The following is a 72089-nucleotide window of genomic DNA, read 5'->3' as shown; positions in this document are numbered from 1 at the left end:
AATTTGAATTCTTTGTCTTTTTTAAGAGCTTCAAATCTGGTTATGGCATTTTGCTCCAAATGCCATATATAAAGTCTATGCCTTGTATTAGGAATCACCTGCATTGAAAATAAAGGGGTCACTTTATGCTGTTAAAAGGGTTACTTTATGCACTAAAAAGGGTAACTTTATGCAGCTAAAAGGGTAACTTTATGTGAAAAAGGAAAACTTTATTGTCAGAGCTCAAATCTGTAAGATGTCAATATAAATCTTTTATCTCCAGAATTGCATTTGCCATTGCTTGGTCCTGGTCAGTGAATATTGAAGTTGGTTTTCTATCCTCCATAGCTTTGAAGAAGGTTTGTAGTAACCACACAAATGAATCTGTCGTTTCATCCCCAATAAAAGCACAAGCAAACATACAATTATGCTAGTGGTTATTTATGCCAACAAATGGAGCACATATAAGATTATATCTGTTGGTTCTGTATGTTGTATCAAAGACAAGAACATCTCCATATATCCTATAGTCTTCTAGCATCATTGAATCTCTCCAAAAGATATTGCAAATTCTTCCTTCTTTGTCAAACTTCACTCTAAAAAAGAAGTTTGGATCCTCTGATTGTTCCTGACTTAAAATGTTCACTAAAGTTTGAGCATCTCCAGCCTCAATTTGTTCCATTCTTAACCTTGAGCAGAAATTCAGGTGATCTACAACACTATGGCCTACATTCTGTTCTCCTCCAGCGTCTGTAGCCATGTAATTGTAAGTGTCCATTGTAGTTAGACCTGAAGATTTCATTGTTTTGATTGCTACAACTTTTTCCTCTGTCATTTTTCTTTCAGAACGATGCAAATAATGCCACTGTGGCTTTGTTAGCTCGTGGTTATGCTGAATAACATGAGCCACCACCTCAAACTGTCCTTCTTTATTCACTTTTTCTCTTATGCATGCCTTGCAATTCGATCTTGTAATGGATACTTGTCTTGGCTTTCTTGTTTTTACATTTACATCCTCTTCATCAACCATTTCAACTAACTTTGTTTTCTTCTGACCTGAATGTCTCTTTCCCTCAGCAGAACACACATAGTTTTTCTCAGTTACTATTTTTGTGTGTTGTTTGAATCTAGTTGTATGTTTTCTTATTGAAAACCCCAGTATAGCAGCATGTTTTTCATACAATTCCAAAATTTCTTCAAAAGTTTCTCTTACCACACCAACAAATGATCCTCTAAGATCTAAACCAGAAGCATCAATTGGATTTGTATCTGTTATTTAATACAAACAAATCAGATAATAACCACAGACAGCATAAAAAAAAGGGTAACATTCGTTTGAAAATAGGGTAACTTTTATGCATGAAAAAGGTAACATTTAGGCATTCAAAAGGTTACTTTTTGCATACAATCTGAATTTTCAGCATACAATATGAGTGTAACATTTGTGCATAACTAGGGTCACTTTTAAGCATGAAAAGGGTAACATTTAAGCATTCAAAGGGTTACTTTTTGCATGCAATCTAAAAAGTTCTGCATTCAATCTGAGGGTAACATTTAGGCATAAGTATGGTCACGTTTATGCATGAAAAGGGTAACAATTATGTATTCAAAGGGTTACTTTTTGCATACAATCTCAAAAATTCATAGAAATTACCTTCAGTTGCATTTGATTTGGTTGTTTGTTCTGAATTTGAATCAATTAATTTATCAGAAACCACTTGATTTTCTGCATTGTGAATTGCGTCTTCTGCATTCTCAATTGCTTCATCTGCATTATCGATTGCTTCATCTGCATTGTCTGGATTGTTGAATATTGGTACAAATTCATCTCCAAAACAATTAGTTTCTTCTTCTTCTGTAATCGATCGATTTAAATCGATTTCAAATTCAGTCTCAATTTGCCTCTGTTTTTGTAGCAATTCGTGAATGAGATTGCTGCAATTTGTTGTATCGAAAGTTGAATTCTCCATTGATGATCGAATTCTGCAATTTGTAAGTTTTCTCACTTTCTTTGTCCTTAATTGATGATCGAATTCTTCTATTTGTGCGTTTTCTCACCTTTTTTCTCCTCGATTGATGATCGATTTCTGCAATTTTTGCGTTTTCTAACCTTTTTTCTCCTCGATTGATGATCGTTTTCTGCAATTTTTGCGATTTCTCACTTTCTCTCTCCTCAATGGATGATTGATAGCTGCGTTTTCTCACTTTCTCTCTCCTCCATTGTTGTTCTGCGTTTTTTTTATTTTTAGGTATGAAATTCCGCGATTTTGAAATTCTGCGATTTTTTTTTTTAAAAAAAAGCACGTGCGAAAAACCCGATGTACAGTAAAAATACTGTACACCGGGTACATGCAAATGGGATTGATATTATTTTGGCAATCTCACGTAACACAATATTTGAGATGTTCACATATTCTTTCTTTCTTTTTAATTGAAGAACGACGACAAAGTTTTTTGTTTTAGGGATTTTCTCTTTGACTTGATATCTACACAATACATACTTTTAAAGCGAGTTAAATTAACAAATACGAACTAAACTTTTTTTTTACCCAAAAAAATAAGGACTAAAATTTATTTTTTTTCACCTTTTGGGACCTTGATTTTTTTTTTTTTTTTTCTCTTACACTTTTTGGGACCTAAAAAAGAATTTCAATGGGATAAATTAACTATGATTAAGCAGTAGAGCCCACCAATTGGTTTTTTTTTTTTATTTTTTTTATTTTTTTTAATTTTTACATAAGTTCCTAATCTAATATAAACCATATAATATCGTATCATCATAGCCATGAGTCATGTAGGTGACAAGTAGATATTATTGTAACAAATATGATGGTAATAAGAGAGAGAATTTTGGGTAGATTTTTTAAGATAAAAATGTTACATAGAGTTTTAATAGATATACTTCTAATATTTCACATATACAAAATTAAACATAACTATTATCCATTATGTAAATTTATCTTATAATTTGGTTCTAATTCCATTATAAATTTGTTTTAAAAAGTACTTTAATAAGAAAGTGTATAAAAATAATCTAAGTTTAATAAAAATAATTTCGGTTTATAATTATATAGATATCTATTTACAAATAAAATTATAAAAAGTACAATTATTATTTAAATAAGCGATACGACATTGTATGTCTAAATATTTAGCATTATCAAAATAGATTATATGACCTTATTTAACATTCAAGCCAAAAAATTATCATAAAGAGAGTTTTTTTTCCAGAGTTTATAGAGAGCCACGTAGAATTTAACTTTCTTAATGCACTATGTAAGATTAGAAATTTTAGTTGTAATCAATTAAAAAAGAGACTATTACTTTATTTTAGAATTAAATAATTTAACTGTTGTGTCAAAAAAATAATTTAAATGCCACGTAAGCAAAATTGGTGAATAAGATTTTTAATTTTAAATTAATTAAATATAAAATATTATTTTTTAAATTAGAAATTTTATCTAAACATATAGCAAATTTTAGCACATAAATACAAAAAAAAAAATCTTAAACAATTCAAACAAACTTTTATATAAAGGGGAGTTTTTTCTCGAGTTTGTAGAGGCACATTAGATTTAACTTTCTTAGCGCGCCAGATAGGATTATAAATTTCAGTTGTATCCAATTAAATAAGAGATTATTAATATCTTTATAGAATTGAATAATTCAAATGTCACGTAAGCAAAATTGACGAATAAGATTTTTAAGTTTAAATTAATTAAATATATATTTTGATATTAAAAAATTTTATTTAAAATATGTAACGAATTTTAGCACATAAATACTAAAAACATAGATGAAGCCCGTGCAATGCACGATTTATTTGAATTTTTAAAATAATTTTTTTTAATTATGCTAAAATTGGTTATACATTTAGATGAAATTCCTAATATCAAAAAATAATATTTTATATTTTACTAATTTAAATTTAAAAATGACATTCGCCAATTTTGCTTGCGTGACATTTGAATCATTTAATTATAATTTAAATTTTAAAATCTCATTCGCCAATTTTGCTTATGTGGCATTTGAATTATTTAATTGTAAAAGATTTTAACAATCTCTTATTTAATTAGCTACTACTAAAATTTATAATCCTACATGACACACTAAGAAAATTAGATTCGATGTGGCTCTCTGAAAACTTAGGAAAAAACTCCCTTTTTGTTAAATTTTAACAATATATATTAGATGTGTTAAATTTTTTTTAAAACAATTCAAACAAATCGTGCATCGTACGGGTATCATCTAGTGTTTTGCAAAAGAGAATTTTTGTAAGTTATTTAAGTTAAACTAACAATTAGGGACGACTAAACTTTTTTACTTTTCACCTTTTGGGACTTAGGCTTAGGGTTTGTTCATATTTACTGAACTGAGCTGAAGTGAACTGAACTGATTGGAGCTGAGTTGAACTGATTGGATATGAACTGATTTGAACTAATTGGATATGAACTGAATTGAATAGAGCTGAATGAATATTTTATGAGAGAAGGGAATTAGGAGCTTAACTCAATTGAACTGAAATGATTGGAGCTTAACTAAACTGAACTGAATTGAAAAGTGAACATGACTTTAATTATCGGGCAATTCGCCCCATCTGAAAAGCTTACAAACTCAAAATAAGATCAATAATTCCAAACCAAAATAAGATCATTAACATCAACTGCAAAACTCTTAAAAATAAATAAATAAATAAATAAAAATAAAAAACACCAACTTCAAAAAACAGATAGCCTTTTATGTTCCAGTTTTCTTCCTAAAATTAAAATTGCAAACCATAATCCAAAATTCCAAAATAAAAACAGTAGCATCCGACATCCAAATATATCATATCTAATTTCGTTTGTTTTTTTTTTTTTTTTTAATTTTTTTTCCCAAATTCCTTTTTTCTTGCTCTCTAATAATCAAATTTTCAGCCTACGCTTCAGAAAAAATTGTGTCTTCCACAATGGAGTATGAATGAAGGGTGAAGCCGAAGATAAAGTTAAAGAATATTCAATTTTCAACTTTTTTTATAGGACATTAATTTGATGTTGTATAATTGAATTAAGAAAACGGTTTACTTACATACCTTGCATTTTAATGAAATTAGAACAATCTTGTTAGTCTACTACTCTACTATACAATGAAATTTTTTGTGCTTAATGATTTGTGTTTGATCCATAACTTGAATGACTTGGTACATATGCTTAACTTGATTGAAGTGCAATTGTACTCTTGAAAAGAAAATTTGCAATTTAATTAATTTTGAAGAAAAACAAATAAAATAGCCTCACCGCTTAATCATAATTAATTTAGGAAATTTTGTATACAACTACCCTAAAGAAAGGGTCATTTGTGTGCAAATACCCATTTTTTTTATTTGTTTAAGACTACCCACAAGTTTGAAAACGTTTAGATAGCACTACCCCAATTGGTCAAAGGTACACCCTTGTGCACCTAAAATAGGTGTAACAGCGGCCCAAAGCCCACTTACACAAGTTCAAATTAAAAAAAGACCCTAAAACACGGAAAATTCAATCCACCCACATTGAAGTAACGTCACTTCAATTCAAAACCTTCTTCTACTCTCTTATTTTCTCTCTCCTCTAGTTCATTTTCTCTCACTAAAAATCAGGAAAAATCACAATGGACATTAGAGATGAAATGCAAAATCAGAAGGATCGTCCCAAGAAGAGGTACATTTGCACTGAATTTTGTCCGAAATTTTCATTTTTTTAGTGAATTTTCATCTGAAACATTCGAAACTCTGTTTTTCGAAATTCTATTTTTCGAAACTCTGAAATTGGTGTTAGATTATATGAAAAATTGTTTAGATTAGTTTGTTACATTTTTTTCTCTTTTCTTTGTAAAAAATTGTTTAGATTAATTGTTGTTTGTTGGTGAATTCATAAACTAACGCATGTACTTCACTTGTTTTTGTAGAAAAACAAAAAATACTGGAAATCAAGAAGATATGTAAGTTTAGATGTTTATTTTTTATTGCAATTTCTATAAATTAAAATTTCATTGTGGTGTTAAATTGTAATTATTAATATAAATTGTTGATAGAAACCCTAATTTTCTTAAATAGGCCGCTACATAAAATGTTTGGCACCAAAAAGAAGAAAGTTGCAAAGAGTCCTACTGTAGATCCAAAATTACTCAATGAGATTTCTAAACAAGTTGTTGAAGAAGAGGAAAATTAAAACAACAGGTATATTCATTTTTTTGTTTTAGTGAATTTTCATGTTTTGATCCTAATTTTCATGTTTGTTGTTGTTTGGTAAATTTGATAGTAAATTTTGTCCGAAATTCAGTGCAAATGTTTGTATTTTTTAGTGAATTTTGTCCGAAATTCAGTGCAAGTGTTTATATTTTTTGGTGAATTTTTTAGTGAATTATGTCCGAAATTTTGTACAAAAATCAAAAATCAAAACAATGTTTGTATATTTAAGTGAATTTTGTACAAAATTTTAATTTATGTTGGTTTTTTTGTTAATTTCTTGAGGAGGGAGATGAAGTATGGAATAGGGGAGTGTTGGTGAGTGGTTGGAGTGGTGTAGGATTAGGAGTTGTATGTGGGGTGTAGGATAAAAGAGCGGGAAAAAGGGTAGCAAAATATGCACTGAATAATATATTTGGAATAGTGATGTTCATGTTTGAGAACACTATATTCACAGCTAGCATTCATAATATATTAACTAAAGGCACATTATAGGTCTTTGGTTGTATGCTAGTTAACTACTCCACGTAATTGCTGCTTATTATGCTGAACACAATGAAATCAAGATGGTGCCTCAATAATAAAAGATCTGACTACTAATAGTAACACAAGGATGTCAAACACAGCTTACATGATTGAGACAGACTGAGAAACAGCTGATACAAAAAAAGTACAGCAACATAATCGTTTAGTATTACTGACTGCGTCAATCTAGGACAATATGCTTCAGTATATAAGTATCGTAGGATGAAGCATTTTATTTGCGAGATTACACATCTTTTTAGTGCAATAGAAGAGAACAAGTGACAGAAAATTTTAAACACAATAGTAGCATGCTAGTAGAGTAAAGAAAATGAGTGATCAGATGCCAACCTTGAATGGAGTGGATGAGATCGAAACAAAAAAGTTTGCTCTTCCAGTGAATGAAATTTTGATATATGGTACTGTAGGGAATAATTTCAAGCCTTTAAATCCCACTAGCTTGAACCCCACTGTGATCATACACTAAAGTACGGTGGCGTCCAAAAGGGAAGAAGATAGAGCAAAAGAGTCGCCAACAAGTTTTTAAGGAACTTGTAAACCGTTCACGAGGTGAAGGTTACACCCTTTAACGATCCAAGAGATCGTCAACTCCATCAGGTCATGAAACAAATAAGGGTTCGGGGATGAAGGTACAAATCCAACCTAAAAGAGATTGAACTTTCCCTAATAATAGGCCTCTACTTTATTCTGCTCGTATTCATGTGCGCTTTTTGACTAACATACAATCAATAGGATTAACCCTAAACCTGTTTAATCTATGTTGGTTGAATATAACTGCACAAATATACTATTATTGGCGATCACTTGAATTATAATCAAATTAACCCTAAACAAGGTTATTAATTATCTTATTAAGCGTGATTACAAGTACCAAATTCCCTTTAAACATGCATAAAAGGGTGATCAAGCAATAACAATATAAAATATAATACATATCAAGCAACATAATAAATAATCAACATCATTAATAATAATAAATAATAATTATAATAATAATAATAAATTATAACAATTATAATCATGATCATGTTAATATTAAAGCATAATAAAAGTAAGATCCTAGGCATGATACTAACAAGATTAATAACAAACCCTAGCATGTCCTTAAACAATAAAAATCAAATCTTTAGCCCTAACATGATACTAACATGAATAAATATTAGGAAGAGAATAAAAGGCATCATAACAATCATATTCAATATTAAAAATACCCTAGACATGATACTAGGAATATCATAATAACAATGTAAACATGATATCTACATCATAAATCAATTAATCAATTAAAGTACTTACTTTGATGCCTCGTACCTCTTTCTAATAACAAAATACACACGTTAGTAACTTCAAGGAAAATAATAATCAAAACAATTAAATTAAATAATTGAAAGAGAGATTTGGGACCAAACCCTCAGAAATTAAAACATTTCACGTCTAGGGCGAAGGCAACTTCGAATATGGCTAGGTGTTTCTAGATCTTGTGAATGTGGAATTTTGTATTTGAGAAAAGGTTAGTTTAGAAAAAGAGAGAGAGAGAGAATAATCAAGAAAATCTTGATGAGAGTTGGTGATTGAAAAAGGGGAGATATGACCTCTATTTATAGGAAAAAAGAGGGTCGAAGAATTAAGAAAAGAATCCAAATTCGAATCGAAATAAAACTCGTAGACAGCAGTTTTTGCAGATTTTGTTTTTAATCATATCTTTTGATCCAGGAATTGGAATAAGATGAATAAGATGTCGTTGGAAAGATCTTGAAGTCTACTTGCTTACCCAATTAGAATCAAATTAAAATATGTTGTAGAATAAAAGATATGAACGAAATAGTGAGACGGTGTCAGTTTTGGATAGAGTTTGATATCTTATTCATATCTTTTCCGTTATAGCTCGGAATTATTATTATAATATATAATTGGAAAGATAATTTCAAGATCTATCCAACCATATAAAATTTGGATAAAAAATATGAGGCACAAAAATAATATCTGACTGTCTTTGAACATGTTTAAATCCGAATAGAATTAGGACTTTAAAAAAGGAAAGTTTTATAAAAAAGGAAAGTTTATATTTAAATCAGATTCCTTAATCTTATCTTTTCAAAAAAGGATAATTAATATATTTTAGAAACTTATAGAAGATTCTAATCAATCCTAATTAGTTTAGGAATAGGATTAAACCTTTGGACCCTCCTCATGATCATTGGGTCGTAGGTAAAATCCGGTTTGGGCCCAGTTTAGTATTTTGGCCATAACTTCCTCATTATCCATCGGGATTGAGCTTATAATATATCGTTGGAAAGGTCTTTTCAAGCCCCATCCAACTACACCATTATTGGACCCTTATCATGGACCAAACTAAACTGGAATGGACGTTTTCATAAAATAGAGTGGGTTTTTGAAAACAGAAAGAAAGAATTTTAACAAAAACTAACCGCAACACTAGACTTTTCACACTTTCACCTCATTCGATTATGGTTAGACGTGAAAGGTATTCATCACTGGGTTTGGTTTTGGGGAGACACAAATGAGTGTCTACAGGTACTAGTTTTGGTTTGTTAAACACAGTAAGTCATTTCTGGAACATTTGAGTAACTGCACTTCCAGTCTTAATTTTCATGGTTATACTCGCACATTATTGATTTTATTTCCTTATACTGAATTTCGTTGAACCTTATTGTTGGTCAAGTCTTTGTGATTTGAAGCTCTGCAAAGCAATCTATTAGTGGCGCTTGTTAATGTTGACCTTTGTCCAGGTGCATAGTGTAATCATTTAACCAGCTGTTAATCTTGACCTTTGTCCAGGTGCATAGTCTTAATGTAAAAGATAATTTCTATAAGACTAGATTTTGTTATTGCATGTTTTAGTAGTTATGTGATCACTCCTTGTTTTATATTTTTACTAGAAATTATGTATAACCTCTCCACAAAGACTGGTAGGTTAAGATTCAAATGCATGTCGACCCTTCATCAAATGAATTTGATAGATTTAAAGAAATGAAGTTACTTATAAAGCTCATTGTTTTACACAACTTTTTACTCAGAGTTAACAATGAAGTCGAACCACCAAAAGAAGGGGAAAAACAACCACAAGAACGATCAAAAGATGCAAGAAAAGAAGGGGAAAAACAACCAGAAAAAACCTTCTAAAGAAGCACAAAAGGTTCAATCAAAAGCAACAGAGTTACCAAAAAAAAGTTATGAAATGCTTATGTTCACATTGTAAATAAATATATATATATATATATATATATATATATATATATATATATATATATATATATATATATATATATATATATATATATATATATATATATATATATATATATATATATATATATATATATATATATATATATATATATATATATTATATTTATATATATATTCATGTTTACATTCTTAACTTCACATTTTAAAATTCATAATCTTAAACAAACAATGCATATATTCATATTCAGCTATGTTAAAGGGATATTCATTATTTTTATGCGTATATTCATTATTTTTATACATATATTCATTTTTTGAAGTATGGAACAGGGGAGTGTTGGTGAGTTATTGGAGTGGTGTGGGATTAGGAGTTGTGGGGTGTAGGATAAAAGAGCGGGAAAAAGGGTAGCAACTTATTCACAACATGTTTCATGTTCATGTTTGAGAACACTATATTCACAGCATGTTACATGTTCACATTTTAAAATGCATCATCCGAAGAAGCAATGCTTATATTCATTATTTATATGCGTATATTCATTATTTGTATACTTATATTCATTTTTTGAATGGTTATGTTCATGTTCATTGATTGGTATGTTCATATTTTGAATGTTTATGTTCACATTTGAAATAGCATATGTTCATATGTTCACCTTACAAGTAATGCATATAAACATGAGCCTATAATTTCAATACAACTTATTTTCACTTTCTATATGCATATTGTAGGGAATATTTCAAGCATTACCCCAAGCTTGAACCCCACTGTGATCATACACTAAAGTACGGTGGCGTCCAAAGGGAAGGAAGCTAGAGCAAAAGAGTCGACAACAAGTTTTAGGAACTTGTAAACCGTTCATGAGGTGAAGGTTACACCCCTTAACGGTCCAAGAGACCGTCAACTCCAATAGGTCTGGAACCATGACTGGTAGTTCGGGGATGAAGGTACAAATTCAACCTAAAAGAGATTGAACATGCCCTAATAATAGGCCTCTACTTTATTCTGATTGCATTCATGTGCGCTTTCTGACTAACATGCAATCAATAGGTTAACCCTAAACCTATTTAACTATGTTGGTTGAATATTAATGCACAAATAAATCTATTATTGACGATCACTTGAATTATAATCATATTAACCCTAACAAGATTATTAATTATCTTATTAAGCGTGATTACAAGTACCAAATTCCCTTTAAACATGCATAAAAGGTGTGATCAAGCAATAAAAATAAATAAGCATCAAGCAACATAATAAATAATCATAACAATTATTATAACAGTTATAATCATAAAAATAATCATGTTAATAATAAAGCATAATAATAATAGCAAGATCCTAGGCATGATACTAACAAGATTAATAACAAACCCTAGCATGTCACTAAACATTAAAAATCAAAGCTTTAACCCTAACATGATGCTAACATGAATATTAGAAAAAGAATAGGAAGCATCGCAGGAAACACAATTGTCATATTTGATATTATAAATTACCCTAAACATGATACTAGGAAGATCAAAACACCCTAGACATGGTTTCTATATCATAATATCAATAAATCAATTAAAGCACTTACTTGGATGCCTCGTATCTCTTTCTAATAACAAAATACACACGTTAGTAACTTCAAGGAAAATAATAAAACAAACAATTAAATTAAATAATAATTGAAAAAGAGATTTGGGACCAAACCCTCAGAAATATCAAACCTTTCACGTCTAGGGCGAAGGCAACTTCGAACTTGGCTAGGTGTGTCTAGTATTAATGTATGAGGAATTGTGTTTGTAAAAGGCTAGGCTTAGAAAGAGAGAGAGAATCAAGAAATTCTTGATGAGAGTTGGTGATTTGAAAAAGGGAAGATATGACCTCTATTTATAGAGAAAAAAGAGGGTCGAAGAATAAGAAAAGAATCCGAATTCGAATCGAAATAGAACTCGATGGACAGCAGTTTTTGCGGATTTTTTTTTTATCATATCTTTTGATCTAGAAGTCCAAATAATACATATGATATGTCGTTGGAAAGCTCTTGAAGTATAATTTTCAACTCAATTAAAATCAGATTAAAATATTTTGTAGATAAAAAGATATGACCGAAATAGTAGGACGGTGTCAGTTTTGGATAGAGTTTCATATTCCATTCATATATTTTTCGTTATAACTCGGATTTAATATTATAATATATCATTGGAAAGATAATTTCAAGATCTATCCAACCATTTAAAATTTGGATAAATATTATGAGGCACAAAAATAAAATCTGACTATCTTTGAACATCTTTAAATTCGAATAGAATTAGGATTTAAGAAAAGGAAAGTTTTAAAAAAGGAAAGTTTTTATTTAACTCAAATTCTTTGATTTTATCTTTTCAAAAAAGATAATTAAGATCTTTTAGAAACTTATAGAAGCTTCTAATTAATCCTAATTAGTTTAGGAATAGGATTAGATCTTTGGACCCTCCACATGATCATTGGACCGTAGGTAAGATCCGGTTCGAGCCCATTTTATTATTTTGGCCATAACTTCCTCATTATTCATCGGAATTGGGTTTATAATATATTGTTGGAAAGGTCTTTTCAAGTCCCATCCAACTAAACCATTATTGGACCCTTATCATGGACCAAACTAAACTGGAATGCACGTTTTTTATAAATAAGGTAAGAAAAGAAATATTTTCAAAAACAGAAAGAAGAGATATTTTAATAAAAACATCCTCATCACTAGAAATTTCACACTTTCGCTTTGTTCGATAATCAAATGACATGAAAGGTATTCATCACTGGATTTTGTTTTGGGGAGACACATTTGGGTGTCTACACATATGTTCACTTTATGTAATTTATATATTCATTTTTTTAACTTTACATTTATTCTATTAGGGTGAAGCATATTGCAACAAAAAAGAAATCATCAAACAACTGTTCGGAAGCGTCCTCAAGCAAGAGTACGCAAGCTAAAGATCAATAGAACAAGCAAAAAATCAAAGACACAAAAAAACAATGAGAAAGATGGAGGTGTGAAAGAAAAGGAAACTCTGAAAACTAACAAAGTTAAGGTGGTGAAGGGGAAACAAAGTGAGAAAGTTGATGGTGTAAAAAATGAGAAAGCACCTAAAAAAAGAAAGAGAGATGCAAATGAAGATGTACATGAGGTGGTGAATCTTGAAGATGCTGAAGATTTGGATGATTATGGTAAGTTGCAAGTGAGGGTTGGGCATTTCAAATTCATGACATTTGCATCAAATTTGAGCCCTTCTCAAAAGCAAGCAATTATTGACATGGGATTTGGAGCTTTACTCGATGTAAATCTTCCACAAAATGACCAATCATTTTATGCTTGGCTTATGCATTTTTTCGAAGAGAATAGCCGCACACTTTATCTTCCGTACAACAAATCTATTGTTGTTTGTGAAGAAGATGTTGAAGTTGTGTATGGAATCCCGAGAGGGGAGAAAGAAGTGAAGGAGGTAGAAGATGAGGAACAAGAAGAGACTCCTTTGACTAGATGGAGGAAATATTGGGGTGTTGTGTCTCGCAGCCCTAAAACACACAATGTTCTGAAGAAATATGAGTCCGAGGAAGAAAAAGAGAAAAAGATGGAAATAATGAAAGGAAAGATGAACAAAAAGAAACTGGAAATGAACACAGAACCTGCAAAAGTGAACAATGGTGAAGTTGATGAAATCTTCATTATTGATTTCATTGTGTTGGTTGTAAATTGCTTCATGAAAAGCAGCCAAAGCATACACTTGCACTACAAGTTTATGTTCTCAATTAAGAATGTGTTTGAAATCAAGTAATACAATTGGTGCAAGTATGTCCTTGATAGCTTAATGGATACAAGCAGTTCTTGGAAATTGAATCCAAAAGGGTTTTACAAAGGACCTCTGCTTTTTCTTCTGGTATATGCCATTATTTTCATTTTCATATATACTATGTTCATATTTTTATTATATTCATTATTTTTATGCGTATATTCATTATTTTTTATGCGTATATTCATTATTTGGATGGTTATGTTCATGTTCATTGATTGATATGTTCATATTTTGTATGTTCATGTTCATGCGTATATTCATGTTCATATTTTGTATACATATATTCATATTTTGAATGGATATGTTCATGCGTATATTCATGTTCATATTTTGGTATGTTCATTGATTGGTATGTTCAGATTTTGTATACAAGTAATGCGTATAAACATGAGCCTATAAATTCAATACAACTTATTTCACTTTCTATATGCATATGTTCACTTTATGTAATTTATATATTCATTTTTTTAACTTTACATTCATTCTATTAGGGTGAAGCATATTGCAACAAAAAAGAAATCATCAAACAACTGTTCGATGATATATGCCATTATATTCATTTTCATATATATTATGTTAATATTTTTATTGTGTTTGTACTTATACTAATTGATGATTTTTTTTCTATATTTTTTTTTTCAGTTTTTTACTTTGATCGCATTCAAAAGAAAAGCATCATGCCACCAAGAACTCCTCCTATTATATCTGTATGGACAAAGGATATGGTGGTCGAAAGGATGAAGTTGGAGAGCCATGGAGTTGGATTGGGTAATATTTTGCCTAGAGCTGAAATCAAAAGGAAAACAACACAAGAAGAATCTACTAATATACCAACGGCCAAGGTTTGATTAGAAAATATACCTATATTATTGCATGTTCATTATTTTTATTTATAATGTTCATGTCTGGTTTGATCTGCATGCATTTAGATTAAGTCTAAATTATGTATAGTTTTACAGACCTATTTCCTTGGCTTTGGTTGATTTAGTCATTGATCTGTTTGGTCTATCTTCATTTTTCCAAGCACTTGGTGCCATCTATTTGTTTGATGCTAGTAGACATTAGTATTGTTGGTGTTCTTCAGTCTTCTTTTCTAATCGGAGGACATGGATGCAGGACATGGTCTATCTTCAGTCTCGCTTTCTTCTATGTTAATGATGAAACAAGTCTCTTTGGTTTGTTCAAGTTCTTGTAGCCTGTAGCTTTGTCTATTTTAGGTTTTGTTCATCTTAATGGTAGGAAGTTAGAAAAAGAGCATCCTACTTGTGTAGTGATTTGTGACCTGCATTCTATTGGTTAATGGTAGGAATTTCTTTTCTAAAATGTTCACATTCACTAAAGAAAACGATGGTTGTGTTCATATTTTGAAATGCATATGTTCACATTTGGAATAACTTATGTTCATATTTTCATGCCTATGTTCACTTTCTGAAAATCTTTTATTCACTTTAGGGAACTTATGCATATGTTCATACTTTGCATGATTATGTTCACTTTATTTTATTTGTATATTCACTTTTTTATGCGTATATTTCATAATGATATTATCTTTTATTTCTTTATATTTTATTTTCATATTTGAAGGCATTATATTCATAATGTCTGTTCTGTATGTTCACTCTGTAGGAGGAATTTATGGAAGAGTTTATTAATGTGGTCAGAACTATGGGTGGGAATTGTGAAAAACTGTGTGAAATGATAAAGCATGCTGAAGAGCTTTTCCCAAATAATCTTCTTTACAAAACAGTGGGAGATTACATGCAAAAGAAATTTAAGGATCCTTCAAATCCTTCAATTTTGAGTCAAGATGAAGAATTATTTGGTAGAGATTCTTTCTTGAATGCTTTAGATAAGGTTGAAAAGGAGTATTTGGAGAAGGTACAAGCTGAAAAGAAAGCAAGAGAAGAAGAAGAGGCAAAGGGGAAGAAGAAAGTAAGAGAGTCATTCGATCCACAAACTGCTTGGAATTTAGGGATTGACAAAGAACAAACTCCTATTCCAATGGTTCATCCAACTGAGACTCAGATTGGACACCACATTGATTTGAACCTCGGGCTAGGTATGGGAGGGTCAAGTAGTGCAGGTGTGGAGCAGGAGAAGGAGCAACCGGTGATTGAAGCATCGGAATTTGATCATATGTTCAAAACTCAAGACCCTACATTTGAGGACATTTTGAACAAACCATTGAATTCAGAATTTCAATATGCAGGGTAATGTGACTCCTAACTATGATATATATTTTGTAATAACTAGCTAAGATAGTCTATGTAATGTAAAGAGAAAACTAATGTTAATTTTTTGGATGAACAAACTAGAAAAAGTAATGTAAATTTTTTGGACATCGAAAATTATTATATATTCTATGAAACTTATAAATTATATTATGAAAATATTGTTTTACTATAAATATTCATCTATTATTGTTTGATATTCATTTTGTTTTATATTATGTTCATCTATTGACAGATCTAAAGGAGAAGCGAAAAATCCAGGGTAAAAAATGGAAAAAACTTATGTTCATTTATATTAAACAATTGTTCATTTATATTCACATATTGATCACTTTTACTTATTATCTGTGTTTTGCAGAAATGTGTCAAAGGACAAAACAACAAGGTGAATAAAAGAAAAAATAAATAAATAAAACCTATTTACATAATTTTGACCTTTTATAAACTAACAATGTTATTTTATGTAGTGAAATTGAAATTGGCAAACGACCTATAAGACAAGTTCACAATTTGCCTCCTTGTCTCAAATCACCATTCATGGTAAAATAAAAAGATTTATTCAAGGATGTGAATGCAATGAATGCAACAATTTCTGACTATGCATTCAATGATGGTCCTAAGGAGTAAGTTGCTCATTATTATATTACTTGTTCATAAAATAATATGTTTTGTTCATTATTATTGTTCATTTTTTAAAAATGGATTGTTTTGTTTGTTTATTGCGTGTGAAGTGAGGTGATGTACTTTGATGGAGAAACTAGTATTAAGAGATCTCAAATGAAGACACTAGGCACAGATGAAGAAATTGACAATTCCATTATTGATGCTTGGGCTACAATTTTAAATTACAAGTGTCGAAAAAACAGCATTTACTTCAGCTCAATTCCTTATGTAAGTAAATATATTAGAACTAGCTTAGAAGTTCATTAATATTTTTTTTTGACGAGCATTAATACGTTCATATATATTTGATGTTCTTTAATATTTTATTAAAAGTTCATATATTAGAACTAGAAGTTCATTAATATTTTATTAAAAGTTCATATATAGGTACTTATTTATTTATGTTTTTTATTTATATGCAGGTGATAGTGTGCACAGACCACATTGTTAAGAAAGAGGGTGACATGAAAAAAAGAATTTCAAAATTCATTTCCAGATTTCAAATTGAAATGAAAAACAGCGGTATCAAAAAAATAAAAGAAGTCAAACAATTTTTTTTCCTAGTGTCAGCATTTAACCACTTCTACTTGGTTTGCTTCAACATGTATAATGCCACTGTTGATATGATTGATAATAGAAAGCTTCCCATGAATATGAAAGCAAAAGACAAATACAGTATCTGTCCCATAAAAATGGTAAATATTAAATACTCGTCTTTTTTAATTTGTACTTTCTGTGAATTTCACTAATTTATTTCTAATGTTCATTTCCTTATAACTAACTATTGAATGTGTATTTTCAAAATTAGCTTGAAGCTTTTATAGGGTTTTTTGAAAAGCCAAAATTACAATGAAAAAGAACTAGATGAAATAAAAGCTTTCAAGCCTAACTTGATAAAAATGAATTGGAGGAGCAATTGGGACCATAAGAATTGTGGTGTTTATTTGTTGAAGCATATGGAAACATACACATCAGAACCTTCAGTAGAATGGGTTTGTGATCGGAAAGCTGATAATGTAAGGTTTCAACTCTTTTAAAATTCAATTTATAACTATGTTCATTTATATAGAGTGTTTGTTCATATTTTAAATATCTATGTTCATACGTTTTTCCAGATTGATCAAATCAGAAAGCTAAGAGTGAAGTATTGTGCTGAGATATTACTAAGCAATACCAACAAAGAAGCATACAGAATAAAGATGGCTGCAAGACGAAGGATGGAAGAATCAACTTAGTTTTTATAGTTAATAACTTTGCAAAGACAACTTACTTTAATAGTTGTGGATTCCTTTTATGACTTGAAACATCAGTTTGCATGATATTTTGCATTTAAATTTGAGATTTCTCTCATTATTATATAATGGTAGATCACTTATATAATGCTAATTGATCATCTTTCTTTTAAAAAATCAGTAAATTAATTCTTGGAAATAAAAAACATATATAAAATGAAAATAAGTAATAATTTGTTTTGTTACAACTTTTAGGCAATTGAATAAATTGTCAATTATTAAAAGATCAAAATATTGATTGTCTTATCAAACATGGATAACATTTCATTATATTGTGAAACATTTAAAGAACCACCAACTTCACACCCTTCATTTGTAGCATTGCGCCAGCATAAATAATAATAAAAAAAAAAAAAGAGAGAGAGATAAAGTAAAAAACAATTACAGAAACACATAAGTTCAAAAATAAAAAGCAAATGTTCATAAATGTAACTAGGTTGTTCAGATTTACCTGATACCAATGAAAACTTCCTTTTTTAGCTTGATATCCAAATTGATTTGATGAAGAAGGTTGACTCGTATTAGTGTTTTTCTTTGAGGGTTGTCGTCCATTACCCTGTAAATTAAAAAAAATTATCAGATGCTATTGCATAAAATTCATATTAATAAACTTTAAGTTCACATAGATAATTAATTTTGACAATGAAGTCTTAGAAGCATTTGTTGAGGTATTAGTGTTATTCTTTGAAGATTGTTGTCCAATACGCTGTAAAATAAATGTTCAGGCTCTGTAGCATAAAGTTCATATAATTAAGCATAAAATTCAAATAAATGATTACCTGTGAATTGTAAGTATTTTCCCTTGATGAAGTTTGAGCATCATTTGCTGGTACTTTTCTCTTCTTACTTGCACCTTGAACACCCTAAAAATATTATAAAACATTAATAATAGAATACTATTCTTTCAAAAACAAAAATAATAGAATACTATTATAATTGAAAGTTTTTTAAAAATTACCATTGATGATTGCCCATTCATCTGTTTTGGAAGGACATTAAGACTTGAATCTTTTGTTGTTGGGTGTGAATAAGTCAAAGGATAATCATCATCATCTAAAACCTGCAATATAAAACACAAATATAGCTATGTTCATATCCCATACAAAAATATTCACTTAACTACACAAAAAATTCATAAAAGTACCTGAAAAACCTTTTGAGCAGTAGCTTTAACTTCATCCTTGTATTTTGAATAGTGCTTATTACAAGCTTTTTCTTCCACCCCTTGGCCTTATTACAAGCTTTTTCAATAGTTCTCTTTGGCCTATCATTCCTTTCACCCTTTTTCCTAATTACTTTCGGATTTTGAATATGTTGTGCATCCTTTTCAACCTCTTACACCTCTTCTTCCTCATCAAAATCAATTGGCCCCCTAACACTCTCAACCTTCTCCCTTAACATTTCAAATGTATATTCAATTTCAGCTCGTGCTTCAAGGTGATCTTGGCAAGATGTAACAAGTTGAACAAACTTTCTTAACATATGAGCTCTCCAAATAGAAGAAGAAATCACATTCTCTTGAACAACATCTTCATCTAGGGGTGTACATGAACAGGACCGGACCTGAAAACCGACCTGACCCGAACCTGTTGGGACCGGACCTGACCCGGACCTGTAGATTCAGGTCCAGTCCCGGTCCTTGAAAATCAAGGTTTCCGGTCCCGGTCCGGATCAGGTCCAAACCCGGGGTTTTCAGGTCTGGACCTGAAACCCGTTAAAAATGCGTTTTTTATAAAAAAAAAAAATAAATAAAAAAAAAAATCCCAAATTTCAAAAGAAGTCAGTTTCATTTTTGTAAACACACTAACCCTAACTCACTCCTCACTCACTCTCTCTCTCTCTCAGCCGACAAGCACACACGACAACACCCACTCCCTCCAGACCACCGCCCAGGCGCCCAGACACCAGTCGGCAGTCACCACCGCCCACCAGACGTCCAGACCAGCAGCGACTACACGCTGTACATCCTGCAACGACGAGTCGACGACTACACCCTGCATCTGCATCTCACTGTAAGTTCTTTTTTTTTTTTAATTAAATCTAATTATATTTGAATTGGGTATTTTGTATTTCAATTGCTTATAATGATTGTTTGATGTTTGCATGTTTGTAAGTTCTGTTTTTTAGTTAATTTTTTTCGAATTCATGATTTTTTTTTTGAGGTTTTTTTATTTATTTTAAGTAACTGTTTTTGAATTATTTTAGTTCATTTGTTTCGAATGCATGTTGAATTTTGGTTTCCTGTAAGTTCTTTTTTTTAAAAAAAAAAATTAATCTAATTATATTTGAATTGGGTATTTTGTATTTCAATTGCTTATTATGATTGTTTGATGTTTGCATGTTTGTAAGTTCTGTTTTTTAGTTCATTTTTTTCGAATTCATGATTTTTTTTTGAGGTTTTTTATTTATTTTAAGTAACTGTTTTTGAATTATTTTAGTTCATTTGTTTCGAATGCATGTTGAATTTTGGTTTCTTTTGATTTGTGTGTTTAAAATCTGTTTATTCTGTGAATTTGCTGGGAGTAGATTGATAAATCAGAAAAGATTGATAAATCTGTTTAAAGTAGATTGATAAATCTGTTTAAAATCTGTTTCTTTCGAATTTAGTTCATATTGTAGAATTTGCTGCCTTGCTGCCTTGCTGGTGTATTGTATATTTGTATGTATTCTGTTTATTTTGTGAATTCAATTTGAATTGTAATTGAATTCTATCGTTTTATATGTTTAGGATCAACAAGAACCACGGATTCTTACTCTTGCAATGTAAGTTGTTCTCACATTTTTTTTATAAAATGTTATGTGTTTATAATTGTTACTTAAAAATTACTTATATTGTGTATAATTATATTGAAGATGGAGAGCTCTCAATCCAAAAGATCTGCTGCTTTTTCTCAAGAAATGTCACAGCCACTTTCTGAAAAGGATATGGAAGAATTGCAATCTACTTTGCCTCCAGATAAGAAGTTAAAAGCGGGGCGAGAATACATATGGAACAGAAAAAGTAAGAGGAAAGCTGAGTATTGGAAATATTACTTAGAGTACGTTGAGAATGGAAAACTACGAGCTAAATGTAAGTTTTGTACTAAAACTTTTGCTGCTGATGGTAATCTTAATGGTTCAAAAAATGTTAAAAATCATGTTGAATCATGTCTTGGTAATCCTGTCAATATAGAAAAAGAAAAGGGCAAAGAAAAGCAAACTAAATTGTATTTTGATCAAGAACATGAGGGTGCTGGTGAATTGAAATGTGGGAGTAGGAATATTAACTTGAATGATGTTAGAGAGGCATTGATTCACATGATTATTGTTGATGAGTTACCATTTAAGCATGTGGAAAAACCTGGTTTTAGGCACTTTGTGCAAGTTGCATGTCCACAATTTCACATTCCATCTCGTGTTACCATTGCTCGTGATTGTTTAAAGTTGTATTATAGTGAAAAAGATAAATTGAGGGAAATGTTTAAGACATGTCAAAGAATTTCTGTGACCATTGATACTTGGACTTCAATACAAAGAATCAATTATATGTGTCTTACCGCTCATTTCATTGATCATGATTGGAAATTGCATAAAAAAATTATAAATTTTTGTCCAATTTCTAGTCATAAAGGAGAGGCTATTGGAAAAGCAGTTGAAGCATGTTTAGAGTATTGGGGTATTGATGATAACCTTTTTACTGTCACTGTTGATAATGCTTATTCAAATGATGTTGCTTGTGCACACTTGAGTAGAATGGTTAGAAGAACATGATGTATCAATGATGGAAAAAATCTTCATATTAGATGCATTGCTCATATCATTAATCTAATTGTGTGGGATGGTATTAGAGAGCATGGTGTGTGCATTGATAGAGTTCGAAATGCTGTGAAATTTGTTAAGAATTCCCCTGCTAGATTACTTAGATTCAAAGATCTTGTGCAAAAATCAAACAAAGATTCCAAATCTTCTTTATCCTTTGATGTTCCCACTCGTTGGAACTCTACATACATAATGTTGGAAACGGCTTTGAAGTTTCAACGTGTTTTTAGTGGGATATCTCTTCCCGATGGAGAGGATTTGAAGGACAATGAAAGGCCTCCTGAACCCGAAGATTGGAAAAAAGTGGAGAGGTTGGTTTTGTTTTTAGAGGGGTTCTATGTGTTGACTAAACGTGTTTCTGGTTCCCATTATGTGACAGCTAATAAAGGTTTAGGTGAAATTGCTTCTATGTATGATATGTTGAATAGTTGGGAACAAAGTGAGGATTTGAATTTTCAAGCTATGACCATTGCAATGAAAAAAAAGTTTGATAAGTATTGGGGGAATGTGGATAAAATGAACAAGTTCATTTATGTTGCTCTTCTTCTCGACCCTCACTCTAAGTTGGTTATTGTTGAATTGACACTAATTGATATGCATGGAAAGGAAAAAGGCATGAAACTTGCTAATGATGTGAAGGAGTTCACTTGCACTTTATTTGAGGAATATAGAAAAATGTATGCTTCTAATATTCCTCAAAGTACCCAATCCGGAGATAATTTGGCAATGGATGTTGATAATAGTAGAAGAGTGCGATTTGATGATTATATGAAGAACCTAAAAGAAAAGGCAAAAAGAATGAAGGGGACACTAGTAGAAAAAGGCTCATTTGCGTCGCTCATTTATAGTGTATTTGCGTCGCTTCTATGAGCGACGCAAATGACTTTTAAGTCATTTGCGTCGCTCCTTTATATAAAGGAGCGACGCAAATGACTCTTCTGATAAACTTCTTTTTTGTTATTTGCGTCACTCCTTTATAAAGTAGCGACGCAAATGACTCTTATTTGCGTCACTCCTTTGTAAAGGAGCGACACAAATGACTCTTCTAATAAACTTCTTTTTTGTTATTTGCGTCACTCCTTTATAAAAGAGCGACGCAAATGACTCTTCTAATAAACTTCTTGTTTGTTATTTGCGTCACTTGTTTATATAGGAGTGACGCAAATGACTGACTAGACAATACAAAATTGCTGTATTTGTGTCACTTGTTTGTTTAATGAGTGACGCAAATGAGGTGATTTTTTTTTTTAATTATAATAATTGCCTTGTATATGTTTGTAGTACCTGTTTTCCTTACTAGTGGTATAAAGTAATATGCTAACGCTAATATAATTGAAATTAAAATGCAATATTATTGAATAATGCAAATGTAAATTTCAGCGGAGTCTCCTTTGTAATTTGGCCTACCCATAAAATTGGGAATGACGACATTATATTAACAACCTGTCCAATAATTTACATCTCAATATCATAAACATTATACTCATCATCCCAACACCAATTAACCAAAATCATTCATGTCAAGCCTATAATCCAAAACAAGAGTCCAACATGCGCTAAGTGTAAATCTAAAGTTCAACATTACATATAAAATACTCTGCCCAAATATCTCGAATCTCATTTATCTCCTCCTCGGTATACGGTGTAAAGCTTGCACTAGACAATGTTGTCAATAGTCCCAGCGATTCACCAATCTTGAAGGCTCCTGCTCTCATAACTTCAACAGTAGAAGGACCTATAACAGCTTTAAACTCCAAATAATAAACTGAACAAATTAGAACTTGAATCTTATGCAAAATGATTGTAATAAGATATTAAGTATTAACCAACCACATACCGCCAAAAAAAAAAAGAAAATTCACATATTCTTGAACAAGAAAAAGGGTAGTATTTATACACACAAGCCTTCATAATCTATGATATATTTGTGAATAAATTAATATTCAATGTTTCTTTATCTTAAGAAGGTTGTGGTCTTGTGGATATCCTATTGCACGCAAGACGCAACACAAAATGGCAATGTTAGTCTCTCTTAATTGATGTAATTATCATTAGACATCAAATATCGCATAAAATGACTCACTATAAAATATCGATAAAATCACTCATAAACCAAAACTCCACTAATTATAACTATTGACCTTGGAAAAAAAAGGAAGATAAAAAAAAATGGGCCATAGTGCTCAAAGTATGGTCATGGGAAAGATGAATGATTAGAGTACACAGCAACAACTACTATCTAAAGTGAGGCAAAACTATCTAATGTATCACCATGCTATAATTTAAGATAATTATTTAGTGACATAGCCTTCACAATACTCTTTGTTACCTAACAGTGACTATTTTTCCTTCATGAGTAGTTGTATTATGATTAATAATGTCTCCTAATTAAAATTTCATGGTATAGATAGTATTGTTTAGGAGTTGGGGTTGTATAAGAAAAAGAATAATACATCTCCTTAGAAAATTTCACATAAGTGAAAACTCTATAAGAAAATGAAGGGTGTTTCAAATATTTTCTTAGATTGTATTAATCAACCTCAAATTTCATGCTATAGCTAATACGGTTGAATTGAGCATTTCCTAAATAAAGATATGCTCTATACTAAGATTACTAACAAGCCACAAATAATACAGCTTCTCTCGAAATTAAGAATCTGCCATATAATTAAGAATCTGCCATATAAAATTACACAAGCTCCTATCGAAATAAATTATACTCCCTCTGTTCGAAATTAATAATTACAACTATTTTAAAATGTCCAAATAAAGGCGTCATATATTCTAACGTGGATTGTAAGGTTTTATATAAACTACTAATATGCCACATTGCAGCTACTTTAAATTAAGTGATGGGCTTTATCATGTCAATACATTTAATCAGAAACTGCTAGAAAATGTGACAACAAACTTGAAAGATGGAGTAATACACAAGCTAGACTGAACTTGGTGGGGGCACTATCATCAAAAGTTCAAAACAACAGATGCAAAGATATCAACCAAGCAATGCAACAAATTTACATAGTAATGAACACATACAAAGATGAGAAGAATCGAACAAAATTTCATGAACTCATAAGAGACCTTGGCCGGATCAACAACAAATATCCTTGAAAGCAGATGTTGACATTCTGGAGATATATGTACATAGTCAGGAATAGAGTATTGGACATTTAAAATTCGCTGCACCAGCAGAAATCACTAAGGGTCAGACAGGCAACCAAAGAAGCCCCCACCTTGGTATATAAAATAGTAAATGACTTACATGTATTGTTTTGCGATAATTTTTAGGTTCCTCAGGGTCCTCAAATAGGTAAGCCCCGACCAACATTACATACAAAGTTACCCCACAAGACCACACATCTGCAATCTGAAATGGCATGGAAGCAAAGATGAATAAGAGTATTCAAGTGTAGCCAACTAGCCACCACTTAATAGTCTTAACATCAAAGAGTGCAGCATGTTTAAATTTCCCACTTCTTCAAGAACTGGTAATATGTGATACTCGTAACAATGTAACATAAATGGCAATTTATAATAGCTTTTGAATGACAAGCTTTATCCAAAACATTAGTAGTCATTTATAGTAAGTGTGTCAAAGATGTGCTTTTTTCATTTCAATACTATAAAATATCTCTTATATTAACAAGAAAAAAAAAACCCCTTAAAAAAACAAACTGATCCCAAGAATCACCTTTGATACAAGAAAACAAACCAGATAAATTGAGCACAGATGGGATTGATTTCTCTCACGGATTCACAAGTGAAATATTTAGAAGTTAGATGAATTTTCTTGGCATGTATGGGTAGTTTTACTTGCCTGAAAAACATGAAAGTAGTGAGTTTGACAAATACACATTACTTAACAAAAATTACAACAGCCCCATCAAAGAAAACAAAGTAAAAAGCTTTATGCTTACTATTCCAAACCAACTTGTGGTGATAGGTACTACCGCCTTAATCGTTTGTCCACAACCAGAACCTCGAGCAACTTGTGGAATTCACTTCCGCATAATTAAGAATCTGCAATATAAAATTACATATATTAAACCAACAAAATTCAATCATACTATAAAATATTTTCTAATTAATGAATTAATAGTAAACCTGAAATTAAACTACGTCCTTGTTCAAGTCAGATGCTACATTCTATCTACCATGAAAATATTGAAAATTTTCTTTTTTGAGGAAATGAAAATATTGAACATAAATAGAAGCAATCTTACCTTAGGTGAAATCGACTTCACAAATTCAACAATGTCGAGCCTAAATGCAGTTGATTTGGAGGAGCGAACACAGTCGAACTGCTATGGGTTGGTATCAGTTGACATGTTGTACTCATAATCAACCTATCAAAGCAAACAGTTGAACAATTTGGTACCCATAACTCACAGTAAGAGAAAATTTATTTTATGAAAAAGGATCGATTATCAGAATGCCCATCTTGGCTGTTGGGCATTGTAAAAAGCGCAGAAAATTTAACTTAAAACAGAAAATTTAACATAAAACAGAAACAATCTTAAAACAGAAAATTTAACCCACAACACTGTATAGTAATTTTGAAAATATTGAATATAAATAGAAGCAATCTTACCTTAGGTGAAATCGACTTCACAAACTCAAAAAATCCCAACATTGCTCGACTATGAGGACAGTAATTTTGCTCGAATTTTTTGGGGTTTCTAGGCTTCGAATTAATGGGGTTTTGATTTGATTTTTTTGCTTGAATTTGCTCAAATTAATGCTCGACTTTTTTGATCGAATGTGCTCGAATTAATGCCCAGAATTTGCTCAATTTTTCTGGGTTTTTTTTGGTGTTTTGCTCAAAATTGGGGGATTTGTAGCTCTGAATTTTTTCCGATTATGGGTGTTGATTTGATTGCGGTTTGGTTGTTGAATTTGTGGGGGTTTTTTTGGTCGAATTTCTGGGGATTTTTGGGTCGATTTTCTGGGGGGTTTTTGGTCAATTTTCTGGGGGTTTTAGGGTCGAATTTCCTTGAATTTCTGGGTGATTTTTGCTCGAATTTCTTGGGGTGTCTGCTGGGTCGAATTTCTGGGGTTTTTTTGCTCGAATTTCTGGGTGTTTAGCTCTTGGAAATCGCCGTCTTGGAAGATAGGAGTAGTAAAATGGAGGCAGCTAGCAAGTGAATCAGAAATAACCTAAATGCAAATGCGTTATTTGCGTCACTCAACTAATAATAAGTGACGCAAATAATTAAAAGTATAATGCTGCACATTATTATTTGCGTCGCTCATTAGTTAAAGGAGTGACGCATTTTAATTCTATCACTCATTTGCGTCACTTGTCACTAAATGAGTGACGCAAATAACATTATTATATGCGTCGTTTCAATAATTAAGAGCGACGCAAATAACAGAAAGCTAAAATGTATCTGACTTTTGCATCGCTTCTTGGCTAATGTGCGACGCAAATCACTTTTAATGATGCTAAAAAAAAGCATTTGCTTCGTTCTTTTGTATGAGTGACGCAAATAAGGCGACGCAAATGTACGTTTTTCTACTAGTGGGACAAGTGGATATGCGATAAGTGAGTTGGATAGGTTCTTAAATGATCAATTAGGGCCGGAGGAGGAAGAACAAGATACATTGACTTGGTGGGGTAAGAATGGTGAGCGTTATCCGATTCTTAATCGCATGGCACGTGACATACTAGCCATTCCATTGTCCACCGTTGCATCGGAATCCGCTTTTAGTACGGGAGGTCGTACTCTTGATCCATTTCGGAGTTCTTTAACTCCTAAGGTAATGCGTCTTTATCTTTTTTATTTTATGAAATCAAGTTAATTATATCTAAATATGACTTTAATTTGTTTATACATATTTAAGTAATACTTTTGTATTGAAGATGGTTCAAGCGCTACTTTGCACACAAGATTTGCTTAGAGCTAAGAGAGAGTCAATTGTTGAAATGGAAGAAAATTTGAAAGAGTTAGAAGAAATGGAGAAAGGTAGTATTAATTTTATGTACTTGTAATTTTGTTACACCAAATTTATTATTTCATTGTTATCATTCATTAATATATTCTATATTGTTTTTTTATTTAGAGGTGCAACATGATGTATCTAATGATGGAGACGATGAAGTTGTTTTCGTGGACTCATTAGTGTGAATCACGCAATCAAAGGGAAAGCAACTCGCCAAAATTCAAGTTGTCTTTGGATAATTTATGTATTTCTAGTATTTGAGACTTAGAGACTTTATGTAATTTAATGAATTATTTGTTATATTTGAGACTTATAGATTTTATGTAGTTTTTGTTATTGATATTTTCAGATTTTATGTAAACAGGTCCATAAACAGGTCTATAATCAGGTCCAACAGGTTATTTATTTTCTTTAAAAAAAAAAACACACAAAACAGGTATGTTCAGGTCTGGACCTGACCCGGACCTGCTGAATCAGGTCCGGTCCCCGGTCCTCAGAATTGGCTGATTCAGGTCCCGGTCCTAACAGGTCCGGTCCAGGTCCGGTCCGGTTTTGGACCGGTGTACAGCCCTATCTTCATTAACCACATGACTACACATCGCGGTTTTGGTCCATCTCTTAACAATGTATTCTTCGGGTATCTTTTGAACACAATGAATGTTGTAAATACGAAGGGAATGTGAACATAATAAACCCATTTCACTCCAATACTTACATGTACAATTGATTACCCTAGTGAATTTATTTAAAACAACCTCATGCCTAATAATATCCTTATTAGGCCTCCATACCAAGTAACTAATTGTCTCATCATTTTCATACTTTCTCTCTTGAGAACAAGAAATAGCTTTTGCAAATTGATCTTCAAAGACAATATAAACCGAAATTGTATAAACCTCTCTAGCATGAATAAGAAGACTTACATTAGCAACCGCCAAATGACGATTACCTCTCAAAAACCGAAAGTCCTGCTTACTTTCCTTACTCCTCCACTCAGCCACAACATCAAGAAAAGTCTTGTAAAAATCACACAAACCATCCGTCTTCCTCAATCTATGAGAAACCGAACAGTTTGTGGTTTCACTCCTTTGGGAACTCAAAACTCCTCCGGAAAAATATTCTTTAGAATAGGCTGGACACCATCTTTCTTTGATCGAGTACAAATGATTTAACCAATCATTATCATTACAATTGTACTTGTTCATCATCCTAGCATAAGAAAGTTCACTTTAATAAACATTATATTCATATATTACATTATTATGTTCATAGTATATTTATATATGTTCATAAACATGTTTATGACGTTCATAAGAATAACAACAAACAAAACAACCAGTATACAGGTTCATACTAAACCAACAAATTCATAAAAACACATATTCATAAAATAAACCTATAAATTCATAAAATATCTAATTATGATCATAAGCAATGATAAACATGTTCATATAAATAACAATGAGCAACAACAAAATTAAAGATAATTAAATTAAAACATATGTTCATGTTTTAATATAATAAATTCATTGTTTCATAAAGAAAGTTCATAATGATGTACCTTGGCCAATAATGTTCGAATTCAGCAGCAGTTTTACAGTACTTGAGCAGATAATAAAAAAGATCAGTGAACCCCTTCAAAACTCTGAATTTACCGATATTTGTTTTTGAGTTCTCCGTAAGATGCCATGTACACAAACAATGTCTAGAATTTGGGAAAACTTCTCTTATACCAGCTGCAATAGAAGGTGCTTGGTCTGTCATTATAGTAATCGGATGACGCCCACCACCCATTAATCTCATGAAAGACTCAAACAACCATATGAAACTGCTTGTTTTCTCATCTAGAACAAATTCCATCCCAAACACGACATTGTTACAATGGTGATTCATACCAACAAAAGGGGCACATATCATGCCATACTTGTTTGTTCTATAAGTAGTGTCAAAAACCATCAAATCACCAAAGTGTTCATAATCCCTTTTCATTCTTCCATCTCTCCAAAAAAACACAAGTAAGGGAATTTCCTTCATCTACCTCAAACTCATAATAGAAATCAGCTTCTTTTGCTTGCCTTTGAGCAAAATACTTGATCAATTGATTACAATCCGAGTCATCAAGTCTATTGGCCTTTTCAGTAGTCAAAGCATTGTATATATCCTTTCGAGTACACCCAAGATTCGGCGAACCACCAAATTCTTTGGACAAAAGACGTAGTGAATCAGTTACCCTAACACCACTTGCCTTCATTACACTTATGACCTTCAATTGCTCTTTATTCACATTTCTTTGAGACCTTAACAAATGTCTTTTGTCAATTGGTATAAAAGGATGATTATGATCCATCTGATGATCCACAACAGTCCATGCACTTGGATCAATAATAAACTCCACAAAAGTGCCACAGTTTGTACGAAAATCTAACTTCTTAAACTTCCTCACATGCCTCTTAGAGTCAGTCTTCAAACCAGCACATGAACATATACATATCTCCTACTTCGCCAAACAGAAGTCTTACCAACTGTTCTTATATTTCCCTTCCTTATACTAAAACCAATATTAAAAGCATAATCATTGTACAAATTATATGCTTCATCATCACTAGTTACTGTTTTCCTCATTAATTCAGATTCTTTATCTTCTGTATATATAGTTTCAACTGGAGTATCTGAAATAAATAACACTGAATGTTTTTAATGTATAATAAGTAAATTCATAAATATGTAAAGAATATTCATTAGACACCTAAATGAATACAAATAAATTATTCAATATCAAATGTAATGTTCATTATTTAAGACTCAATGATCATCATTTAATAGACAATTTTCATTATTTAATAAACAATGTTTATAAGTTCATAATTTTTAAATGTAATGTTCATTATTTAGGAATCAAAGTTAATGTGTAATAAACAATGTTCATAGCCTCATAATTATAGATGTGATGTTCGTTAGTTAAGAGACAATGTTCAGAACAAATAAAAAATTACGAACAACAAACAATTGCAGCACGCAATAAGCAACAATTAATCACAGTTTTCACACAAAAATCAAGATTAGCGTAAAATCAAGACGTAATTATACGAACAAAAATCAATTGATTTTATTATTAATTCATCAACAATATCACATTCATCAAAATTATACGATAAATTTCAGTAAATCAAGACATAATCTATAAAATTAATATAAAGCATAAAAATATATACATAAAATTGATTGAAAAAAATGCAGAAAATCACATAAAATTCAATTCATAATAATTAAGAAAACCATATAAAACCTAATCAATCAAAATTAATCAGCTCATAAGAACTCGAAATTTATACATAATACATCAAATTGATCGAACATAACCAAAAATCAGATGAAATTGAATAACTGATCTATCGAAACTAATCGAAGCTAACCTAAAATCATACAAAAAACAATTACAATTGAAACTAACAAAAAAAAAATCTAATTACAAATCGCAAAATCAAGCAACTAACCTGCATTGACGATTGCTTTGTCGAGAACAACCAATTCCATATTTATCCAATCGAAACAGATGCAATCGCAAAAACAGAGGATAATTTTTCCAGAAAAAACAAAGGAAAAAGAAATTAAATAAGGAGAAAAAACATAGAATAATTTTTCCAGAAAAAACAGAGAACAAACTATAGTAATGAAAATTTGTATGGAAAACTTTGATGAGAATTAGGAAATATAGGAGAAGAGAGAGAATCGGAAAAGAAGAAACTAAAATTTTTTAAAAAGGAAACTAAGAAACTTGAGCGGGAAGAAACATTAAAGAACACTAAATAGGTGGGCTGCGTTTCACGTAGTTTCTCCTGCGTTTTGAGCAGTGACACCTATTTCTAGGTGTAGGAGGTTACACCTAAGAATATGTGAGAACACTACCCAGTAACATTTTTCGTCCAATTAAAACGTTACTAGAGCCCGTTTTTTTCACTGTAGCCACCCAATTAACTCTCTTAATTTGTTTAAAAGTTTTAATTTACCTTTAATTATAATTCACTTTAGGGGTCACGAGTTTAATATTATTTGGGGATTTTGATTTCTAAGGTTTTAGGGTTTAATTGAATTGGGGTTTTTGCTTATTTTAGCATTAATTGACCATTGTAATTGAGGAAAGTGAAAAATTGGGCCAAAATAACGTTTTAATTGGACGAAAAAACGTTATTGGGTAGTGCTACTCAAACGTTTTCAAACTTTGCGGGTAAATCTAAACAAATTATAAAAAAATGGGTAGTTGTTCACAAATAACCCTATCTTTAGGGTAATTCCACACAAAATTTCCGTTAAATTATTTAATTGAAATTTTAATTCTTTCTTAGGTCTCAAAAGGTGAAAGAAAAAATTTAAGGTCCAGGTCCAAAAGGTAAAAAAAAAATAATAAAAAAAAAAATTAATCCCTAATTGTTACCTTAACTCCTTTTAAAGCCCTATTCAACAAATTAGAAATAGAAGGTAGTTTTTAGAGGTTGAGGAGTAGGTAATTTAGGGCATGTTCTCATTGGCTAAACTCAGCTGAATTGAACTAAGCTGAACTGAAAGTATTAGATCTAAAATGAACTGAGCAGAAATGAATATTTTATAAGAGAAGGAAATTAGGAGCCGAACTAAACTGAACTGAACTTATTAGAGCTTAACTGAACTGAACTAAAATGAAAATAATCATATGAGAACAGACCCTTAAAGTAGTAATAATTGACAACTATCAATTTGTTAATTGATAGATGTTAAATGTCAAAATAAACAATTGGTTGTATGAATATGTTTGGCAAAATTAGCAGCTGAAATCTATGAATGTTACTAAAGTTAAAACCGCTTACATCATCTTTGTACACATATAATTTTTTAGTTAAAAATTTTTCCTCCAAAATTGAGTATGACATCATCAGTTTTTTTCAATCATCTTTTTTTTTCCATTTTTTTTTATCTTTCCAACAAATAAATTCAAATATTAGAAAGATTATTTTTAAAAAAAATAAAAATAAAAGTATGTGTATCAAATACTAAATACGCATTAATAACCTTTTTCTTCCTAAAAGTACTCTTTTACTCCGTATATGATTTGTTGCAAAAGCAATCAATTAATTAATAATATAATGTTAATAAAAATTTCTAAAATCGTGCATCACACGAGTATTAATCTAGTACTAGAATACATTAAAATCCATATGTATTGTTTTAAAAATAATATAAAAAATAAATAAATAATCAAAAACCCTACTTGCTACCTTTAGGATGCTAATATTTTGAAATTTTTTATTTATACTAGGGTGCAAAGCTCATCAAAGGGTACTTCCTACTCATTTAATATATTTATACTCATTTTAAAGTCTTAAGATAAGTAATAAATAAATAAATAAATAAATAATCAAACTAGGTTATCCCCGATTAAAATTAATCTTTTTTCTTTTAAAATTTATGTTCAGTTGCATTACTAAACATTGTGTTTGAAGATTATAATTAGATATAAAAATAATTTACTTTGAAGGAAATAAAAATTGAAACCACGTTCAAATATCAAACAACTTAGGTATGTGCAATACGAGTATAATTTAGGGAGAAACTTGATTTATTAAATTCTATATACACTTATAAGTGTAGATAAAAATTAAAAATGAATAATAAAAAAAATAAAATAAAATAAAAATCATTAGTGATTGATGACATCACACATAGAATTGGAAGGAAAGTTTTTAATGCGTGGATGACACGAAGGATATTTTAAAGGTTGATGATGTCAGCAATGTTTTGTTTTAGTAGTAGTTAATAGATGAGTATCCGGGTGTATATAAAAGGCCTAGCTACTATTTTTAATGTTTAAGAAAAGCTAATCAAATGCTACCAATATATCGAGATGTTTCATTCTAACAATAAACTAGGGGTGAAAGTTCGGTTTGCGGTTTGGATTATAACAAAAACCGAATCCAATCCGAATTAATTCGGTTTCGGAAATCTCAATCCGAATCCAAACCGAATTAAGATTCAATCCAATCCAATCCAAACCGAATTAATTCAGTTTTTCAAATATCCAATCCAAACCGAAATTTGTTCCCTTTTTTTGCAACATTCAAATCCGAAACTCGAACTTCACCCTGAAAATTCCTACAATCATTTCTTGATTGTTAACTACATCCTTTTGTGAGAGAGTAAAATACTGAGAAAGGAGAATTGAGAATTTGGTTCTTTTGTAAAGTTTATATATGAAAGGGGAAAGTGGTTGGATACTTTGAAAAAGAAAATAGGCTTAAAGTATTGGGTCAAAATTCGGTTTGTAATTCGATTTTCGGTTTTTTTAAACCCCAAACCGAATCCAATTCATAATCCATATTTTTTTAATTTTTCCAATTCGATCCTATCCGAATTCAAAAAAAATCAAACCGAATTACTAATTCAGTTTGGTTCGATTTTAACCCGAATTACTTTCACCCCTACAATAAACACAATTACACAACTATGTTACATGTTAGTAATGTTACCAAGCAAAAGTTAGTGTTGCGAGTGGTTTGCATCTCGTGAATGAACTGTGACAAATTTGATGTGGGGATTTCTTTATTAACTTTCCCTCCTTGGCTCCTTAGACTAGATTGAACTGTGACCAATTTTGTTGTGGTCAAACCCTACTCCTTACGTAAACCATTTGTTGTGGTCAAACCCTACTCCTTATGTAAACCATAACATTACACTTTTTATCAAATCGCTGTAAATAATTTAAAACGAAAATAATAATCAATTACATACTACTAAAAGCGAATATGAAGGAACACTTGGCAACATATTATTAAAAAAATCCCGCCAAAATTACTTTCTAAAAAAATCGTTATTATATACTACATCCGTTTCGTATTAGTTGCAACTTTGGAATATTTTATATCTCACAAATAATATCCAAAGTTGCAACTAATAAGAAACGGAGGTAGTAAAAATAAAGATTGCATTTAGATTATGACTTTTTTTTATATAAATTCTAAAATAAACTTCCTAAAATATCAACTTGCACATTATAACTATAAATATTTTCTCTCACATGTTTTAATTGTTTTAATATATTTCATGCACTATTAATTTTTATATAATTATCATAAATATTCAACAACCGTGTATTTGCACGGGGTTTAACCTAGTATATTAGAGCAACTCCAATGGTTGGGAAAAAGGACTAGCTTGCAAATATTAAAAATCTTAAGCTAGTAGCTAAACCATTGTTTCACATATTGTTGATTAGCTTTGGCAAGCAAATTAGCTTTGTAGAGCTAATTAGCTTGGCAAATATTTATTAGATAAAAAATATTATTTATTTAAAAATAAATTAATTTTCAACTACCTTAACCATTGGAGCAACAAATAGCTTGAATTGTTGTAGCTTAAGAAGATGATGTGGAATGTCAAGCTATTCAATAAATTAGCCAACCATTGTAGTTGCTCTTACTAAAATCCAACATAAGAGTATCTTTTATACACCATAATACCAAATATACCTCTCCCCAAAATCCAAAATATATCCTATAGGCTATATGATTTACTTGTATCTATTTTTTTTCTTTTATTTTTTTTGAGAAATCTTGTATCTAATTTAATACTCCCTATTATTTATAAAAAATCTTCTAGAAGGGCAAAATAATAATATAATTCTTTAAAAATAAAAATGAGTTGGATAAAAAAGAAAGCCAGATATGCGTGATTTTCTTTATCTTTTGCCTTATTCTCTTGTAATACCATACTTATAGGCAATTTCAGCTGATTTTTACACAGCACACATTCTATTGCCTCTCTCTCCGATTACTTCTCACAGGTCGTTGTGTTGTATTCAACTCAAAGAAATTATATACCACATTCCCAACATATAAACGCTACTCCAACATCACAAAAACCCGAAATAAATTCTTGTATCAGACGGTCTCATTTCCCGATCCCAAAAACACGGTGTCATTTCCCGATCCCAAAAATACACAATTATCATAATATCATCCCCTTTAATCCTTCTCCATCACCTCAACCCTTTTTTTTATTTTTTATTTTTTATTTTTTATTATTATTATTATTAAAACCCCACTTCACTGATTTTGCATCATATTAATTCTCCCCCAAGAAAAATAAAATTAGAAATTTCAGAGAGAGAAAATACAGAGAAATATGGGAGATGAAGAACGAACTAGAAATAGTAGTAATGGTAATAACAGAGAAGTTGAGCAAAAAGTTGCATTCTATAAATTGTTTAGTTTTGCTGATAAATGGGATATAATATTGATGATTGTTGGAAGTATTTCTGCCATTGCTAATGGAATTGCGCAGCCATTGATGACTCTTATTTTGGGTCAGATTATAAATTCTTTTGGTAGCACCGATGCCGAACATGTTGTTCATGAAGTTTCTAAGGTAATTCTATTACTCTTTTCTTTTGATTCTGTTTTTCACGAGTTGGCGAGTTGATATCGGTTATTATTATGATTTTTATTTTTGGATGACCGGATGAAAAATAAAGTGGGTTTTGGGCAAAATTTTATTTGAGTGATGAACAATATTTGTTCTTAATCGATGTTAACTTAGTGTCACTAGTATTGTTAGTCCATCACGATTAGGATTGTCGCGTTCACAACGGTTGTGATTGTTTTTTCTTTCGTATGGGGTAATTTTGAGTAACTTTCCGGGGTACATGTTCATGGATATGATGACGTGAACAAATTTTGTTCATGATCAATATAATATAATTTATTTTGGTGCAATCACAAAATTAACAGAAAATCTAACCCTGATTAGATAGATTAATTAATTAAACATATTCATAATTTAAGGTCATTCATTCCTTGTTCTAATTCTTTAATTCATTTTTCCCGGCATAATTTCCCGGTATTATTCGAGTGGTTTATATGAGATTGGTTAATCATATGGACTTGGGAGATATACGAAGAATTTGTTAATATTGTTAGATATACGTACACAATGATCATACATATCACCTCAAAGTTGCGTAACTAACTATGAAAAAGTCTTATCAAAAGTTAGGAGGTTATTGAGTCAAAATTTTGAATTAGATTCCAAATCAAATCTATTAGGATATCAATTATGTGTATTTTTTAGAAAACAAACTTAAGGAAAACTTTAGGAATTGAATGGTTTAATTGTATTTTTTGAATATGAAATAAATGTTGGATTAATGGGAGGCTATATACACTCCGGGGTAATTTTTGCATTTGATGATTAAATAAGCAACAACCGGTACACCATGTACCCAAGTGTATATAACAATTTTTTCCGACCCCATCTTTCAACAAGTTTAGGAGATTATTAAAGATAATTCATTCCTTATTTCAATACTTAAACTATATTTATGACATGATTTCCTTTTATATTTGTTCTACTTTTACTTAATTCTAATGTAGAACATTGGGTTTCGATTTGAGAATGTTTTTGGGTGTTTTGATTCAATTACGTATACGAAGTTGAATTAATCATATTACCATTAATCCATTATGGAGTTATATTTGTTGAATATGCACATGTTATTCACATCATGACTAGGTACGTCTTTATATGGGTTAGTAGCAAGCTTAGGACTCTTAGGAGGCTATTGGCTATTGAGTCACATTTTTTATTAAATTAAATTGATTACAATTAGGTTAATTAGGATTGGAACTTAAGGAGAATTTTCGAAATTCAACCGTATGAATTATCTATAAACTGGAGGCATTCAAAGCTTTAGGGTCTGTTTTCTTCAGATTATTTTCAGTTCAGTTCAATTTTTAATTTCCTTCTATCATTAAATATTCAGTTCAGTTCAGCTTCAATAAGTTCAGTTTAATTCAGTCAATCATAACAGGCCCTTAATCTCTCAACATATAAAATTATTTGAATTATCAATATGACCTGTCAAGATAAAAATTGGAAAAAAATAACCAAAATGTATAGATTTAAAAAAAACAAAGTAATCGATGCACAGCATAGGTATGAACTAGTTTGATAATGAGGTTTGTATGTCAATGAGATGTTGATAACTATTTTAATTTAATTGCCAATAAAGACTTGCCAAGTATTAGAAATTTTGAGTATTTGTTTTGCCTATTCTATTAACTATATTAAAAGGACTTTAAATATTAAATTCCAAACTTAGCTTGGAAATGATGTCTTGTTTGGTGGCAACTTCATAACATGAAGTTGCATAGAAATTTTGCTCATAAAATGACAATTGGATTCAGCACATATACACGACTTTGCTTCCAAGGAAAGATTATGTTAATATAATCATCAATACTAGTACATTACTACTATACAATATACAAATAATATTCATGAATTGAATGACAATTAATTTTTATATAAAGAAAATAAGTTAAATCAAATGAGATAAATGTGTACATCAGATTTTACACGCGAGAACATGATGTCGACTTTATATGTGAGAGCATGAGGTCGACTTCGTGTGCATAGTCTATGCGTTGGGATAAAGGGAATGGATCTATTGTAAACTTGTAACGTCTATTAAGATCAACAACAGAAAAGCCACACGACCATTTGTTCCCCACCTTACCTTTTTTAGTATTTTTGACGAATAAAAATCCAAATCTGACTTGGGTTTGTATGTCATGTAGAGTCTGAACGTGGGGAATAATAGTCAATTGTAGGGTTAAACTTAGGGTCCAAGAAATACTTTCTTTTAAAAAAAGTTTTATATTATAAATATCCAAACAAAACATGTAACATGAATTTTTGAAACATTATTATTATTGTTGTTATTATTAGTTACGTGGATGATTTTTTTGCCCAAAATGTCTTATATAAAAATGTATAAATGTATATATATTTTTTTTTACAACGTATAAATGTATTTTGGGTCAACAAAGGAGATCATATTCATTAATGAATTTTTTTAAAAAATTTAACGGTCAACTATTTATTTTTAAGATGATATAGTATATAGGGCATGAAACAAACAAAGAGAAGGCATGAAACAAACAAAGAGAAAGCCTAAACTAGCTCATTTAACATCATGTCTAATGACCAAAATTTTCTTTTTATTATATTTTTTTCCAATTCAAAAAGATAAATACAATATTAATAATCAATATGACCTACCCTGTATAATACATGGTGAAAGCAAATACTTGAAGAATCCTTCTAAGACAAACCACTCGATTTAGTTTTTGTAAAGGGGCCGAGGATATGTCTTTACATGATTCAATTCCGTTATTATAAACTAAACTTGATTTACTGATAATATTTTGTAGGTATTGTATTATATTTGATTTCTCTAACATTGCCCTTTGCAACACCTTATCCATATTTGTTATGTAAAAGGTCAATTAATTCTTGTGTGAATAAGGAGATGAAAAACCAATCATGAACAAAATTGAGCAAAAAAATGAAAAAAGACAGTTCATTAACTAGCAAAAAACCACTTATATACTGAAAGTGACAAGATTCTTCCAGGGTGTAGCAAAATTAGTGACGAACTGATTGACAAGTTGAGATTTTTCCTTTTTACTTTGTTTTTTATATGTTTTTGGAATTTTCTTATCTTATCAACCAATCAGAAAGTTTATGTTGGTACTTTTAATTCTTGTTATATAAGAAACTAAGGTTTTCACATTGAGTGGCCGACATATGTTAAAGGGGCATATGTTGTTATAGTGTGGATCGTACAAGATGGATGGTGCGTTTGAAATTACTACTATTTGCCGTGCTCTAGTTCATCATTATTAGGCTCACCTCTTTTGACCCTTTTTTTACTTTATTATTATTATTTGTATAATCATATGTACTACTTTTCTAATTGACAATTTAGTTTAGATAGTGTCTTTATATAACTTGAAAAAAATTGATTTATAGCTAGAGTCGAGAATTGATTAAGGGGTTAACAATAGAGTTCTCATATTTCGACAATAAGAGGTCAAGTTGAGGTTTGATTCTCTTCTTTCTCCAATCTTATGGGGGGTGTGGGTTTAATTATTTGGATTCCTTTTGGATAAAGTGTCCACTTATCAACGTTTGACGAGGTTTACTCATTGGTTGGAATCTTATGAGAGTTGTGCAATCCAAACAAATTCGCTCAATTTAAATGAGATTACTATTTACAACTCGAGTGATCTTTATGTAAATACGTCTTGAAGTGATAAACTAATAATTGGGTGACTTGGTTTCATTTGTCAAATTCTATATGGTAGTGTGTAGTTCTCTTTATATTGTATTAATTTATTAGGGGACCCTATCTTGATAAGGAATGGCACACACAAATCATGCAATTTGAGGAGGTCTTGATCATAACCTTTTTATAGTGGATTTGAACCAAGAATGTATACTTTTCTAATTCTTATATAAACTATTATTCCATATGTTTGGTGAATATATATATTAAAAGGACAGAATAAAATTATAGCATAAAAGAAAAAAATTGTAATTTTGCTGCTTATTATTCTTATAATACAATAATATACTCCCCATCATTGGTCTATATAAAGAAAAGAATGAGTATGGTTAATCATTTTGAATGAGCCAAACAGAGCATATTTCATGGAATTAAGTGCATTAAAGAGATGGTTACAACTTAAAAGTAGTACTACAATTGTTCTTGTTCCCATTTTATTTTAAGTTGATGTAAATTTAGACAGTGTCTCTAATCAGTGTGTTTTGTTTTGTTTTTTTAACAATCAACATAATGTGAATTAATTAATTATAATAATTGTCCTCTAATTACTAGCTTACTGATTTGTGATTGCAGGTATCCTTGAGGTTTTTATACCTGGCAATATATACTGGCATAGCTTGCTTCCTACGTAAGTATAATCGTACAAGTTCATCTTTGGAGTAACACTTAAACAAATGAAGCATCTGCACAAGATAACATGAACATGAACTATCTCTAAAAGATTTGAAACAAATTCAGAACAAAAGCAATTGAGAAATAAGTTTTCATTCAATAATACTACTTCAGGAACACAACAAAAAATTTGTGGAGGGATCAATTAATTATCATCCTTAAATTTTGCTCACTGGTATATTCTTAATAAAGTGTGCATGACTCTTTCGTTTCTATGATGCTGATGTAAATCTATGCGTTGCTTTGACAATAGAGGTAACATGCTGGATAGTAACTGGAGAAAGGCAAGCAGCAAAAATTCGAGGCCTGTACTTGAAGACGATTCTAAGGCAGGATATAGCCTTCTTTGATACTGAAACAACTACAGGAGAAGTCATCAGTAGGATGTCAGGGGATACTGTGCTCATTCAGGATGCCATGGGAGAGAAAGTTGGCAAGTTTATACAGTTAATGGCAACATTTGTTGGAGGGTTTGCCATTGCCTTTATAAAAGGTTGGCTTTTAGCCTTAGTTTTGCTAGCATGCATCCCGGCCCTGGTTATTTCTGGTGCTACCATGGCAATGTTGATGATGAAAATGTCAAGTCGAGCCCAAATGGCCTACGCTGAGGCTGGAAATGTTGTTGAGCAGACTGTTGGTGCTATCAGAACAGTAAGTTTCTTTGTTAAGATAAATGCAGTTGCTTCTTGTGTTTACTAATGATTTTATTTTCTGATATGCTGTCTTTGATGTATATGATTAGGTTGCATCGTTTACAGGAGAAAAAGATGCAATAAAAAAATATGATAACAAGCTTATAATTGCGTATAAAGCTGCTGTCAAACAAGGGTTAGCCTCAGGATTAGGGCTTGGTGCCTTAATTTTCATAATATTGTGTACATATGCTCTTGCTGTCTGGTATGGAGGGAAACTTATCATAGAAAAAAATTACAATGGTGGACAAGTCCTCAATGTAATTATGGCCATGATGACTGGTGGAATGTAAGTTTACCCTTTTCTCTTGAGTCTCTTCTTTCTCAAGGAAAATGATTATAAAAAAAAAAATAGAAATGCAGTGAATTTTTAACATTCTTTTATTCCTTTAATTCTGCAATCAAACCAAATAATAGAATTGTTTGTCTTTTTTTTCTTTAAATTAATTTTTAAGTACTTAAAAGCATGTTTAAATCTTAAACAGGTCGTTAGGACAGACATCTCCGTGTCTGAATGCATTTGCAGCTGGACAAGCAGCAGCATACAAGATGTTTGAGGCAATACATAGGTCACCAACAATAGATGCCTCAAGCACTGAAGGCATTGTATTGGAAGATATCAGGGGTGATATTGAGCTAAAAAATGTTACTTTTCGGTACCCTGCAAGGCCTGATGTGTTGATTTTTTCCGGATTCAGCTTGCATATTTCCAGTGGAACAACTGTCGCTCTAGTAGGACAAAGTGGGAGTGGAAAATCTACAGTCGTTAGCCTCATCGAGAGATTCTATGATCCTGATTCGGGTGAGGTTCTCATTGATGGTGTTAATTTGAAGCAACTTCAGTTAGCTTGGATTAGACAGAAGATTGGATTAGTGAGTCAGGAGCCTGTTCTCTTTACTACTACTTTAAGAGAAAACATAGCATATGGGAAGGAAGGTGCCACTGATGCTGAAATTAGGACTGCTATTGAGCTTGCTAATGCTGCCAAATTTATTGATAAGCTTCCAAAGGTAACCCCTTTAAGAGAATGTTCACTGAATGGATATTTTATTTTCTAGAACATTTAAACAGAAGTATCTCCAAGTCTGAATTCGTAGATGAGCTAAAGAAACAATTAGGATTTTCATTTTATGCTGGCATGCATAGGTAAGAGAGAATGCTTTATAACAAGCCAAAGAAGGTACTTAAGTGGATATTTTATTCATTATTTGCAGGGTTTGGACACTATGGTTGGGGAGAGAGGAACCCAACTTTCTGGTGGTCAGAAGCAAAGAATAGCCATTGCACGAGCTATTCTGAAAAACCCGAGAATTCTCCTCCTAGATGAGGCTACTAGTGCCCTTGATGCTGAATCTGAACGCATTGTACAAGATGCACTTGACAGAATTATGTCAAATAGAACTACTGTCATTGTTGCACATCGATTGACTACCATCAAGAATGCTGACACGATAGCAGTCGTTCATCAAGGGAAAATCATTGAGAAAGGTAACACACCAAATGCCCTTGTTACTTGTGTATAGTTTCGTTAAGCTACTAATAAACAAATTTTGGATTCTGTTTTCCTAATTAAAGTTTTACCTCATGAAGGCTATGCATTTATTTAAAATCATCCTAAAATAGTTTAATTGAAAAGACACTGAATTTTCCAACTATATTTTAATTCAGGTTCCCATGAGGAGTTGATCAAAGACCCTGAAGGGGGGTACTCGCAACTCGTGAGACTTCAAGAAGGGGCCAGAGAACAAGAAGCTGCCCTTATGGATCCTAGTAGTCTAGATATGAATCAAAATCTTGAAAGGACAATGAGTAGATCAGCAAGTCAAAGATATTCTATAAGGAGATCAAGAAGTAGAGGTTCCTCCAGTGGAAGGCATTCCATTTCCATCAGCTTTAGTGTCCCTGGTCCTGTAAATATTCAAGAGACTAACGAAGGGGATCGTTACGGTGATGGTGATGACTACGAGAAAACAAAAAAACCTGATGAAGAAGCAAAAAGGGAGAAGAGTAGGAGTGTTTCTATGAGACGTTTGGCTTACTTAAATAAGCCAGAAATTCCAATTTTGCTTCTTGGAAGCCTTGCTGCTTCAGTGCATGGGATTATCTTTCCTATGTTTGGATACCTTATCTCCTCAGTCATCAAAATATTCTATGAATCAGCACATTTGCTTCGCAAGGATTCAAAAAAATGGGCACTTATTTACATGTCATTAGGTGTTGCTAGTTTTATAGCAATACCTTTTCAGAATTTATGTTTCGCAATTGCAGGAGGTAAATTGATTAGAAGGATCCGTTTCATGACCTTTGAAAAGGTTGTTCACCAAGAAATTAAATGGTTTGATGATCCTGCAAATTCGAGGTTTGTTTATTCTATCTCTACTAGTTTGATTACATTTGTTATTTGAAGTATCTCATTTCTGGACCTTTTTTTTTATGATTAGTGGAGCACTGGGCGCAAGGTTGGCAACAGATGCAGCGAATGTTAGGAGCCTTGTAGGGGATCAGTTGGCCTTAGTTATGCAGAACATAGCAACAGTGGTCGCTGGTCTAGTAATTGCTTTCACAGCTAATTGGATTCTAGCTCTCATTATTTTAGCTGTGGCACCCCTTATGTTTTTTCAGGGGTACCTTCAAGCAAAATTCATGAAAGGATTTAGTGCTGATGCTAAGGTTAGTTTCTTTGCAATTTAACCCCCCCCAAAAAAAAAACTCTTTTTTTTTTTATCCTTTAAAATGTGAGTTTCAATCTAAGAAAGCTTAAATTTCATGTATTATTGTAGATAATGTATGAAGACGCAAGCCAGGTTGCAAATGATGCTGTTGGAAGCATCAGAACAGTTGCATCCTTCTGTGCAGAGAAAAAGGTGATGGATTTGTATGAGAAGAAATGTGAGGCTCCTGTAAAACATGGTGTTCGTCTAGGGCTCATTAGTGGTTTAGGATTTGGTTTCTCTTTCCTTGCCCTTTATTGCACAAATGCCTTCTGCTTTTACATCGGGGCAATCCTTATTCATCATGGTAAAGCTACATTTGCAGAAGTGTTCAAGGTAAAATAACAATAATAGTTTTCCTGTCATCACATCACCCTTGTTATCTGTTACTGTATTGCTTTGGTGAGCTTTGGGTCTGATAGGCAGTTTTTTGTTGCAGGTTTTCTTTGCATTAACAATCTCAGCGGTAGGTTTATCCCAAAGCAGCAGTATGGCTATGGACAGGAACAAAGCCAAGGACTCTGCTGTCTCGATCTTCAAGATTATTGATAGTAAGCCTAGCATCGACTCAAGCAGTGAAGCTGGGATAACACAAGAAACTGTCAAGGGTGATATCGAGTTCAGTCATGTTAGCTTCAGATATCCAACTCGGCCAGATATCCAAATATTCAGTGACTTGAGTTTGTTTATTCCATCTACAAAGGTATTATTTATTACACAAAGTCAAATTCTTAGTCTTTCCTAGTTCCTAACTGTAAAGGATGAATTTTCATTGATCATCACAACCTCAATAAACAAGCACCTCCATAATAATTTCCAATATCTCAAAGCAACCCAGTACCCAAGATACCAAAAACACCCCTGTGATGAACTCAGAACAGTCATCACAGTCAGCAAGCACTGGAAAAAAAAAAAACAGAACTTGTAAAATGCCCTATTTGTATAAAGTAACAGTCCACGAATCATGCATGCTTGAACTTTAGCTTTAAACATCTCCTGATAAGATATAAATGCCCTTATAGATGGCTGCTGAGTTTTTAGAAAGAAACAATGTTCTTTTGTTCATCTTCTAGGGAAAAATTAATAAAAAAAGTTAAGAAGTGGTAGTATAAATTAAGGGTGATTTAACATCATATTTACATCTTATTCATTGTTGACATCATGTAGACTGTTGCACTTGTGGGAGAAAGTGGAAGTGGGAAATCGACAGTGATCAGCATGATTGAGAGGTTCTATGAACCAGACAAAGGTCAAGTGTTCCTAGACGGGGTAGAGATTCAGAAGTTCAAATTAAGTTGGCTAAGACAACAGATGGGGTTAGTGAGCCAAGAGCCAATACTCTTCAATGAGAGCATCCGTGCCAACATAGCATACGGAAAGGAAGGAGGTGCCAACGAGAATGAGATCATCGAAGCTGCAAAAGCTGCCAATGCACACAACTTCATCTCAGGATTGCCACAAGGCTATGACACCTCAGTGGGAGAACGAGGGGTGCAGTTGTCAGGGGGCCAGAAACAAAGGATAGCCATTGCACGGGCGATTCTAAAGAATCCTAAGATTCTGTTGCTTGATGAAGCCACTAGTGCTCTGGACGCTGAGTCTGAACGCATCGTGCAAGATGCTTTAGATAGTGTGATGGTGCATCGGACAACTGTAGTTGTCGCTCATCGGTTAGTCACAGTCAAGAATGCTGATATAATAGCTGTAGTCAAGAATGGGGTGATTGCTGAAAAGGGTAAACATGATGAACTCATGAAAATACCTGAAGGTGCTTATGCTTCACTAGTTGCTCTTCATGCTAGTGCTGCTTCAACCTTATAGAGTTAGGATGCTAATCCTGCAAAGTTTTTGTAAACATTAGAAAATATAGAAAATGTTGTGGTGCTTAACCTTGATTCAAATTTTGTCTTTCCTGTAATATTTTTTTTTTTTTCCCACTCTTTAATCCTAATTCCTGATACACATAGACAGAAATTTTCGATTCGGCTTCCATAGGCGTAAAGCTTGGAAATAACAACTGCCTATCCGAATTAGTGAAAGTGCAATCATGAAGCAACAAAAACAACCATCATAGTGGTTATTGTGATTATTTTTAAGAAAATCTTTATAATTGTTATAATTAGTATCATAATGTTTTAGTTAGGTATGGAGAGACCTACAAGAGTTTGTAATGTAGACCGGATTTAGTGTGAAATTTACCAGTTGACATCTACTATAAGTCTATAAGAAAGCTACAAAGTGAAGTACATCATGGCTTTCTATAATTCTATCGACTCTAGTGAGGCTATAAATGACAAATGCACTATTTGATTTTAGTCTCTTAAAATAACGTTTCTCCCCTGCTTGTTTACTGCATTCTGATTCACCATTTTGTTTCAGTAATAATAAGATAATGAGAAAATAGATTTTCTAGATTTTTTTTTTTTTAGAAGGGAAGATACTAAAGTTAGGTGATCGAATTTCTATATACTATCTCCATTTTCGTGTAACCATTTTTTGTGATCGTATTTCTTTATACAATCTCCGTTTTATATTATGTTCAATGATTTAAAATAAATGTGTGTAAAAAATACTTAATCGTTGCAAATAATCTAAATACAGGTAGTATTTAACTATTGACTTAACATATGTGGAGTAGGATAGATTGGGTGAAAAAGTTTATTTTTTAAAGAGGGAAAAGATTGGAAGAATAATTCCGGCAAAGATATCCCTTCATTTAATCAAGACTCTTGCACTGATATCATTGAATATTGAATATTGAATATTTCTTTAAAAAAGATGCTCCGTATTTTGTGAACCTACACCTGGGAGGCTGGGACCCTACGAATCCAAAAAAATATGCATGACCTTAATTACAACTATACAAGATCCTACGAATTTTTTTGACAAAAGAAAGATCCTACGAAATTTGAATGACCATAATCTAGCAATCCAAATTCCAGTGAACAAATCTTTTTGTACAAATCATACCTTAAATAAAATTGATTTTGACACATGGGAGAGCACATTTTTCCACGGAGACGTATTTTAGACCATTTATACTAAAATTATACTATGAAAGTAAACATTGTGACAACCCTAATTGATATATTATATAATAACATTTATTTATCTTATAATAGCAGAAAAATTAAATCAAATATAACATGTAAATAATGTAAAAGTCAAACTGATGCATTGAAAAAAAAAAAATTGAGGGAGTAGTTGTTAGGGATCAAACCCTTCACCTCGAGGTCACAAGATCAGAGTCATCATACATTTGCAAAACACATACATCGATACTACCTAGCAAACCAGGCAAAATAAAGATGCCAATCTATACACTACCTCCGGTTATTATAACTCGCAACAAATGAGTATTATTTGTGAGACATAAAATATCCCTTTGTTGCGAGTAATAAGAACCGGAGGTAGTAATAAGGCTCTTGATCATAACAAACAAGAGTAAATTTATATTGGCTCAGCAAATGACTTGTCACTTAAAGTTGAGAAAGCACGCAAAGGGAGTTTTTTCCACCCTTTAACCCCACCCTGTCCTCTCTGAATTGAAGCCAACTTTATCCTATTAAGCAACTTTTGATAAGACTAGCCTCGTCGGAAACCCACCACCTAACGTACCACATTAGCTGCCCTTTTTCTTTTTGGGTCTTTCAACATCACAGCTCATCAGTCATCTCACTGGTTTTCATTGCACCAGCAGATGAGCACTACAAGCTTTAACGACCTCTCAAATATCAATACACATATGTGTACAAAGTTTTCTTGAATACCAGAATGGATAAGAGACAGCTCGGAACGTGAAAGGCTAATCATCCCTTCCAATTAGTGCTAAGCAGCAGCTCTTAACAACATTATACATTTTCATTGCCATAACTTTGCAATATTTAATTCCACAGGCTAGCAAAGTTAATGATATACATTTAAAAAACAAACATATTTGCATGAAGAAAAGTCTAATTCCACACTACTTAATACAGTAAATTACAAACGTTAGCTTAATACAGAACCCGCAATGTAGCTTGTACCTGTAGTAGATGTGAAATGCTACTTTGACATTATAAAATCTTGTAGATTTGTACTCAGCACTGTCAAAAAATGTTCGATGGCTTGAAAATGAAGGGTGACCGTTTATGTCTAGTAAACATCAGCAGCAGCATTCCTTGCCGGAATCCTCTGACGATTCTCAACATAAGCTGTTGGAAACCAACCTGCTTTACCCTTGCATTCTCCTTCAGACCAGCCATCGGGGGTCACCTGTATAGCAATAACATAATGAAAAGAATCAGATTACCCCAGGGCATTAGCTAAAGATAAAAAAAAACACCAAAAAAAGAAGCATTTTGAGAAAAGTCCAGAGACCATTGGTAAAGCAGCATGCCAAACAATAGGTTTGCCCTCGATCATTATTTACAAAAAGAAGGTAGACTCAAGGGTCAGTGTTACTATCATACTATGTTTGCAAAAGAAGATTTGGAGGGAAAGAGAGGGAGGGGATCTCTCTCTCTCACTGTGTTATTTTTTTAAGAAAAATTTAGCATTAAACCACCTTTTTTTTTTTTGCAAGAAACCACCTTATTAAAAATTTTTCGCAAAAACACACCTTAATCTAAATTTTTTTTGCAAGGCCACACCTTTGGTCGGAAAATAGTTTTCGACCTTGTATTCCGTGGTTGACCCGACCACGTGCCTCACACGTGATACCCTAAAACCACTAACCAATTTTCCGGCGGCCAACCAATTTCCCCCACCCACTGCCAGCCCCTGCCAGCTGCCGGCGCTGGCGACCACCTCCCTACTCCAGTGCCGGCAATCCTGCTCCCTTCCCTTTCCTCTAACCCATGAATTCTCTCTCCTCCTCTTCCACCTAACCACCATCACTTCCTTCACTCACACCACCCGAACCTCGAGATCCACCACCACCCACTTTCCTCTACCCCAACCTCTTAAAACACCGTCTCAACCTTAGTTATCTCATAAACAACCACCACTCAAACTACCTCCATCTACAAAAACCACCGACAACCTCAACAACAACAAAAACAACCGACATCCACACATAATTTAAAAAAAAACAAAAACAAAAAACAAAAACCTAAAAATATAGACAAGAATTCTCCCTCTATTTGCAGATTCCAATTCAATTGCACAACCTCAACTTCACCCGATTAATTTTTTGGAGAAAGAATCAGTTTTTTGGGTTACACATTGAGGGTTTTGCTTCAATTGAAAGATTAAGGAAGAAAGAGTACGAATTAAGGGGTAATTCGTGTGGTGTAGCTTGATTCTTCGTTTGTGGGAATTAAATAACAAATTTTGTCACTTACCTTGCTTAATTTCGCTGAAAAGAATGGAGCTTGTTGCCTTCAACGGAGATTTATTGAAGGAGAAAGAAGAACAGAGGAGAGAGAGAGTGCAATTGGAGGAGAAAATGGGGAAAAAATGAAAAAGGATGGTATTGAGTGAGCACGTGACTCACACATGGTGGAGTCAACACCGGAATATACGATCAAACCCTTTTTTCCGGCCAAAGGTGTGGCGTTGCAAAAAAAAAAAATTGATTAAGGTGTTTCTTTGCAAAAAAAAAAATAAAATAAATAAAAATAAAAATAAAAATTATAAGGTGGTTTCTTGTAAAAAAATTGGTTATAAAAGGTGGTTTTTTGCAAAATTTCCTTTTTTTTTTAATAATCTTTTTCACTCCTTTTTTTTTTTTTTTTTTTTTTTTTTTTTTAAATAGTCAACATTTACAGACACACAGTAATTGGACACAGTAGTACAGTACTAAATTACTAATAGCTTTTGAAAGAATACTTTTGCATTGAAAGCGAAGTGCAAGGCCAACAACAGCAAGAAACATAGTAAGAAAAAATAAAATAAACAAACCTTGCGAACAACAACATAGTCGCCAACTGCAAGACTCAGCTCTTTGTCAGTTTCAGCATAGAATGGATGGATTGCCTGAAAGAGAAGATGATCCTTGTAATCTCTAAGTTTCAGTTATGTACAATATAAAGCCCTAAATAAGATTAGGCACTGCAATCACGAGGCACACATCTCCTGAGCTATTCAATTGTTAGACTCTACTTTATCAACAGGTCGAGTAAAACTCAATTCGAAAGGCTCGCTGCTCGCAGGAGTAATAACATTTTTTTTTCTTTTTTTTTTTTGACGGGAGTAATAACATATTTTTTTTCTTCTTAATATATGGAATATTTGTAAATGTTAAGTCAACCTTTTGGCCATCCACTTTTATTATGTCAACCTTTTGATTATTTTTGGACACGTCATATTAGCATTAAATTTTATTACGTTTTTTTACTTTGAAATATTGGGATGGAAAAGTTGAGTTGGCATTTAAGGATGCCAACACCATACACTCCAACAGTCCAACTTCCTCACAACCACCGTTCCACCACCCTTCTCCTTTACGGGCTAGCCCCACTAATACCCTCTTAACCAGCCACCTCACTGCGTTCTTCTTACGCATTCACATTTCACCTTTTTCACGTTGCTACCCATGCCCACACTTACTCAAACAACTATCCACAAAATTCGCTGGCAACCGTATCTCTCACACCTTATCCACAAAATTTCCCTCAACGCTTTGCCCAAAAAAAAGGCACCAAATCCTCAGCCATCCCGCAATCATGCCAATCAAATCACAGCCGCAATTCACAACAAATTTTAACCGGTGATTCGTACACCCGGGTGTACCATGCGGATTAAAGCAGAAATTACATAATATATAATTATAAAGAATATCATAAATTTATAAAAGAATATATATATAAAGAACACAGTAACTTATGAGAAAATGCTTTAAAAAAAGGTAAAATATACTAATTGAGTTTTACCAAAAATTTATTGTCAAATCATTTCAAAAAATTCAGATATCAATAATTCCTCTATCTAAAATTACTTTCACAACAAATATAATTCAAAATTTCATTTTTAAATTTCAAAAATTTTAAAATATAAGAACATATTATCCAAGTAAAAAGAGCATAATACCTAATGAACATGATCAATTTATATAACTTAAAGAACATTATTCGTAATATAAAGAACATATAGTTTAGACTGATGAGACTAAAAAAAAACATATTTATTTCAATTAAAAAGGATAAAAGAACATTTATCAGAATATGAAGAACATCATCTTCAACATTAGAAAATAACACCAAAACAGAAAAATAGATTAAATTGAAAATACATTTTCTCTAGACAACGAATTTGTTAATTACATCTTAAAGATTCAAAGGAATGATAAAATCAACTTCTTAATGACATTAAATCACTTCGAAATTCAAAATTTAACATGGTTTATCTCTATATAAACACAATTTCTCTCTCTGAACAAAAAAATGAAATTTTTTGTTTACCAAAAGTAATATAAAATGTAAATAATAGATCAATAACGTGTTTTTACAGGTCACTTTTTTTAACGTAACAATTAACGCTATTACATGGTTGACGTGTTCAGAATTAATTAAAAGGTTGACATAATAACAGCAGATGGCCAAAAGATAGACTTATTGTTTACAAATTTTCCTTTTTGTATATACATATATCTACAGTATTTTGAGAAATGATAAACTTGGTAAAATATAACCCTCGTCTTGTGCATATAATTTGAATAAAACAAACAAGAATAAAAACCTCAGCAAAGCCAACTTACACTGAAACATCTTCAATCTAGATGCACAAATTTTTTTTGTAGGTTTGAATTTGTAAACTTAAATATATGAAGCCAAATAAATCAATAGCAAATCCTCAAACACGTGTTCATAAAGAACTTAGAGCACAACAGGGAACAAGTGGTACCAGACTACCAGTGTCCATATCCTATTGAAGAATAATAATAATTTTTTTTTTTTTTTTTTTAAAAACACCTTAGGGAAAACCAGTAAGTTAATCTAATGTTTGTATAAATATGAACTTTTAAAGTGTGTGTGTGTGTGTATTTTGGAATGCACTTTCCTTCATCCATACAGTTCATACCCCCCTGCACATATCCATATTAGTGATACCTAAAGTATATATATGTAGTAGTTGTATATTTTATCACTTTGTGGTACTGATTATATATAAATTAAGTTCAAATATAAGGCTTCGAGATCAAAGAACAAACCTCCCCCCCCCCCCCCCCCCTCTCCCTATCTTTCATCTCTACTTGTCTGCTCCCACTCACTGCCACAACCAACTTTAGAAGTTAGAACTATCAGGCTATCAGCAGTTGTATCTGTGTGAGGTAATCAAAGCTGATTGGACAGATTTTAGCTCCCTTATATCTGTGAAATACCAATTCAGCAATCAAGGATAAGAGTGACTGAATATTAACAGATCAACAAGTAAAATTAGAACATCACCCACTCGACTAAAAGATTATGTTGGAAGTCTTTGTCTATATAATGCTTTCATGAACTACAAATTTTTAAGGCTCTCTTCACATTAACTTGTAATCTGAATGGCCCACTCTAATTTAGAAATATACGCAACTCTACTAATTCAGGTTTTTAAGACAGGCAAAAAATCAGTCCTAATTTAAGCCTATATAATTCTCATTCCATAGAAAGTTGACTTACCCTGTACCAGCACTCCACTTCACAAAACTCTAACAGAGAAACTCCAGCCCAGGAACGCAAGCAGTTATAGATCATTCAAAACTTTAAACATAAATAGAATGTAATAGATAGATAATGATTTCACATACTTCAGCTAAGCAGTACAATTTTTTCCCTGAGTTGTTCTCTATTGAGAGGACAGGAGGAGCTGCTTCTTTCTGCTGCTTCTCAGACACCATCTGAAACAGAGGAAAGGCCAACGTATACATATTTTGTTGGAGGATAAAATCAAATTTCCAATTCTAGAGATCGTAACTGCAGGTATACCTCAGCTTCAACCTCATTAAGAATAGTTGCTATTCTAACATGGTAATTCTTTTCCGCTTCAACCTTCAAGAGACGCATTAGATTGTTAGTCTGAGGAACTAGAGCCACCAAATTTGTTCTATGGTGTACCAGCATTATTTAATAGGATTACACATAATCTTATATACCAGTGCTACAAGCCTCTGAAATGTCAGTCTTTGCTGCTGTGATTCAACAGCAGATAAAGCACCAGCTGCTTCTTTGCCTAACACTGCCATGTTAGCTTTCAACTCTTGCATTCTAGCTTCTGCTGCTTGTAACTTTGCTGAATTTTCATGAGTTGAAGCCTCCCTAACACGTGCCCGCCTTCGATTAACCTCAACTGCCTGTTTTGCTTTAATGAAAATTCAATTTAAATAATGAGATAATATAACAGTAACGGTCACAGACTACAAAAGACTCGCTTTGACACTTTAATCATCTTATTTCTAAATCATCAAATGGCTATATTATTAATGATTGACCTTGATATAGAGGAGTAAGAAAACTGTAGTAAGGAAATTGGATGATAGCTGCAACATGGGGTTTTTTTAAACAAATGGAGATGGTATATAACAAGTACAGAGCCACTATATTATGCAGGGATAGTCACATACCTGTGTTTCTGCTTCCTGTCTCATACGACTATAACGTTGTGCAAGATGGCGAGCATCCTCTAGAGGAGTGCCAGTACTCATTTGCCTCAAGGGATCCAATATCTGGAAAGAAAAACACTCAAGTTAATAAGCCTTTAAAATTCAAGAGAAAGTGGAGAATGGATAAAAAGTTTCATAGATAAGGCTTTGGGACAGAGGTAGATGCTCAATAGCAAGAAGTATAATAAGCCGAAAAGTACAGAGCTTGAAGAAGTTGATTATGAAAGTGAACTAATACATATCAAAAAATATATGGCCCAAACCTGAACCCCCACAGAGGCACAGACCAGCCAAGAATGGGCAGTTCAAGGATTAAAGCGAGATGGGTTACCTGGCTCAACCCAAAAAACCAAAACCAGTTTTATATAACTGACTATCCAGAAATTTTAACAGGGAAAAAAAAAATTATAAAAAGTAAAATAAAAAAAAATGAAAAGAAAAGGATAATGCATGGGTCAAAACTGGAGCAGCCTAGTACTGGTCCAGTCCTGGTTCAAGGGGGCTCTGCTCTCCTGAACCGATTAATACTTGACAGTGGCTGGACCTGAACCACGCCATTCAAGATCCACCCTGGCCATGCCAGCCTCCCCTGTATAATTCATACATATCAGCAGCACTAGGCTGACTCATGTATTTTCAATATGCAAGGGTTCAAACTCATCCCAGAAAACAAATGTCGTCTGAACTGGTAACAATTTAAGATCATGCATGTGTACAGTTTAACACATAGATTTTAAAAACACAAATACTTCAGATTTACTATATTTTACTAGTGTTCCCACACACTAATAGTTGCCATCCAAAATTTGCAACTGCTCCAACCCTTGCTAAGTTAAGTTCCCAAATTCTAACAAACACGAGATGTCCCTTCATACTCCATTTTTTATCATGTTCAGGAAAAAGAAAAGATTAGGTCACACTATTCCTTGTACAGTTGCCAATCACTATGTCATGGATCTAAGTAACCCACACACCAATCCGGGGTCAAACCTCAACTTGGGTCAAACCCGGCCTGGTCAACCACCTTTAGTGGTGTACATGAGGCACAAAGGGAGGAGCAAGCATGGGCAGCAACAAGCAACAGCAGCAGGGGGCATTTCTTAGCAACAAGACAAACTCCATTAAGGAGAAGAGAAGGAAAGGAAGGCAGCTAGTTTCATTGTGTTCTATTTATGTTTTTCTAAATTAGCCAAGTATCACATGTTAGCCTTAAGGTCAGCTTGACCATTTTAGTATAAGTATGGTAGTTTGAGTAGTGGGAAGATTTTGCAGAAATTGAGTGAACCTCTTGAGAGACTTGTAGCCTCAAGCTACTAGAGAGATTTGTAGCCTAAAGCTACTGAGAGATTCATAACCTCAAGTTATGACTATCCTTATGTAATCCAACCTTTAATCAATCAAATGTTCAAGCTTTTAGCCTTAAATTAATATTAAACGTGCTTAATTAAATCAGTATAATTCAGTCTATAACACACTATTTAATTTTGTGGCGTTTTATATGCTGTTTGCATGTAAACAGAAAATTGATACTATTCATAATTATCTAAAAAACAGGAAATTTTGACAGAAAAGAGAAGACCAAGGGAGCAATTCTTACAAATCTTAACAGTTAGACAATCATCAGTTACACAAGACAGAATTCTGGCACATATAATTAATATATTATTCAAAAACAAGCTGAAAAATTAAATCTTCGTGGGGAAGGAAATTTAAACAGTGAACCTCTTATCTTATACTTCGTAATGGAGTTCGTATAATACATCCACTGTTACTATTCATACTCTCCTTTGATCATCTTTTATGATGTGTACACAAGGAAAAATAGTCATATAGAATCTTATTAGATTTGTCCTAATTGACATACAAAAAAATCGATTTTTTTTTATAAAATTATACTTAAAAGATATTAATTGTGTAAGTTGTGCACTGGCAAAAAGAGAGAGTAGATATCATTGCGACTGAATGTGCATGCTGGGGGACCAAATCTTCTATACTGTTACAAGGGACTCAAAGTAAAAACAACAAAGGATAAAAGACAATCCAATAACATGCAGTTATGAGGGACTTAAATATCGAGAAGAGCTATAGTATACAAATTAGAAGATTAGATGCTTGCTTTCATTGCTTCTAGAAGTACCAAATGTATAAACAAGAAATTAAGCCACCTGAGATAATAGCAGTTTATTCAAATCCTCCTGCTCCTTCTCTACATGTTTTCGAGCATCGCCATAAATTGATGCAGCCTTAGCCAAAATGTTGTCTTCAATATTCTCAGCTCCATATTTGCAACACTCCTCGGACAATTTAGTGCCTGGCATTGAGAAGGTTTTAAAAAAATTATATGAACAGCATTTCATTTGATTGTTTTCATATTACAGAGAAGCTAATCTAAATATACATTAGACATATGCTGACATACACTTCCCATCTCAAAAGCACAACATGTAGCATGCCTTTATCCTCCATATCAAACACTAGCATGCTATTAGGGGCCGTTTGGTTGGACCTTTTGTAATGGAATTTATTCCATCCAATTCATTGTTTAGTTAGACTTTTTAGGTATGGAACCTCATACCATGAAGATTTTAACTCTACCCCATCCCCTTAGACTCCCATACCCACCCCACCCACGAAGATTCATAATCTGTTTCATTAATTAATTAATGTTGAAACCATTCCAACAAATAAACCAAACAACTCTAAAATAGTATGGGATTTAGAATTCATGCCTCCCTAGTATGAGAATCCATACCAATCCAATCCAGTTTAATGAACCAAACATCCCCCTTAGTCTAGGTAGAATCTAAATTCATATGTACATAAGACACATTAGAAGATCTAGAGTTCTATGATAATTATTATAGGGAAGGGCCTATGTATATATATAACACGCAAGATGCGCTAAAGCAAGAGGGGTTATGCTGCACCAGGTGTGCCTCTTTGAATGCGGCTTGCCTAGAGCAAAAAAGAAAAATACTCTACCCTAATCACCTAGCGCCTCTACACGTAGGCACACTTTTTATACTATGGAAGTGACTACTATTAGAGGAAGCAAAGCCTATATATCTAAGCTACGAAACCAAAGATGCAATGCTGTAGTGAGAATATAATAATGATCTCTATGAATAACTAAGAACATTCACGTAACAATGATTATCTTGCATATGTTAAAAAGTGATAAACTCGACATTTACTACAAATAGCTAATTAAATCTTATTCATGAATAATGAAATTAGGAATGCTATTATTGTGAGAGAAAGAGAGAATGTTAAGGAGAAACATTCATTTATTAGCATACACAATATTATATAAACGCAATATGTACTCATTTTGTATAAGAAGAAAGAAATAGAAAAAGTAAAACACACATTATATAAGAGATATAAGAGTTATTGTTTAGTGCATTTGTTTTCCTCTCTATATTACTGTCTCAAATATATTTGTGTGTCCACCACGCTTCCAACAAAGTGGTACTAGAGACACGCTATACATAAAACATGGCAACAAAAAATAATGTCATAGCTTTTCAATACCCAAAACTCACAAAAGAAAATTATGATAAGTGGTCTCTACGAATGAAAATTATTCTTAGCACATAAGGACTTTGGGAGATTGTTGAAAAAGGTTTTATACAACCAGAAGATGACTCAACATATAAACAAGGTTTGGAAACCGAGAGGAAAAGGGATCAAAATGCACTTACGGTCATCCATCAATTTGGATGATGATATGTTTGAGAAAGTTGCTAATGCAACTAACTCCAAACAAGCATGGAATACTCTTCAAAATTTGTTTGAAGGAGTAAGTAGAGTAAAGAAGGTTCGACTTCAAACTCTAAGAGGAGAGTTTGAACACCTTAAGATGCTGATAAAGAATCCATCTCTATCCATCTCTATCTCTGATTATTTTGGAAGAGTTTTATACATTGTGAATCAAATGAAGAGGCTTGGTGAGTCAATGCTAGATTCTCGTGTAGTTGAAAAAATACCATGCTCTCTTAATTCCGATTTCAACCACGTAGTGGTTGCTATCAAAGAGGCCAATAACGACTTGGATTCCATGACGATTGATGAATTAAATGGGTCTCTTAGAGCCTATGAACAAAGAATAGTTAAAAAAAGGTAAAAAGGAAGATGAGCAACAAGTGTTGCAAGCTAAATCTTTTTAAATAATAAAGGAGACACACGTGATAAACAAAGATTTCAATCACGTGGTAGAGGTGGTTCACGGGGACGCGAACGTGGCAATGGACGTGGCCAAGGAAGAGGGAGAGAAGACCAAAACACCAATAATTATGTTAGAGGTGAAACTTCTACTAGAGGTCGAGGCCGAGGAAGAGGTAGAGGAACGAACCAGTTTCAAAGAAACAGTAACAAAGCTAATATTCAATGTTACAATTGTGATTAATATGGCCATTTTGCATGGGAATGTTATTTTAAAAAGGTGCAAGAAGAAACAAATCTTATTGAAGATAAAGAAGATGCTAAAGATTCAACCATGCTATTAGCTCTAAAAATAGAAGACAAGTAAGATGAAAATTGCACATTGTATCTTGACAATGGAGCAAGTAATCATATGACAGGAGACATAAATAAATTTGTTGATCAAGATACCGTGTCAGGGAATGTTACTTTTGGCGATGGCTCAAAAGTAAAGATTGAAGAGAAAGGTACGATAATGATTGAAATAAAGGATTCTAGTCACAAATTAATTCCGGATGTTTATTATATTCCTAACTTAAGAAGTAATATGTTAAGTGTGGGTTAACTCTTAGAGGTCAATGGATGTTAAATAATAATGGAGGGACAAAAGTTTGTGGCTACGTGATAGATACTCTAAGCTTATAGCCATAGTCTCTATGACAAAAAACAGAATGTTCTTGATAAACTTACAAACTATGAGACCTATGTGTTTGAAGACGTGTATTGAAGATCCATCTTGGAAGTGGCATATGAGATTTGGTACCTTAATTTTGAAGGACTAAAGGAACTAAGTCACAAGAAAATGGTACAAGGATAACCCCATGTTGATCATCCGAATCAACTTTGTGAAGCATGTTTGCTGGGCAAACATTCAAGGAAGCCTTTTCCAAAACAAACTAATTCAAAAGCTCAAAAGCCACTTGAGTTAGTGCATTTAGATTTATGTGGACCTATCAAACCCACATCACTCGGTAACAGTTCATACTTAATGCTTTCCATTGATGATTATCGCTGGAAGACATGGGCTTATTTCTTAAAATATAAATCTGAAGCTTTTGAAAGAAGTTCAAAGCATTAGTAGAGAAAGAAAGTGGTTATGAAATAAAAGCATTAAGGACCGATAGAGGTAGTGAATTCACATCTAAAGAATTCAACAAATATTGTGAAGAACAAAGAATTCGACGACCGCTTACTGTTCCTAGAACACCACAACAAAATGGGGTTGCCGAAAGGAAGAATAGAACCATTCTCAACATGGCAAGATCCATGCTGAAAAATAAGAAGAAGCCAAAAGAATTTTGGCAGAATCACTTGCATGAGCAGTTTATTTGTCTAATCGTTCACCAACAAAGAGTTTGAAGAACGTGACACCTCAAGAAGCTTGGAGTGGATGGAAGACAAGTGTATCACATTTTCGAGTATTTGGTTCAGTTGCTTATGCACAAGTTCCTTAGCAACTAAGGTATAAACTTGATGATTCGAGTGAAAAACTTCTTTTCATTGTATATGAAGAAATGTCTAAGGGTTATAAGTTGTTTAATCCAAACACCAACAAGTCAGTAATTAGGAGAGACGTAGAGTTTGATGAAGAGGAAAAATGGGATTGGAGCATAGAAGAGGAAGAATCTTACAACTTTCTTCCTTATTTTGAAGAAGAAAATTCAACACATGTTTCAGAGACTCCCACTACTCCACCATTATCTCCTCAAATGTTATCACCTTCATTACATTCAAATGGAGATTCATCTAATTCAAGTGAAAGACCAAAGAAATATAGAAGTATTTCCGATCTTTATGAAACGACATAAAGGTTTGAAGATAATACTTCTTTATTTTGCTTATTCAGTGATATTGAACCAATGAGCTTTAATGAAGCAACGAAACAAAAGGAATGGATTCATGCCATGAATGAAGAAATACAAGCCATTCAAAAGAATGAAACATGGGAATTGACACCACTCCCATAAGGAAAGAAGGCGATAGGAGTCAAATGGGTATTCAAAATCAAGAGGAATGCTAATGGTGATGGTGAAAGATACAAAGCAAGAGTGGTTGCTAAAGGTTATAAGCAAAAGCAGGGAATAGACTATGAAGAGGTATTTGCCCCAATTGCCCAATTAGAGACACAGACAGGAGTTTGCTAATCTCAATAACAACACAATTTCAGTGGAAGATACATCAAATGGATGTAAAATCTGCTTTTCTAAAAAAAGAAGTGTACATTGAACAACCAGAAGGTTATGCTGTGAAGGGACAAGAGAATAAAGTACTTAGAATAATGTACTCACCACACATGGACTATTAAGTCGTTTGATGGAAAATCAATCTACTTCTCATCTGAAAGTGGCAAAGAGAATTCTCCGATACTTAAAAGGTACATTAGACCATTGGTTGTTATACTCTACTTCACATGATTTCAAGCTTATGGGATATTGTGATAGTGATTTTGTTGGAGATATTAACGATCGTAAAAGTATAACAGGCTTTGTGTTTCTACTCGGAAACAATGTTGTTTCATGGAGTTCAAAGAAACAACCAATTGTTACACTATCTACATGTGAATCAGAATACATTGCTACTACTTCGTGTGCATGTCATTCGATATGGTTAAGGAGATTATTGAAGGAACTCCAATTGCCACAAAAGGAACCCACCGAGATCATGACTGACAGTCAGCTCTTGGTTTGGCGAAAAATCCTGTCTTTCATGACCGAAGCAAACATATTAACACGAGGTTTCATTTCATCCGGCAATGCATCAAATAGAAAGAAATCGAATAGAAGTTCGTAAAGTCTTTGGATCAAATTGCTAATATCTTTACGAAGCCATTGAAATTTGAAGATTTTAATAGGATGCAAAAGTTAATTAGTATTGCGAGAAAGTCAAGTTTAAGGGGAAGTGTAAAAAAGTGATAAACTTGACATTTACTACAAATAGTTAATTAAATCTTACTCATGAATAATGAAATTATGAATGCTATTATTATAAGAGAAAGAGAGAATGTTAAGGAGAAACATTCATTTATTAGCATACACAATATTATATAAACGCAATATGTACTCATTTTGTATTAAGAAGAAAGAAATAGAAAAAGTAAGACACACATTTTATAAGAGATATAAGAGTTATTGTTTAGTGCATTTGTTTTCCTCTCTATATTACTATCTCAAATATATTTGTGTGTCCACCACGCTTCCAACAGCATAATGCTCCATGCCTCCAAGCCTATTATCAGGTTTTTGACTAGCCCTTTACCCTAAGACAATTTAAATGTACGCCTTCCCACTTCAGCATTTATTCATTACTTCACCGGATTCAAATATACTTCGTTTCACAACTATAAAATCAACATCTCAATGGCTCTTTCTCTAATCTTTTTACTTATATATCTCCTCTCAGCCTCTCTTCATCTTATTTCAATGACTCTCTTTTACTGATGTACCCCTCTCCAGCTCGTAGCTAAATTAGATCAAGGGAAAGCCTTCATTAGTATGTCCTTTCAAAGTTTCAAAAACTGAACAATGGTTACTTTGATGAAATAAAAAAGAGTTTGGGAGAATAAGAGCTCAAAAGATGGTGGTGATTCGAACAAGTATGTGAGGTTTTGCCATCCAATTCCAAAGGTAGGTATATCAAGTTAGGTTTTGCATAGAGAGGCAACTCAGTGATGATTATCGCTCGAGGTAGGCAAAAAGATGTGATGCAAAAGCAAGAAAAAAAAAACATATGCTCTTAGTTCCAAACACCTACTCCAAAGACGTGTCAACTTCTTAATGCAATAAAAGATACGCCCCATCTCAAATTACTTTGTTGGCCGGTGAGTTTGTAAGTAACTAGTATAACTTCTCCATAAAACAGCTATCTAAACAAAGGCTTTATCCTTATTTTGTAACATTAGATTTACAAATGCATGTGGCCTTAAAATAATGAGATACATTAAAAAAAATCTCTTTACGTGATTATAGAGAGATGCATAGGCAAACTCCTTATACAAGACTACAAGTTCTAATCTTGGAACTTACAGTACTATTTTAGACTTTCACTTAAAAACCTTCCTATATAAGAATGATTTCTACAAGGATTTAACCTTGAAAACTCATTCTTCCTATAAGGGCTTCATATGCTTATAATTCACTTGGATTTTCAAGGTAAACAACATCCCACAATGAGAGGAAGACCTCCCCTTGGGAAAAGGAAATCAATCAACCTTTAAATACAACTTGCATACATCAAAACAGTGGTAGAGCCTACAAGTATTATGGTGTTAAATAGAAGTGTGATACATCTCATATGCATTGACCTGATAGAGGAAGACAATTTATTGGGATCCAAGGCATGTTAAATACATGCAAAATCACCTAAAATAAAGAATGCAAATACATATATCTGATTTAGAAACACGCAAATCTCCTTTACCTGCTTCAATCTTTCTGTAGCCAAGAGTTGCAAATACTTCAGCAGCTTTGACAAGCTCTTTCTGGAAATCCTGAAAATGCCATTTGTAATAAAAGGTCATGTAAATGTATCATGCAAATAAGAAATAATAAAATCAAGGTCACAATCATACCAAAAAGAAAAGAAAAAAAAATTGTCTTAATGCCAAGAAACCTACTCATCTTTCCCTTATTCTCCTTGAGTACACGAGTCAAAGTATAAAAAAAATTTAGAGCCAAATATCATACAATAATCTAAAATCAAAGAGCAACATAATGTAGGGAACACACAACATGAAAAGATATGCAGAAGTGAAAGGTGACATAAGAATAAAGCAAATATCCACAACATTTATGATCAACATGAATTAACTAGCTAACAAAATTTCACAACAACAAATGGAAATGCTAAGTAATACTTGAAACCGATCCTGAAAAGCTTTTTTTTGTTTCTGAACTAATTTATAACACTTATTTCCTCCGTTTCCTTTTAGTTGACACGTTCAATTTAGGCAAACACTTTAAGGAGAGGAGAGAGGATGCTAAAGAAAGTGGGTAGACCATGTGCTTAGCATATTTAATCAAGTTTGTAGTGGGGTCAGCTAATAATAAACTTCCCAAAAAGGAATACGCGTCAACTAAAAAAATTTCCCAAAAAGGCATATGTGTCCACTAAAAAAACGGAGGTAGTATATAATAACATGTGTTGGACACCTACACTTGCCACATACCCTCATGGCCTCATTCGTTATGCACTTGCCATGAAGCACCATCACACCCACCATGCACTTGCCCCACAAGAAAGCTTGAACTTATAACCTTATGTTTGAGACTATAACCATTATTCCAAGGAATTACTTTTAACTTCTCTTCCACAAAAATAAATTATTAAGTCAATATTTCTCAAAGATAGAAGATGGAAAGAAAAGGAGGATAATGAGACCAACTACACGATGTTCATACTCACCTCTGCCTAACTCCAATACTTCAAATCCCAAATCTTCCTCCCAAAATCTGCACCCCGAGTTAATGACCATCAATAATCCAACCGCAATGCCTCATATTTAATGCTTTTCAATAATTTAGCATAGTTTGATTCAAGTGAAGGATTTATACTCGGGCCCATGAACTAGTGATTCACCAAGTACACAAGACAAGCTTTGTTATTAGCTAGCTAATTGCCATCACATCTCTACTTGCCCATCTTTTTTTTTTTTGGTTTACTCCCCAATTTTAATAACAAGGTAAGTGAACCAAACAATATAAGCCCCCTCCCCAGCTTTCTCCTCCCTCAGGTATTTGAACTTACATCTCCCTGTTGAAAGCTGAAGGTAAAAAAAAATAACCTTTTGACTTCTTTGCATCAAATCCCATTCGACCACCTTTCACGTTCTTTAATTATTACAATTTGTCACCCATCAGAAACGTAAGTTATCAGAAAATAGAAATTAAAAGCTAATTATACTATTTTGTACAGCAATTTAAGGTAATCATAATGCCAGCATAGGAGACCATATATGGTTTTGTAGATCAGGAATCATATAAATCACTAAGTGTTCATCAGCAACCAATAATAAAATTGTACCCGTATTTATTAAAGAGCATACAATAAACACACTGACATGAAGAGATGGAAATAAGAAAAAAGCTATATTACCCTTCCTGAACGAGTTGATTTGTACAACTTGTCAAGTTGTTGATGTCTCTGCAATTCAACTTCGTCAATGACCATTATATCTGAGCTCTCATAGCCAGGTCCACTGATGTGCTTTATTACAGCCTGAAAAAACCCGATTGACAGGGATTTCCTATGTTATTTAAATACTATAGAAGATACACAGAAAACACCCACAAAATGAACAAATAAGACTTATAAATCTTCGAACATGAACTAAGCTTTAGAACACCATTCAAGATCCAGAATATCAAATATCAATAGCAGTGAATACTAACATTTTACTAATTAGAACTCATAGTGATCACGTTCATCCATGACCCAAAAAGCTCAGTTGATGATATTATTATATTCGATGTATATCTAAAAGACTACAACTTGATTGCCAAATATCTAAGTGTCCCTAGGGCTGTCATTCTGTCAAGGGACGACAAATGATACCAGTAGGCAACAAACAGTGAAGAATGCTCTATGCCTCTACCATTAATGTGTGATCTAATGTATACAAAAAGATTTGATAAGAACTTAATCAAATTCTCACCTGAATAATTGATTAGAGAAAAACACAATTTATGACGCTAATGTGGCTAATCAATCTCAAGTTTGACAAACTAGCTCAAATTTACAACACTATAATTTACAACTCTATAAAACCAGCCACACATAATCAAGGAAGCTATAACCCACACTAAATATTCCCATACTACACTCTCCCCCAACAAATTGTGCTTCGTACCCAAACTAAGGGCATGTTCTGATTTACTGAATTATTTATGAGAGAAGGAAATTAGGAACGGAACTGAAGTGAGCTGAGCTGAACTGAAGTGAAATGAAGCTGAAGAGAACACGTCAACCAGCTAAGTATTCCCATACTATGTCAAATGAAGAATTCATCTTCACCCAAAAGTTTTTCCCGAGGGCTAAAAGTTTGAACACTATCAAATTATGGATTTGTCCAATTTGATATTCTCAAATTGGGTATTATGGGATTCGATATACTCGAAACAAGTATCATTTCATTTTTCATAGTATAGTAAAAATGTGCAGTGGGAACTCCAACATACTCAATTTTCGCAATTAGAACCCAAAAGAGTTACAGTGCCATTTTGATATATATGGAATAATTAGCACAAGGGTTTAATAAAATTAACATTCCAAATCTAACACAACCTTTATTTATCACCTTATATTACAAAATTCGAGCCTATAAATTATACTTTTCTATATCTATATATATAAAAATTGATTTCAAATTACATATATTCAAATAAAAACACATATAACCCAATTTATCACCTAAAATTGCTGAGGTAATTTGGCAACTCAAAAAGTATCAAATAAACATTATAATCACAGAAATACACTAATTTTTTTACAATGCCATGAATTTTACGGGATAAATTGAAAATAAAAGAAAAAAAAATTGAAAAGCATGAATTTTGAAATACCTGTTGCTGCTTTGCAACTTGATCTCGTAATTTACTGGCTTGTCTTCTGAAAGAATCCATTGCTTTTCAATTAATTTGAAATGAGAAAAAGATTGAGCAGATGATGAGATTTGATATTCTGGGTAATTCAAAGGAGAGCAAAGAATGAAACACAAGTGAAGTCAGATCTCAATATGACAGCCAACTTCAAGTTATGCAAATTTTTGGGTCTCAAAGATGGCACTGACCGGGTCCAGACTGGAAAAATGGATCGGTCCAATCACCGAGTCGAGAAAATTATAGACTTGTTTGGTTGCCTAATAAATTCATGGAAGTTTATTTTCCTAGGAAATAGATTTCTATATACTTGTTTGGTTGACAATTATGTAGGAAGTGGGACTTCTTAGGAACTTCTACTTCCCACAAAATGGAGGAATTAACTTACCTAGTCCCCCTTAGGTAAGTTAAACTTCCTATGGAAAGTAGAAATTCCTACATTCAACCAAACAAATTTTGACAATTCCTAGGAATTACAATTTCATGGGCATTGAGTTTTCATGGAAATTTCTACTTCCTCCATTCAACCAAACAAGCTCTTTATTTCCGGTCTTCGATCCGATATGGTCCAAAACCCTCTAAAACCGGTATTGGACCAAACTATTGCTTATTATTATGCACAAAAACTATGGATTATTTTTAATAAGTTAGAAAAACTTTAATTTTATAAGCTTTATCTTTTTGTATTGGACTTACAAAAATGTTCTAAAATGGGTTCGGGTTTTGTATCGATTTTTCCGGTAGAGTATGAGTCTTACCTAGCTTAACCAATCCGATCGTTAGTTCTTGAAATTAAATTTTTTAGTCATCGATCCGGTCTTGAACCGGTGAACAGCCCTAATAACAATTCAGGTTTCAAAGAAATAGCTAGAGATGTTATCAATGGATTCAATTCAATTCAGGTGGAGCTTCATCCACATCAATCTATCATTTCAATAACTCCATCCACACATTCATTCGTCACCCACTTCATCCTTTACCCGTATTCGTTCGTTCGTTCGTTATCCATGGATGAAACAGATGGATCTGGTGACTATTGGATGAATATTGAATGTGAAAAAATCCATATAAACTCTAATTTATAGTTAATTCAACAATTAATTTTTTTATTTAATTATTAACTAATAAAAAGGAAACAATAACAAGATGAAATATAAGGTTATATCCTTTGTTAATATTTTTTGTTTATATAAGGGTACAATGGTCTCTTTAATCTGTTTAGCCAGGCTAGTAAAATAAATTCACTACCAAGAACAATACTACCTCACTAGATACTAAATAGTGTCGTTAACTCCGTCAGCATACATCTCCATTTTCACTTCTTCTTCACTCAAAATTGAAACCATTAATGGAGAAATTGACAGTTGCAATGGACAAATCAAAGGTGATGACAAATCTCTACCCTTTAGGGTTAACCATGCCCTTTATTTTACCCTTTATTCTTAAAATTTCGTTTATTTTGGCTGAAATTTTTCCATAGAGGCGGATGCACGATGCTCCATGCATAGGAATGAATATATAGTTGTTCAGTATAGAACATATAACTAATTTATAAAGAACATCACATATAGTTGTTTTGTAATGAGCATATAATTATTTTGTAAAGAGCATATAGCTATTTTGTATAAAAAAAAAAAAACATTCGCTTTATGTTATTTATATGTACAAGCTAAGAGACACACGCACATTATGTGCAATATTAGAAACCTATATGGCTTGATTCTTCATTTTTTCTGAAAAATTATCTACGTTATTCAAATAAAAAAATAATAATTATTGGGTTTTAAAAATTGGTGAAGTATGGAGGTTAATAGTAGGATATTACTTCCAAAAAGAAGAGGTTTTTTTTTAAGGTGGTAGTTTTTTTTTTTTTTTTTTTTTTTTTTTTTTTTTTTTTTTTTTACAGTAAATGAAAATAAAAGATGAGAGGGATATTTTGGAAAAGTAAAATTTATCACCCAAAACCCTCTTTTACTTTATACTAGTTTTTGGGCCCGAGTGATGCCCCAAATTATTACATGAAATTAACTGATCATTAATATACATTGTAATTTATGATTTAATTTTCTTTGAATGAATATGTGTTTTTTAAAAAAAATAATTAAATCATGTGGTTTATACTTATATATATTTTTCCTTTTCATATTTAAAACATGTTTGATAATTAGCTTAGATGGCTAAATAGTTAATTTTGCAGTAAATGGTTTGGGGTTCAAATCCTCTTGTCTTCATATTTTTTATATTTAGTGATGGTGTGGCATGTTGTGATTGTTGTTGGGTAGGTGACGTGGCATCATCAAGTGTTTGTGAACTGACGTGGCATCATGAATTGTTAGTGAAATGACGTGGCGGAATTTGAAAGAGAGTACGTGGCGCATGGACGTTTTTATAAACGCTTTAATATATTAGTATAAATATTAACAAGTTAAGAGTCACATGCTACGTGTGTAGCTAATAAGAAATTAATTATTTTAATTTACTCATAAGTTTATAATTTTTTCTCTTTAAATTTTATAATAACTTGGTTTTGAAAGAATCTCCATAAATTTTCACAATCATACACCATAACCAAAACTCAATAAATCTTTTTTTTTAAAAGTAAAAACCTTGAGGAGACAATAGAGAGAGCGAGACAAAGGGCAGCAAAGAATTCCTCTTAATTAACCAAATGAGCAATTAAACTACTCGGTTGTATTATGAATTACACACTAATACTCAAAATCTTCAACAATTCATGCTCGCCGATTATTTATATAATGTCATATTGCCACGGCATATGGAAGTTATGCAGTCATGAATGACAGCAAAATTGGAACACCTTTGAACTGAGAGAATTTAAACAGAGAAATAAGATGAAGTGATAAATGAATTGAAACTATAAAAGTAGCTTAGAATATATATCCAACACAATAGATAATAGTATAGAATATTTTCAAATGTATATCAAGTAATAATGATTTAGAGAGTGTGGGATAGCTTAATTGGTTCGAGCTCCCCTCCCGATCACCTGGGATCGATTCTCATCACCCGCCCTTGTGGCTTTCTAAACACAAAAAAAAAAAAGTAATAATGATATAAAAAAAAGTAATAATGATCAAATTTATTTAATTACTATCAACATAATTTAATACAAAAAAATTAAAGTACCTTAATTAGCGATGAGTATGTGACATTGATGATGAAAATTGGATTCTTGTATTTGTATTACATTCTTCATTTGAAGAGTTGCAGAGGAGTTGTGGTAATTTTAGAGGCATAGAGGTTTTTTTTTTGTTTTTTTTTTTTTTTTTGTAAGAATGGTAATTGGAACAGTTGTCGACTGGTGGTAACTGATAAGTGAGAAATATTAATAAGATTATGTAGAAGTTTTCTGTAAAAAAAAAAAAAAATAGATGTAATTACGCAATTTAAGAGGGGTAGTTTTGTAAAGTGAAATTTATCACCCAAAACCCCCTTTCTCTTTATATATTACTATAGATCTAAAGAACCTCCAGAATTTTAATAAAGAACATGATAATATAATGTAATGAACATTATTTTTATTCAACCACCATAATCTAAAGACAAAATTCAAAGAACATTTCAAAATAAACAATTCGCATTATGTCATAAATAAAAGTACATTATACTTACAATCAAAGAACATTATTTAACAGCATGTTATGTTCTTTACAATTCTATAACATATTCATTTCACTTTCACTAAATGTCCTTTACATTTCTATACAATGTTCTTTCTACATTTTTTTTTGATTTGGAATGGATGCACCATGAGGATCATGCATCCGCCTGCAGTAACCACGCGTTGTATTTTGGCGGCAAAGCCGTCGGAAAGTGGTGGCGGTGACCATGGTTGTGCATCTTTAATGGTGGACGAAAGCTTGGGCATCTTCAATGGAGGACGGAAATTTGGGCATTTCACTTCACGTTAACAACTTATTTGTCGCCGTTGCTAATAATTAAATTTTAGCTTTGGGCCACCACGTCCACATCAGAATTGGGGGTGATATAAACATCCTATGTTTATATAGGATATTAATTGGGACAAGCTCTAATAACAACATATCGTTTGAAACAACATATCTATTTAAATCCCCTTGAAAAAAACAGTTACAATAATTAAATGAACTTGGCCTGATACCGCTGTTGGTTTTGTGATATCTGACATCACGCAGAACAAAACCCATCCCATAACCCGCACTCAAAATAAAACAACTAAAACATGCATATTAAATAACAACATAATTAATTAACAAGACAGAGAATGATGGATTTACCCTTGACACGTGCTTCGCTCAACTTGAGCTCTTACTTCAAAGCTTACAGAGCTTCGCACTCGCGATAGCCTCCGACGGCTCACATTCTCAAGATTGACCAGTACAACCCCTACCCCAGAGTTTAGCCGGGGCTAGACCAAAATACGTAGAGAATCAAGAGCGAAAGTGTTCACACACTTATGATGATCCCTTCAAGCTCACAACTCAAAGTGATTTTCCCAATTCCCAATGATGGGTATTTATAGGCAAATCCCCTCAAGAATTCCAATCTCCCATCAATGTGGGAGAGTTGGTAAAATGTCTTTTTCCAATTTAATTTTAAATCAAAAATCAAATCAAAAAGAAAAACAATCAACAAATGTCACATTGTGACTAAGGGAGTAGGCGAGGACCACAAGGAGGACCACATGGCCTCCTTGCTCCCCAAGCCTTCCCATATAAAACTGACACCCACACTTGTGGCAAATAGCATAACACCAGCTGGCGTGGGATGCCTTGGATGCCAAGGCTACCTGCCTAGCGGCCTGGCCCCTTGGCTGAGCCTGCCAGCTAGTCGCACACATCGGCAGCTTGCGCTAGCACACCACGCATTATTGCGGGCTGATGGGTGCAGCTGCCTTTGCACATGTGCGCGAGCCCCGCAAGAAATTGATGTTAGCCTTGCTGTGATGGTGCAGGCTGTGCGAGCTAACACACCTAGTGTCACGGGATATAGTGACTATGATGCCTAGCCATTGCTAGCAGCTGCTAGCGAGGCACAACACGCATTGCTTGCGGCTTGCATTTCTAGCACTATTAGCTTGTGAGCTCGGCCAGAAAGCACCAGCCAACACCCTCATGGGCTGTTGGACTTGCGGCTATGGCTAGCTACCACATATAGCCTAGCTCTAGGCTAACCCAAGGCTAGGTGTACTGTAACACCCTACAAATTCTTTTCCTTTAAAATACCTGTGTTTGCCCTTTTTAAAATTCGAAATAGGAAATTCTCAGACATTACTACCACCGTGATAACGGCTAAGGCAATTATCAAAGATACATAGTGGAAGACTATTTTAAAATCATCCAAAACAAGTCAACTTTAAAGTCAAACCCAACAAAATTAAAGTCAAACCAAAGTCAAACGAAGTCAACCTACAATTTGGAACCATTGAAGGCCCTTATTAAAAACCGAGTGATACCAAAACCTTTGTGTTAGTCTGCAAGCATAATAAATAAATAATAATAAAGCATTAAATCACATCATATTCCTATGAGAACTAAGCATGATTTACTCTTTAATCATGCGCATCATGAATATGCTTCATCACCTGAAAAGCTTCTCTCTACTTGTCCCCACTACTCGCTTAGAAATGGGTCATCATAGGGCTAAGATAATGTATGGAATATTTCAAGCATTACCCCAAACTTGAACCCCACTGTGATCATACACTAAAGTACGATGGCGTCCAAAAGGAAGGAAGCTAGAGCAAAAGAGTCGCCAACAAGTTTTAGGAACTTGTAAACCGTTCACAGGGTGAAGGTTATACCCCTTAACGATCCAAGAGATCGTTAACTCCAATAGGTCTGGAACCAAGACTAGTAGTTCGGGGATGAAGGTACAAATCCAACCTGAAAGAGATTGAACCTGTCCTAATAATAGGCCTCTACTTTATTCTGATCGTATTCATGTGCGCTTTCTGACTAACACGCAATCAATAGGATTAACCCTAAACCTGTTTATCTATGTTGGTTGAATAATATTAATGCACAAAGAAATCTATTATTGGCGATCACTTGAATTATAATCAAATTAACCCTAAACAAGATTATTAATTATCTTATTAAGCGTGATTACAAGTACCAATTCCCTTTAAACATGCATAAAAGGTGTGATCAAGCAATAACAATTATAATCACCAAGCAACATAATAATCATCATAACAATTATAATCATAAATCATAAAATAATCATGTTCATGTTAAAAATAAAGCATAATAATAATAGCAAGATCCTAGGCATGATACTAACAAGATTAATAGCAAACCCTAGCATGTCACTAAACATCAAAAATCAAAGCTTTATCCCTAACATGATACTAACATGCTATTAGGAAAGAAAATAGGAAGCATTCTTTTAATCATACTTGATATTAGGAATTTTTAGTTGTTACCCTAAACATGATACTAGGAAGCAATAAAACATCCTAACATGATACTAGGAATCAAAATAATAATCTAAGCATGATTTCTATATCAAAATATCAATTAAACAATTAAAGTACTTACTTGGATGTCTCGTACCTCTTTCTAATAACAAAATACACATGTTAGTAACTTCAAGGAAATTATAAAACAAACAATTAAATTAAATAATTAAAAGAGAGATTTGGGACCAATCCCTCGGAAATATCAAACCTTTCACGTCTAGAGCGAAGGCAACTTCGAATTATGCTAGGTGTGTCTAGATCTTGTGAATGCGGAATTTTGTTTGTGAAAAGTTAGTTTAGAAAGAGAGAGAGAGAATCAAGAATTTCTTGATGAGAGTTCGTGA

The 72089-nt window shown here is 32.5% G+C and overlaps 3 protein-coding genes and 1 long non-coding RNA gene across 5 annotated transcripts; 1 reads left to right on the top strand and 3 right to left on the bottom strand.

Moving 5' to 3' along the window:
• Nucleotides 1-23239: 23239 nt before the first annotated feature.
• On the bottom strand, nt 23240-26788 carry LOC145634984 (uncharacterized). Of its 2 annotated transcripts, XR_014113723.1 has the most exons (6): nt 26338-26787; nt 25970-26092; nt 25664-25766; nt 25438-25563; nt 24937-25113; nt 23240-24051 (listed from the first exon to the last, which is right to left on the bottom strand). It is a non-coding gene; the product is annotated as an uncharacterized LOC145634984 (long non-coding RNA). The 2 variants fall into 2 exon arrangements; XR_014113722.1 differs by having other exon boundaries at nt 24937-25563; nt 26338-26788.
• A 2873-nt stretch (nt 26789-29661) lies between these two features.
• LOC145637034 (protein FAR1-RELATED SEQUENCE 5-like) lies at nt 29662-31223 on the bottom strand. The gene is made up of 3 exons (XM_081688549.1): nt 31184-31223; nt 30300-30358; nt 29662-30183 (listed from the first exon to the last, which is right to left on the bottom strand). Exons 1-3 carry the CDS (start codon nt 31221-31223, stop codon nt 29662-29664), a joined length of 621 nt encoding a protein of 206 aa, XP_081544675.1.
• Nucleotides 31224-35378: 4155 nt separating this feature from the next.
• Nucleotides 35379-45819, top strand: LOC145636164 (ABC transporter B family member 9-like). The gene is made up of 11 exons (XM_081687638.1): nt 35379-36083; nt 40420-40474; nt 40772-41169; nt 41261-41499; nt 41696-42221; nt 42426-42699; nt 42880-43570; nt 43653-43881; nt 43992-44258; nt 44362-44625; nt 45090-45819. The coding sequence occupies exons 1-11, from the start codon at nt 35841-35843 to the stop codon at nt 45741-45743; spliced, it is 3840 nt and encodes a 1279-aa protein (XP_081543764.1). The 5' UTR covers nt 35379-35840; the 3' UTR covers nt 45744-45819.
• A 1804-nt stretch (nt 45820-47623) lies between these two features.
• LOC145636163 (SH3 domain-containing protein 3-like) lies at nt 47624-65418 on the bottom strand. The gene is made up of 10 exons (XM_081687637.1): nt 65247-65418; nt 63781-63903; nt 62107-62176; nt 55653-55798; nt 53449-53550; nt 52981-53178; nt 52814-52876; nt 52636-52725; nt 49806-49880; nt 47624-48176 (listed from the first exon to the last, which is right to left on the bottom strand). The coding sequence occupies exons 1-10, from the start codon at nt 65304-65306 to the stop codon at nt 48057-48059; spliced, it is 1047 nt and encodes a 348-aa protein (XP_081543763.1). The 5' UTR covers nt 65307-65418; the 3' UTR covers nt 47624-48056.
• Nucleotides 65419-72089: the final 6671 nt, after the last annotated feature.

Source organism: Chenopodium album, chromosome 6 (genome assembly GCF_948465745.1).
Source record: "Chenopodium album chromosome 6, dcCheAlbu1.1, whole genome shotgun sequence".
In the NCBI taxonomy this organism is placed as follows: domain Eukaryota; kingdom Viridiplantae; phylum Streptophyta; class Magnoliopsida; order Caryophyllales; family Amaranthaceae; genus Chenopodium; species Chenopodium album.
Note: the sequence above shows the minus strand (reverse complement) of the source record. Positions and strands in the feature narration are given on the sequence as shown.

What these genes read in the sequence shown, in the direction of transcription:
- LOC145637034 (XM_081688549.1), bottom strand. Translation starts at nt 31,223, where the DNA reads ATGGAATTGGTTGTTCTCGACAAAGCAATCGTCAATGCAG. An exon ending in CAAAGCAATCGTCAATGCAG is followed by an intron (nt 30,359 to 31,183) that starts GTTAGTTGCTTG and finishes TATTTATTTCAG; the next exon opens with ATACTCCAGTTGAAACTATA. An exon ending in CTGAATTAATGAGGAAAACA is followed by an intron (nt 30,184 to 30,299) that starts GTAACTAGTGAT and finishes TTGGCGAAGTAG; the next exon opens with GAGATATGTATATGTTCATG.
- LOC145636164 (XM_081687638.1), top strand. Translation starts at nt 35,841, where the DNA reads ATGGGAGATGAAGAACGAACTAGAAATAGTAGTAATGGTAATAACAGA. An exon ending in AGGGAAAATCATTGAGAAAG is followed by an intron (nt 42,700 to 42,879) that starts GTAACACACCAA and finishes ATTTTAATTCAG; the next exon opens with GTTCCCATGAGGAGTTGATC. An exon ending in GATTTAGTGCTGATGCTAAG is followed by an intron (nt 43,882 to 43,991) that starts GTTAGTTTCTTT and finishes GTATTATTGTAG; the next exon opens with ATAATGTATGAAGACGCAAG.
- LOC145636163 (XM_081687637.1), bottom strand. Translation starts at nt 65,306, where the DNA reads ATGGATTCTTTCAGAAGACAAGCCAGTAAATTACGAGATCAAGTTGCA. An exon ending in CTACAGAAAGATTGAAGCAG is followed by an intron (nt 55,799 to 62,106) that starts GTAAAGGAGATT and finishes TCTCAATGCCAG; the next exon opens with GCACTAAATTGTCCGAGGAG. An exon ending in AATTGTACTGCTTAGCTGAA is followed by an intron (nt 49,881 to 52,635) that starts GTATGTGAAATC and finishes CTTCTCTTTCAG; the next exon opens with GCAATCCATCCATTCTATGC.